This window comes from Lynx rufus, unplaced genomic scaffold (assembly GCF_022079265.1).
Source record: "Lynx rufus isolate CCGP_SWC_20201006 ecotype Redwood Valley unplaced genomic scaffold, mLynRuf1.p SCAF_7, whole genome shotgun sequence".
NCBI lineage: Eukaryota > Metazoa > Chordata > Mammalia > Carnivora > Felidae > Lynx > Lynx rufus.
In genome coordinates, this window is record NW_025814889.1 from 43,321,039 (window position 1) to 43,373,852 (window position 52,814).

Consider the following 52,814-nt stretch of genomic DNA (forward strand, 5'->3'; position numbering starts at 1 on the left):
CAGCAGATGTTACACATCTGTATTCTTCACATTATTTAAAACAACATAACATTTCATGTAAGCATGTAATTGATATTTGATAAATGAACGATTGAACAAATGATAGCTTGACCAGAAACATATTTATTCAACAAGCCTCTTTGATGTCTGTTTCACAGACACAAACGACTCCATTTCTTCTCAACAGAAGCATAGGACAGGGAATCCAACAAAATATGGAGCCTAAATACGGTCTTCAAACATTGCCATGCTCTGCATCTATGGAGGGAAGAGAAACATAGGAAGGTGGTGGGGTTTCCTCAGGAACATTCCCTCAGCTGAGCCTGGGCTAGAACAGAGGTTGGCACACTTTTGTTGTCAAAGGGCGTATGGTAAATATTTTGGATGTCGCAGGCCATGTGGCTTATGCCATAACTATTCAACATATGAAAACAGCTGTAGAAAATAATGCAATGAGCGTGGCTCTGTTCCAATAAAAACTTCATTTACAAAAATAGGTGTTGGGCTAGATTTGGCAGGAGAATTAAATAGTTGTCCCTTGGGCTGAAGGGGACGGATTAGCTGTGATGTAAAATGTTGCCTGTCAGTGAAAGCTATCCTACAAACAAACACACAAACAAAACTTATCGACTTTACTGATAACGGTGTGGCTATCTGAAATTGGAGAGGCCACAGTTTTCTCTTTGTGTGAGCATGTGCCACGTGAACTGTCTTGGGTCTAGGAAAAGACTTGCAGAGAATTTTAAATTTAGAAGAAACTTTAGGGAGCATAGTTCATGCGGAATGAGGGTGGTCCTGGCGTGTGACCTCTTACCTGTGCTGCAGGGGGCGATGTACTCAGCAAAGGCAGACTCATCTGAAAGAATCGTTGGATGAAAGGAGACAAAAAACAAATCTATAAACGGGAGCCCATACTAAGTCTGTTCACTTTATTTTTGGAGACAAGTACATACAGGATTGTCAAAACTCTACATAAATACACAAGTGTTGAACAGGATAGTTAAAATATCTATATTCGAACATTCACCTGTCATAAACTGCCTTTCCTTGTTACATTATCTTTTTATGTGGATTATGTTCCCTATGTCTCTAAAATATGTGAGAGCAGTGTCCAGATATTATCTTTCTTCTTAAATTTCTAAGTTTCTGACTCAGTAGATAGTGATGAACTTGTTCCACTAATAGCTGCTACAATATGTATCTTAGAGCAAAGAGACAAACAGATGTAGTACTGACCAAATGGACTAAAACTAGGATCTGTTGTAACAACGGATTCTATTTCTTGGCTCTGGGTTGAGACTTATTTAGTTGTTTCAGTTTCTTCTCACTTACCTGTCTCATAGTAATCATAGACTTTGACAATCGCTGGCTTCAGGTCCCTTACTGGGATATCTTGCAGAACCGTGAAAGAAAAGCTGAGTGTCTGATTTGCTACCTAAAAGGACAAGTGGGAGTAATGAAGAGTCTAGAAAGTGTCCTTCCCTCTTCCTTGAGTAAATTATATTCTTTCTTTGCTCTCTGACTCTCATGCACTGGTGTCTTTTAGGTGAGCAAACATTTATGGGTGACAAGATGGGATTTCACATGCAACTTTGGAGACACTTTACTGTGAACAAAATTCCCCAGATTTTCTCCTAAATAGCTGAGGCAATCTACATTCTCTGGTAGGCTTAGCAATGAGATTAACTCTCTGGGCCTATGTGAGTGTTTGCCAAGATGCAGAGACTTGGCTTCGTAACATCTGTAATTATCAAGCTATTCTTTTTGTGTGACTGGCTAAGACATTCCCTTTGCTTTATAGTCAGATTTGAAGGTATTCATGAAGTCTACATTTTATTTTATCTTATAGAGGGATGTATTAGGATGTTTACACTATCATTAATCAACCACTATCGTACATTTATTCTTTGGGGGGAGGTCTCTGAAATAACAGACACAATAACCTTTTTGTTCATTGATGTTCTACTTGCAATTTCATAGACATATTCATTTTCCAATCTGAACATAATTAAAGGGAGCAGAACACTCCATGGGTCTAAAAGGAGATTTTTATTCTTTTAGAATAAAGGAACTTTCTGGAAAGGTGCAACTAATTACTGCTTACCTCATATCACTTATTTTCTAATGAAGAGACCCACTTGAAAAGACCACCGTGATGTATAGTCTCAGCCAAAATGTCAGAGCTCTTACCTGTTCCACATAAATGAGGACATGATTATTGCTGACTTCCGTCCTGCTCACATGACTAGATCTTTCGAGCTGAAGAAAATTAGAAAATTTAAAAAGTCAGCAAATGAGAGAAGATTGTAGTAAGGGACAAACGTCCAAATGATGTCAGGGATAGGATTCTTATAAGTCATTTTCATGATTAAATAGCCAGGGTACATTAAAGATATGAAACATGGGTGGGGGGGGCGGAAATCACATTTGGATACAGGCTTCAGTGTTATCATGTCTTGACCACGAAAAAATCATCTGGCTTTCTGTGATGAGAAGGAAGCCAGTATTTTCAGATCAGGATTTCAATATCCAAGTTACACATTAGGCCCTCTGGCATCTTTAATGATTCTAGTTCACTTTGCTTCTGTCGTTGCCAAATGTTTGAGAGCATATCAGCCAATCTGATACTTAATCAAAGTCCGTCTTTCTTGCATTGTTATAGTAAAATACAGCTTTGTACCCATGTGCTTTAATTCCCTAACTAGACTGCGAATGGCTTAAGGACAGGGACTCCTCTTGGGTTTCTCTGGTATCACACAAGTCCCTCGGCTTAGAGACACATAAACAATTATTGAATTTAATTTCCTGGGTTTGAGAAAAATATTTTGGGGGCAGGATGATAATGGCAAGGCTTTGCTATTGGTATGCTTCTAGTTTGAATATACAGAGCATCCTTTGTATGAAATTTACTAGGCTTAAAATTCACCTACCATTTTTTAAAAAAAAAAATTTTTTTTTTCAACGTTTATTTATTTTTGGGACAGAGAGAGACAGAGCATGAACGGGGGAGGGGCAGAGAGAGAGGGAGACACAGAATCGCAAACAGGCTCCAGGCTCCGAGCCATCAGCCCAGAGCCTGACGCGGGGCTTGAACTCACGGACCGTGAGATCGTGACCTGGCTGAAGTCGGACGCTTAACCGACTGCGCCACCCAGGCGCCGCTCACCTACCATTTTTATTGTCGGTTTCAAGGGGATAAAACCAGATACCATCTTCACATCAACAATCACCATATTGGAGACAGGACGGCTCCCTGTGTAACTGCAGCGTCAAAGGGAAAAGGAGTAAGGGCTTTGTATGTGAAAGAAAGCCAGAGTCCCTCCTTCACGACCTACCATAAACCTGCCTATCTTCTTGAAGTTTTCTGTGACATTATGACTCCTAGAAATCTGTGCTCCCCAGACATGTATGACACTGATGTTTGGAACCCTGAATGTATATCAGATCTACCGTTTACTAAAATCATAGATGTTTAAGCCCCAGACCCAAACTATCAAATCCGAATCTTTGGGAGTGGAGCTTAGTAGTTTGCATTTGTTAACACATGATAGTTTTTGGACACTTCATCTATATGTTTGTTATTTAGTAGGTGTTACTTTAATATTTTTAATTAACTTGAATGTAGCATGTCTCCCAGAGAGGCTCCAAAGTGTTGTAAGATCGGATAGACTTTTATACTTTTATGCAAATAAGATTTGTTTTACAATATCAATATCATTAGTATTAGTTACATAGTATTCTATTGCTGCTCTGTTTCCTTAGGATTCCTATAAGTTTTTGATGGGTTATTATAGGGCAATTTCTATATCTTATATGTAATTTATACTTCTCTTTAATATTAGCATTTGCTACTTATCTGATTAGAAAAATAATAAAATAGAATATAATTATTCAGAAGAGGTGAAGAAGACTTACTTCAACCTAAAGTACAAATCTTTGTGGAAAATAATTTACTCTTCAGTGATGCGCTGAACAAAAATTAGCGTAAAAGTAGGGAATTTTTAACATTCGAATAGTCCACACTTTTTATTTGACAGTTTAAGACCAGACTTTGCTTTCAAAGGCTTTGGAAGTATTACTGAAACTTTAAGACAAAAAAAGTTACTAAATAAAAGAATCACTTCATGATGATAGAAGGCTAACTTCATTAGTAGATATAACAGTTTTAAATTATACCCACTTACTAGCATAGCTTCAAAATATATTATTAAATACTGATGGTTCCAAGTAGCTTTTAGACTCAGGATCGCGTGTTTCAGCCACAAGTCTTACCTGACACTCAGTGAGATCTGGAAGCTGGTGTGAGCTTTGGGTCCATCACAAGTTTGGGGTACAGTCTGCACCTTCAGAGTAAATGCGGAGTCCTCCTTCCCTGGAAGAATATTGTATTTCATGGATGCCTGTGGAACGGCAATGCACCATCAGTTTCTCTCTTTGCCTGGAGCGCCTCACTTTTTCATCATTTCACTCCTCCAGATTTGCCCTTTCTTTGCTCAGAAACGAGAGGCCAGTTTCCAACATAACTTGAGTCTCACCTGAAGATACACACATCTGTCTCCGGTCACCGTTATGGCATATTCCCCAGGAAGCTCTGGCAATGAGACCTGATGCAGTAACAGGAAGTTGGTTTTGTCCACTTGGAAATTCGTGAAAAATGTCTGTGAATTCCGAATGGTCACCCGTGCAGCTTTCTCAGTCCTGGGGAATGTGGCTGCTCCATATCTGGACAAGGCATGGAGAGCCACCACCGTGTCCTGGAAGAGAGGAGTGGAGAGCCCACCCCCAAAGAGTAAGTTTTTGGTAGCAGGGACTTCCCCCGAAGTCTGTGTGGGTTACCACAAGGGGATGATGGCTTCCCCCCCTGAAGTTTACATCTGCTAATTGTGTTTCCTTTTTCTCTGCCTTTCAGGCACCATCAAAGTTATGCTACAGTTTCCGCAAGTGAAATAAAAGATTTCTGATGCCAATTAGCCTGGCAATTTGTTTTCACTTGTATTAGTTTTGTCCTAAGGGACTATTCCCCTGCGTCCAGAGATTACGGCCTACCCTTTCTCATCAATGGTGCCTCTGGCTATAGCTGTCCAAGATTGGGTCTAAAATTGACAAGTTAGGAAAAAGAGTGAATGGTGTTAATTTAGGTAGAAGAGTGACGGAAATTGGCTGCGAGTAGTGATGTGAGACCATGGCACTTTCCCAAGTTTCTTTCCCACTTTTATGTAGCGTATTTTCATTTCCCACACCTAATTTCTCTGAAAAATAAAAGTCCCACTATGTACATCCTAAATATTGAAAGAGCTTTGTAGGAGGGAAAACCCAGATTCTCTGGATATTTAACACAATCACTCATATCCTCAGTAAAATAGTTCCAGAATTGTGGTAGGAAAAAAAGAAAATTCCAAGAACTTCAGCTTTGAAAACAAAAATTGGTTTAGAGGAGAACAAATTTCTCAGGGCAGGCAGAAAGGCGTGGAGAGGCTGGATAGAACGTCTCAATCATTCTGTGAAGATCAAAGTGAACTCTACTTGGTCACTTCCCTTTTATTTTCTTTTTAATTTTTAATGTTTATTTTTGAAAGAGAGAGAGAGAGAGAGAGAGAGAGAATGAGCAGGGGAGAGGCAGAGAGAGAAGGGGACAGAGGATCCAAAGCAGGCCCTGTGCTGACTGACGGCAGAGAGCCTGATGTGGGGCTCGAACTCATGAACTGCAAGATCATGATCTGAGCTAAAGTCAGACACTCAACCTACTGAGCCGTCCAGGTGCCTCGGTCACTTTCCTTTTAATCATACAATTTTCTGGTTCACCTTAGAGGGTTTCTTGTTGGAAGAATCCTACAGGAGCCAAGAACACTGTTTCTTATCCGGTGGTGATTCTACCTTATCTCGACTGAGAGTAGGTGGGGTGCTATGGGCCATCTAGTGGGGAGAGGACACGGGTGCTGCTAAACATCTTCGGTGCCCAGGACAGCCCCTCACAACAGTGTTCTTGGCTTCCCCAAGTATCTTCCCCAAAATGTCAGGAGCACCGATATTCAAAAACCCTAGTCTAGAGTGTGGCCAGCGACCCATGTGTGTAAGCTTTAGAGAGGGCTGATGTTCATGGTCAGTAGCCACATGGATAGGGTGTCAACATAGCACTTGGGAAAAGCGTTTTGGGGGAATGTCTCAGGTCTGTTTCCTTCAGATTCCCACTGTCCTCAAATATCCCTAAAGAACCCTCCCCATGATTTAATGGTCTCTTCTCTTTTCCTCGTAACTGTTCTGTTTTCAAGCTTCCCATCTGCCAAGTGAATCTGGAAGAGAAGACTATTTGGGAACCACAGACCTGGGTGGAGGAGAAGCCCCCGTGGGCATTCTGTTGCTTTAGGATCCAGCTCACGATGCCCGCGGCCAAAGTCAGGTCCTCGGAGGTCGGGCCGGGCTGGGCCGTGAGGTGAGCGAGGAGCACGTAGGACGTCATCTCCACCTCAGCTGAGGGAGCCTGGGGCTTATAAAGAGGCCCCACCGGTGCCCTGGGTTTCTCAGGTCGCTCCCAGTGGACTGAGTTGCCTTAAGGGTCAGAAAAAGGATGATGGTTCGCAGATGATACATGAAAACACATTTGTGTCACGTGTAGCTGAAGATAATACAGGGGATGGAGTAAGGTCGTCTTTGCCATAAGCCCCACAAATTCCCTGAGTCACATTTCCATACTAAGCTTGGCTTAGTCCTGTGGGGCTAAGTTGAAGAATGTTGTTGGAGGACAAAGCACAGAACATCCTATTTTTACTCATTTTTTTAATGTTTATTTTTGAGAGAGAGAGAGAGAGAGAGGCAGAGAACGATGGAGACACCTAACCCAAAGCAGGCTCCAGGCTCTGAGCTGTCAGCACAGAGCCCGACGTGGGGCTTGAGCTCACAAACTGTGAGATCATGTCCTGAGCTGAAGTCGGACGCTGAACCGACCGAGCCACCCAGGCACCCAAGAGAGTTCCCTTATTGCTTGAGATATTTCGTGGAAACTGGAGGATAAATTGGAATATAAAACCCACGCATTGATCCCAGAGGACTTTTTGTGATCATCTCTTCTGCGGATAGAGATAAAAACACTGTGAAAATGTTATTGCACTTCCCTGAGTATGGCCTTTTGGTTGTGCCTCTTTTCATTCGAGTATAATTTCATTCAAGCAGGCAGATACCATGGGAAATATATATAAATTAAAATATATATATATGTCGCAGTGAGGAATAAACTTCCACAATTTACCTGCAGCACTGTCTACAATGTGACACACTGTATAACGTATGACATCGCAGAGACGACATTTTTATGAGAGGTGTTCTGATTTCATAACACCTGAGTTGGATAAGGAGACTTATTACTTTCAGCAGGAACACAATTCTTTTTTTGCAGTGTCAGGGGAAGAGGAGGGGGACATTTGTTGACCATTCGCTCTCACCTTCTTTCACAGCTTCCTCCCTAAGAGAGTCCAGTATTTCTCTCTTCTTGTCTTGCTTTCCCACCAGGGCAAAAGCGTAGGCCAACAACGCCTTGGCGTAGCTATGGCTCCCATGGGTCCCCTCCTTTGCCGTGTTCCAGGCAGACTCCAGGCAGAAGAGGGCATTGCGAACAACCGGGTGCTGCAAAGACCAGGAGGTAATGATGTCAAGCTAGGGCAAGTCGCGGATGGAGCGGGCCCTGGGTTGGACATCGCGTGACAGATGTCATTCACGGCTGTTAGCCAGCCAGGTAGACAGCCGGATATCCACGATTTTGAAGTTGAAAAAGTGTTTTAAATCTCTTAGCTTGATACTTAAGTCTTAAAAGAGTAAGTCTACAGAACCTGAGTGTTTAGGATGAGTTTTGTACACAGCCTGAGGGCATTGCTAGGCAAGTATAAATTCCCTTTGCTGGATTAACCACAGAGCTCTGCAAGCTGAGAAATGCCTCCGCATTGAGCGAAGACTTGGCTTTTTGTAGGGCGTGTTCTGACATCAGGGTTGTAGTTTTCATGGTAGGAAGTGGAAGTGAGGTGAATCTTACAGTAGCAGGGAGAGGAATTTCCAGAAGAGCAATAGTGACATAGGCAGAGAGGGTCACTTCATCTTCTACTCCTCCCTGTGAAAAGAGGAAGAGAGAGAGAGAGAGAGAGAGAATTTTTACTAATCCTACTTTAAGATGTTAGTATATTCTTTTCTGCTGTTTCATGGAGACTCTCCTCAGTATCTGTCTCTATCAAGCAAATTAACAGCCTCATGCAAAGTGCCATTTCTTTCTTCTCAGGTTTCACATCTTCAGGTTTAACATTCCTTCCCTGATGCCCTCTCACAAAATACTGGACTTCATCTTTTCAACCCCCCTGTGCCTTTTTTCCTCCCATCACCTTTGGAGGAATGTTAGCATGTGTGTATCATCGTGAGGTTTGGGATAAGTACTCAGAACACCTCACCTTAATGGCATTGTTGAGCAGAGACCCAGAGCTCCTGAAACAGCCGTCTTCCTTCTGCCTTTGGGAGAGCCAGCTGAGGGCTTGGGTGATGTGTGCTTCATCGATAAAGATGTAGGTTCGAGCCTGGGAAAAAGTCTTCAGTACAAAGGCTGTGAGCCTGAGGAGTCAATGAACTATTACTGAGAGTCTGGAGACTTTGTCTGTTAACGATACTCTTTTTGTTTCGTCGCAACCTGTTGTTGAATGCATTACCAACTGGTCCTGAGTTCCTAAAGCATTTCTGTGTCATTTCAGAGATTCAGGTGTCTCCTAGTGTTCTTGGGTAGTTGAGATATTTGCTCTCACATTCTGGACTTTCTGTATTTATTTCTTCTCACAGATTTCCATTTTTAAAGTTATTTACTTATTTTGAGAGACAGAAAGAGAGAGAGAGAGAGTGCTTGAGCAGGGGAGGGGCAGAGAGAGAGGGAGAGAGAGAATTCTAAGCGGGCTTTGTGCTGACAGTTCTGTACTGATGCGGGGCTTGAACTCACAAACCATGAGATCTTGACCTGAGCCGAAATCCAGAGTCGGATGCTTCACCGACTGAGCTACCCAGGCTCTTTTCACAGATTTCTTACCTCCTCTTATGCAGCTCATAGTCTAATGAACTGCTTTTAATGTCCTGCCTCAGTAAATATTTCACCTCGCCCAGCTTCTCCACCACTTCCTGGGTCATTGATTTCCTCTCGTTTTCTTTTGTGGTCAGACTTCTTCAAGATGGATGAATAGAAAAATAAATAGATGAGTGGATGGACAGACAGGTAGATAGATGGAGGGACAGATGGAAGATAGATGGATGGGCTGACCACGATGGATGGATAAACAGAGAGACAGACAGACAGACAGAGAGAATCATTTAGTAAAAGTTAGTAAAGGACACTCAGTGAGTGTCTTCTTGCCTGTCTCTAGTGTCTCTCAGTGCTAAGCAACAACTCAAGAGGGAAAACCACAAACTTACAATGGTCTCTTAGCAACACGAGAAAGAAAAGACGCTTGGCATATTAGATATAAAAAAGAATCAAGTTCCAAGTGTTCTCATTTCTGCCACCTATTAGCCGTTTATACCAGAGACATTTATTTATCCATGTTGTATAGCATTTCCTCCTCTGTAAAATGAAGCGGCTCTCACTTCACAGGGTAGTTGTAAGAATTAAATAGGCTAATATATGTACATGCTGTGAGCTCATCGTTGAGACTCAGATTTTCTTCTCTTACCAAGTGTTGCCCTGGCTCCTGCCATATTGCTGTCCAAAGGGGCTGTAGGAACCATCTTGGTGTTTGTAGTTCAGCTGTCTCTGGTAACCTGGAATGAAAGGTTCAATTAGTTCAAGAAATATTATAGAAAGGCAAGCCACCCATACGTGCAGGTTGGTCAGAAGCCCCAGACATTGTACGGTCTCTTGTGCATAGGATCTGTCATGGTGATATGGATATGTCACAACACAACATCCTATCAAATGTTGGGAAAGTTGTCATTTCCCCCCAAATCACCATCATTAGCTTAATATCTGGTAATATGATTCAAGTTTAATCGGGAAAAATCTCCTTAGAGGAACAAAGTAAACGCGTCTTTGTCTCACCACTGATAAGATAGCCGAGGGCCTTGGACTTGATCTCTGCGGTCAACTGTTGGGTTTCATTCAGATAGTTCAAAACATAGATGTTCGGAGCAAATAGGGCCATGTTTTGTTCTCCACAGCCATAGGGCATCTGGAGGAGATTCTGTATATTTTGCATAGCAGAACCTAATATGTCACCTGGGGAATGTGAAAGATTAGGTGTCAGAGTAATTTCAGCTCATAAGTAGCTCACACTGTTAAAGACAAGTGATTTTCCTACTTAGAATTATAGATACCATCATTTAGGCAAGGGAAAAGTTCTATTTAGAGAGTGAGACTTCCAGAATCCCAATAGAAATAGATACTATCAATAAGTTGAGATTTCAAGCACAAACATAGATAGATAGATAGATAGGTAGATACAAACAAATGTATTATGGCTGCTCTTTTGTCTCAAGTTTTCTGGGTGCAAGTTGACTCACCCAAAACTGAAAAGGAGGCTCTGGCCGATTCTTTGACCACGTTAGGTGGGAGCTTCAGAGATAACTGCTCAGATATTTCAGTGCCTTTGGAAACAGACAACCCATATCAAAAGACGGCATCTCTTATTGCAACATGATGTAGTGGTTAGGAGGGGGTCAGAGCCATCCTGCTTGGATATGGTACCAGCCCTGCCACTTACTAGCTACAAACCTTGGACAAATTCCTTAACCTCTTCATCGTTTAACTTGCTCGTATGACGATTCAAGGAAGAATGCATGTGAAACGTGTGTGCATTAGAACAGCCCCTGCAACATGTCGAATCTCCATACACGTGAGCAGTTATTATGGTTGTTATTATTATATTCAGTGTTATTATGTCTCCTTCAGGGACTCGGGGTCCAAGGGATAAGGACTGTGGCTTATGGTGAGATCACCTTTAATAGTCCAGCTCTTCTTGGTGCTGTATGACTAGCAGAGTCCTTTCCCCTCTCACTTTGCTATGTTTTGTGTTGCCGTGCATAGTGGCTCTCTCAAAGGAGCCTGGGAACTGGTGAGGGTGTACAGTTCTTTGACTTAATGGCACAATTCTCTGCTTTTATTGTTCTCTGAGTTTATATTTTAAAATGGTCCTCCTCAAGTGACAAGAAAAGCGTCATATACACATATACACATGACGTAGCACTAATACGAATGTGGTAATATAATTTGCAAGGTACAGGTGTTTCTCAGTGATATGACAAATTCCTGATGTAAAACGGGTTTTCTTTTTGCCATGAAAAACATTTTTTTTTTTTAGTAAGATGAGTACAAAGTGCCACATATTTCATCATCAACTATTTTAGGGAATATTATTGTCATTCAAACTTATCATGACTTTGCTCTCCTTCTACCTAAACTATGACACTCTAAGCTACTATGTCCTGACGGGTTCAGGATCAGTCCCTGGGCTACGGAGGTAAAGGCTAAATGTGAACTGAGTTTGCATTGTAATTTGACATACATATCCCTGTGAGGCGTTATTCTCACTATGATTATGAAGATTGACTGTTACCTGAAGCACAGATCATAAAGTTGAAAGTCTCTTCTTGTTCAATACCTTCAGGCTGGAGTAAAAAAAAAAAAAAAAGGAGAAAATGGATAAATATCCAGGTTTTTGAGGGACAACCGTAGATTCATTGCATTGCAGGCTGGAATTTACACTAAACAATCTTCACATCCCACTTATTATCCAATTACTATAAATCCATACAATTCAAAAAACCGGGGAGATCTGCAGAGGAGGAAAGGAGGGATAATAAGGAAAGAGAATCAAAGGTACAAGGGGTGAGAAATAAGCGAATCTTAGAAGAGAGGTAGAGATCAGGAAAAGAGAATAGTTCTAAATTAATCTATGAAAAAAGTATTTACAATAAGCTAACAAGGTAAGTTAGCAAAGTTTACTATAACACTTTTTTTTCATATTCTATTTTATTTTAGAGAGTGAGCAGGGGCGAGGGGCAGAGGAAGAGAGAGAGGAGAGTCTGAAGCGGGCTCCACATTGTGGAGCCTGACACGGGGCTTGATCCCATGGCCGTGAGATCATGACGTGAACGAAAATCAGGAGTCGGGTGCCTAACCGACTCCTGTAAACTTTTAGGACGGGAAATTCCATTAGTCTTCCCAGGGGGATTGTGTGAGTATGGTATAATTCTCCTTTATTATCTCAAGAATATGGCCATATTTTTTCATTGTTATTATTGTTAGGGTCTCAGAAAAATATGTCAAAGTGGTCCGGACCGACCTACCTCCACCAACAGGGTTTTGATGACCGTGTCTTTTCTCCCCATCTCGGGGACCTCAGCAATCTCATTTCCACACAGCTCGAGGGACGGCACTGCCTCTGCACTCACCGAGAAGTTCACACTCCCTGGAACAGAAAAATGTAGAAAAACATGCGTGTTCACCTTGAGAGCAGTCCACGTCATCCCTAACAGCTGAAAATGTGTGCTTGTCAAATGGTCTACCACTGAGCTATTACCCCCGGAAAATGACTCTGTGCTCTGTCATCATCTTGAAGGGCTGCCCTTTAACCTTACTGTTGGCCAGAAGTGAGAAATAAAGCTGAAAAAAACCTCAAGGCTAATGTCCACTGTGCCCAAGCCACAATGATCATGGGACCCAGGTGCAGTGGGAGTACTGGGAGGCCGCTGGGGGTAGAAATCAAAAGAAGTGACAAACTAACCTTACGGAATTATATTTGAGGAAAGCAGAAAGGAGAACGTGATGTACGTAGGGTCCAGATACCTACGACGCTTGTTGATCGGAGAACGTGTTGGGGGAACGTCACTCACCCAGTGTTTTGGGAGTTATCGTCCAAGACAGGGTTCGCCTCTCATTTACACAGATGCAATGAGATTCCTCTCCCTTTTCATTCTGGGATTGTAGGAAGGCTGGGGAAGCTTCCAGTTGCACACTGACCTATCATTTGCAAGCGAGGCATAGAAACAAATGGTCAGAATATGGAGAGACAATGAATGCACAGAACTGGGACCACATATGAGATGCTGTACTAGACTGGGACTTGGAGAAAAAATTATGTCACGTAAGTCCAAGCATGCTTTGAGGAGTTTAAGAATGGCAGTGATACAAAGCAAGAATGATTCCTTACTAAGAGGATCTGGCCTTTGCATTAGGGTGGACTGGAGAAATTTGCAGGTATAGCAACAGTGGAGGGGAGGGGAAAACCGCAATGGAAGATTGCCCATGGGAGCATTACCTACTGGTTCTACCCGTTGGTTCCTACCTCCCGTGTAGATTTTCTTCCTGACTTCTTTCTTCCCTTCTTCCCACTTCCCTCAACAAATATCACCTGTCTACTATATACAAGACAGAGCAAATTAAGAGCTTCCGGACCTTGAGGATATTGTGTTACAAAGGGGATAATCTATATACAAAACCGTGACGAAATTTACAAAGAAATACATGCTGTAGAAGTTACAAGCACATTGTGGGAGTTTAGAGATAAGAACTTGAAGGATGACACTCATGGAATTAAGAAAATGGACTTTTTTTTCTGTCAGCATCAAGAATTTTCCTGGCAAAAAGCCTATCCTGTGTTAAGGGATTCGGCCAGATGCGGGCAATTTTCTTTTTAAAAGTATGTGGTTTGGAGATCCTGTACCTGTAGCCCAAAGGTCATTGTGTTATCTTCCTGATCAGGTCCTGCCCTGCTCAGCACTATCTATTTGCAGTTCTAGGGCAGAATTCCCAGTGTTATCCACAGTCTTGGGAACGGAATCGGGAGCTGACCGACCGAAGAAGTCTTTGATTCTATTCCCCCTTTCAATTCACCCTCATTTTCCTTACCCGGATGCATTTGGGAAGGTAGTTTAGGACAGTGGCCTTGAGCGTGAAGGTCTCTCCGCGGATCACAGAGTAGGGCATTGTGAGCTCCACAAAGAAGGGCTGGAAGGCGCGGAGGGAGGCGGGAAGCGAGAGACCAAGCCCAGTGTCATTGGACAGACAGAGGGCCCCTGCCTTCCATTCCGTGATGGTGTCAGGGACTGTTACTCCCACTTCAGCCACACCTGATGCGCTGGGGAGGATAGAAATGTGAAGAACAGAAAGTAAGCAGGTGAAACATCCTTTCTCAAGCGAGAATCAATATGTCCACATGAGTATCGGGAAACTGAGTTGGGAAAATAGAAGGTACTCAACGGTGCCTCTTTCCCTTATCAACATGTCTGTACCTTAAAAGAAAAATACTTTCATGTGGTTCAGTTTGGTCCATAGATGTCCCTCACTGTTGTACAATCCCATAAACAAGCATATTTAAGAATCACGATCTAACAAACAGACCATTACATTTACGTAGCCTGATTTGTTTATGCGCGCGTTCCAATCTCGTTTACGGAAGGCTCCCCCCATAGCATTAGGCATATTGGATATGCAATAGCATTGGATATTTTTAGCACCAATGTCTCGTTTCTGGCGGTCTCAGGAACAGTTATTTCAGAACTGCTCATCTCTGAGAAAATTTTACCTATATAGTAAAATATATTTTTATATTATATTTGAAACCTCTATAATAAAACCTCTATAATAAAAGCATGTTCTTAGACCTATCCCGAAAGGATGAGGGGTTAAGATGATGATTTAGAATTTCTCAGAAAGGTTATCTTAGAGTTGAAAATGCCGGAGGATTCTCACTGGCTCACCCATAGCAAATGGAGGAGAGTGAAATTACTTACTCCACGGCCACCAACTCCCAGATCCAGGTCTCAGGGAAATAAGTCCGTACCGTTTCAGAGACTGGCTCTGCATTATTTATGGGCATTATATTATATGCGTCAAATTGAGGACTGTATGGACTCGCTGCCATTCCCACTAATAAAATAAAGGAAAATTACAATCTAGTTAAAGAAAAAACATCCATTCATGGTGCATGCGTGAGAGTTAGATCAAGTTTTCACTTTTCCTGCTCAGATGGTCTCCTAAGAGTTGTAGAACTTTGGAAAAAACTTGTTGAGCCCTCATTTTTTGAGCAGACAGGAGTCTCTGTTAAAGGTAGAAATTCCCCATACCCTAGAGATAGCATAATTTTTTATGAGTGGAGGCTCGTAGAGCAAGAGAACTTGGACATGCGTTTATAGTTTGTGAGAGATATAGTTAGGGTTTTCAAGGTCACAGAGTATTGTTTCCTCCATAAGAAGGACTGAGCAGAAAATGCAAAACTCTCTTCGGGCAACATGTGTTCAATTGTTTGAGTTACCAATGGGTGAATAGAATTTAATAACATCAATTCTTTGCACTATAATGAAGCTTGTAAACTCGTTCTCTTGATAAGAAGGCTAGAGCATTAGATTTTCTTCTCTTTATGTCTTGGGAAGGAGAAATGAAAAATTCAAGATGCCATAGAAAGAGGTTCCATTTGCTACGACGGAGACAGAGAAATTATTTACAAAAGTGAGGGGACAGAGAACTAAACGTGAAAGCTTTCCGATCCTTGTTGTGCCTGAGGTCACGCTTATAAATTGAGTTTGGCTTAGGCTCTCCATGCAAGCACCCCAGGTGATATTTCAGAATTGCCTTGTGAAATAATATTTATTAAAAAACAAAACAAAACATGGGGCACCTGGGTGGCTCTGTCAGTTGAGCGTCCGACTTCGGCTCAGGTCATGATCTCACCGCTTGTGAGTCTGAGCCCCGCGTCGGGCTCTGTGCTTACAGCTCAGAGCCTGGAGCCTGCTTCAGATTCTGTGTCTCCCTTTCTCTCTGTTCCTTCCCCCCTTGTACTCTGTCTCTCTCTCAAAAATAAATAAAGATTACAAAAAATTTAAAAAAAAAGGCTTTAAAAAATTTAAAAAATAAATTAAAAAAAAACATTTCCAGGTATTTTCCTTTGATATCTCTCTCTCAAAAAAAAAAAAAAGCATCCACAGTAATTTCTTTAATTAATATCATACAACTTCTTTCCTAGAAGTCCTTCCACGTGGTAGCCATCTCTGTCTCTGACTTTGATTTCTCCCTGATGTTGCTCTATTGTCTCTGTTTTTACTCTCATGTTGAATACGTAAATCTGTTATTGGTACTTAAATTTATCTAAATGGATGATGCATCTAAATAAGCTATTTTCGGGGCGCCTGGGTGGTGCAGTCGGTTAAGCGTCCGACTTCAGCCAGGTCACGATCTGGCGGTCCGTGAGTTCGAGCCCCGCGTCAGGCTCTGGGCTGATGGCTCAGAGCCTGGAGCCTGTTTCCGATTCTGTGTCTCCCTCTCTCTCTGCCCCTCCCCCGTTCATGCTCTGTCTCTCTCTGTCCCAAAAATAAATAAAAAACGTTGAAAAAAAAATTTAAATAAGCTATTTTCTCTTTTCTGCTACAGATGCCAAAGACCCTTCAACTTCTCCAGCTATTCCAGTTAACAAACCACGGCTTAATGTGTTATTTTAACTCCATGTATTGGATGATGACTGTACCTTCCTTATTGTCTCATTCTCAAGGTCAACTTCAACTCTCTACGGATCCTTTCACAGTGTGTATGTTAAAATTCTATTCTTCCTCTGTCACAACGCATACACTCTGCTTTAAATGCCTTTAGATTCATTTCCCAAGACAAAATGTTATTGTTGTCGTTATTATTATTATTCTGCTTCTTTTTCCCATCTGACTTCATCGAAATGTGTTGATCCCTGGACACGTTCACTTACGTTCTATTTCACTGCTGATCACAAAATACTTTCAACCGGATATTCTGTTCATGGCTGTGAAAGGGCCACTCAATTTAGCTTTGTAATTCTTGTATTCATTTTTGACCTTTACTACTTTCAAACAAAAAAAGCATAAAAACTGAAAACTTAATTTTCTTCTAAATTCAGTATCTAGTGTGATCCTTATTAAGAAACATATTAGATCACGTCACTCTCCACTTCTGAAAATCTTTCCATCTCATGCAGAGTAAAAAGTCAAATTCTTACAGTGATCTGCAAAGCCCTATACAATTTGGCCTCAATTATTCCGCTGATCTCTCTTTCCAACTGCACTTACTTTGTTCACTCTGTTCCAACCTTGCTGGTTTCCTTACCCTTAGAACATTCCAGGCAAGCTCTCACCTTAAAGCCTTTGAGAGACAGAATAGTGTAGAGGTTAAAAAACAAGGATCTGGAGTCAAACAGCCAGATCTGAATCTCCATCTCATCTCTTACTGGCCGTGGCATCCTAACGGCTTCAGTTACTTAACCTTTCTGGGTTCAGTTTTTCCATTTGAAAAGTGCTGAGAACCAGAAAAAAGAAATGGACTGACTTATTTCACTTAGCATTATATTCTCTGGCTCCATCCATGTTGTTGCAAATGGCAAGATTTCATTTTTTTTTTTTTAATGGATGAGTAGTACTCCTAAGGCAGTCAGAAACAGATAAATATCATACGATTTCTCTCATGTGTGGAACTTAAGAAAACAAACAAGCAAAGGGAAAAAAAATAAGGGAGAGGGAGAGAAACCGAGAAACAGACTCTTAATTATAGAGAACAAACTGATGGTCACCAGGGAAGAGGGGGGAAAAGCAATGGGTTAAATAGGTGTTGGGGACTGACGGGTGCACTTGTTATGATGAGCACAGGGTGATGTACGGAAGTGTTGAATCACTAAATTCTACACCTGAAACTAGTATAACAATGTATGTTAGCTAAGTGGAATGAAAATAAAAATTTGAAAGAAAAAAAAGAAGAAATGGAAATTTTGAGGTGACAGAAATTTTAATTAATGCCATAGTGATAATCATTTTGTAATATATAAGTGCATCAGATAAACACATTGTATTCCTTAAAATTATTTAATATTCTATATCAGTTATATCTCACTAAAGCCATCTGTCATGTTCACTGGACACATAAAACCTCTGATTCGTAAATACAAAACTCAGAAGATGTGAATCTTCATTAACAATACACATCAAGAATATTTTGGAAGAAAAGACAGAATCATGGGAGACAGAGAGAGGAAAAAGGATTGGTTAATGGGCTGTAAGTATAAACAGATCTGGGGATTAAAACATGTATTTTAAGGGGAAAGTGAAGGGTGTAGAAAGAGGCCGCTTCCTTTGATGTTTTATTTCGTTTTCTTTTGGCTTTGGATTAGGAGATATTTCTGCCATCTTCGCATTGTTTCTTTTCACCAGCAAGGCCTGTTCTCTTCCTTTCTATTCTTTAAGATATAGCATCTCTAAAAATGTCTCCTGATTCCGTAATTAGAATTATTCTCTCCTTACATGGTAAACATTTTCCTTTCTTATAGTATAGTAGAATCTTGTGTTTCATCTGATTTTGTGCCCTGAAATATCTGATTCATGTAGGGGCTCCAGGGTGGTTCAGTCGGTTAAGTGGCCGACTCTTGATTTCAGCTCAGATCATGATCTCATGGTCAAGAGATCGACCCCTGCATCGGGCTCCATGATGAGAGTGGAGCCTGCTTAAGATTCTCTCTCTCTCTCTCTCTCTCTCTCTCTCTCTGTCTCTCTCTCTCTTTCTCCCTCTGCCCCTCCCCTGCTTGTGCTCTCTCTCTCTCTCTCTCAAAATAAATAAGATAAATAAAATAAAATAAAATATCGGGCTGATCTTTAACAAACTGGTCAGTTCTGTCTGTGCCATTTACCAGCTAAATGATCTCAGCAAGAAACATCTGAATCTTAGTTTCTCTATGTATCAAATGGAGATAAGGCCACATGATCTATCTCGTTTTACATTTTTTCTTGGCAAATTAATATCGTTGGATGCTATACAAAATTGAAAGCAACTTGCTATTTACCTCCATACATTCCTTGCCTTTCCGCTCCCGCAGGTGGTTGGATCACTGAACATGACCTTGGTTTTCGGATTTTAGAGTTGGTGAACACCTTTAATCCCATACCCTGTAAAAATGGTGACTCAATAGGTCTGTAAACTTGATTAGAATCCATGAAATATATTTTCCTTAGAAATTTCCCTATGTAACCCCGATAGCCTTAATGTTAGATTAATTCCCTAGGGATACACAGACTCAATAAAAGAGTGGTAAAATTATAATACTTTATGGCTTATCAAGATTTTATAATTTATGGCCTTTTGCAAATTAAATATAACGAAAATATTTCAATGAAATGGCAGAGGTTGGATCTAGCCCTGTCTCTGACTTATCAACTGTTAGGCTAAACATTTTCTAAAACTATATATTTCTAAATTATATATATGTGTATATATATATGTATATTATATATTTATATTTATAAATAAATATACATATAAATATATAAATGTGTATGTAAATATATATAAAACTATATATATATATATATATATATATGACTATATATAGTTTTACTAACATAAAAATGTTCATAAGCCAGTACATTAACAGGTAGTAAGGATTTTACCTTTAGGAAGTCATACATATCTTCTTCATCATAACTTGCTAGGGGAATGTAGATGGCTCCTTCAAGAATGATATAAGGATTGCTACAACTTGTATGTTCTTCTTCCTGCTGGTCCAGTTTGTCAGGGAAACCAGTAAGATCCTTCATCGTTAGCAGATTATATACCTGGAACAGAGGGGAGATCAAAGACAGAGCTCTTACCTGTGTTTCTTTTGAAATAGCCATTGAACTGAGAGAAATGTGATAATAATCACCATCAGTCCTTTCTTGAGTACCTTAGAGAGAAGTTAAAATTTTTGTTTGTTTATTTTTATCAGTGTTTTATTTTTGTAATTTATTTATTTTTGTGGTTCTATTGACATAAAACCTACCTGGGAAGATGTTTCCAAGGATTGTACAACTTAAATTACCAAGGATTAATGAAAAATTCATTCTAGTGTTTAGAGGTAAAACTAGACCAAATAAAGAAAGATCTAAACTGTCTCTGTGTTTGATGAATAGTTAATCACCTGACAAATTTAGGGGCACCTGAGTGGCTCAGTCAGTTAAGTGCCTGACTCTTGATTTCAGCTCAGATCATGGTCTCACGGTTCATGAGTTTGAACCCTGTGTGGGGCTCTGTGCTGACACCATGGAGCCTGCTTGGGATTCTCTCTCCCTCTCAAAAATAAATAAATGAACTGTAAAAAAAGAAAAGAAAAAAAGACGCTAATTTAGGTAGGAATTACTGCCATCTGTTAAGCTTCTATTTCTATATGGCTTTGTTCTTGGATAGAAAAACCACATAGGTACATAGGTGAATATCACTGATATTCCACAGAACAATGTCTACACAATTGCAAGCTCAGGCCACCTTTTTTTTTTCTTTTTTTGAAGAAGGATGACTTAAATGAAAGAACCAAGAATCCGTAGGGTGGAGCCAAGGGGCTTGGATATTTATTTCCTAGGCTGGAGTAAGAGTGAGTCCTAATCAAAGGGCTTTCAGCCTTTGGGTGGATCTCAGAACTGCCACGGACCAATACCTCCTCTGGGCCTTTGTTTCCCCTTTTGAACAGGAGTATCAGTATGTCAGTTCCACCATTGTATGCTGAATGTGTGGAGGTAAATACCTTAAGTACGTGCTAGGTCAAGGTCTTCATAGCTAGAGGAATTGTACTTGAGGAACAACGCCCAAGGAACATCAACTGTACCTGGGCCTAATTTGGGAATGAGACTTCTAGGGTCATAGGAGGAAAGTGAGTGTATTTTACATGTGGGAAGGTAATAGGTCATTGGGAGTCAGAGGGCAAACTGTGAACACAGCCTCCAAAATTGCCCCCAGTAATCTCTACCTCCTGGTATTTGTGTTCTTGTGTAGTTCCTCCCGTAATGAATAGGGCTGACATCTATAACTAATAACATTTAAAAAAATTTTTTTTGATGTTATTTATTTTTGAAGGAGAGAGAGTGACAGAGCGTGAGGGGGGGAGAGGCAGGGAGAGAGGGAGACACCGAATCCGAGGCAGGCTCCCGGCTCCGAGCTGTCAGCACAGAGCCTGACGCGGGGCTTGAATCCGTAAACCACGAGATCGTGACCTGAGCCGAAGTCGGAGGCTTAAGCGACTGAGCCACCCAGGGGTCCTTATAACTAATAACATTTTGTGGAAGCGATAGTGTGTAAATGCCAAGGCCATGTTATAAAATATATTGCAGCCTTAGGGGCTCTCTCTTGGATCACTTGCTTTAGAGGAAGTCACCTGCCATGTGCTGAGGACACTCAGGTAACCCCAAGGACACTCAGGTAACCCCAAGGACACTCAGTCAGTGTGGTGAGGAACAACTGTATGAGCAACACATCTTGGAAGTAGACTTCCAACCTCAGCCAAGCCCTAGTAACACGTTGCCATGTTGACGAACAGGTGCGATCACAAGCCAGTCGCTTAGCCCAGATAAGTCCCTTCTGGATTCCTAATCCACAGAAAGTGCGAATGACAATACATGTTTCTTGTTTAACGCCAACACATTGGGGGAGCATTATTATGAAGCACTTGATAACTAACCACAAACACTCTCTAAACTTCTTTACCTATTTACTTTGTTCTTGAGTAGGAGAACCAAATGGTCGCATAAGTGAGCATGCTCCATCTGTTTTGGATGAACGAATATTTTCCAGGTTATTGTCCAAGCAAGTGACGTAAAGACAACTGTGAGAGCCCAAGTCTCCAGTTATGTTCATACTCCTTTTTTTATCTCTATAATGTTGAAAGCTGTGTTATGCAATTGAATCAACTGTTAAATTTATAGAACTAAACAAAATAGGATAAACACAAAAATACTGAAAAGTAGACTAAACTTGTTCAATACAAGCTGAGCTGAAAAATAGCTCAGAATGGACTACACAAAAACAGAGTGTAAAAAAGAAAAAAAAAAAAGGCATTTCTCCAAAGAAGGCACCTAGAGAGAATAAGTCCCTTTTTTTCAGGTTAACTTCATCATGCCATCTTCTAATTCAAATAGAAAGCTGTAGTAAGAGAAATCTGTCTTTTTCTATAATAATTATGATGCTATGAGGAGATATTTTGACCTGTTAATACAAGGCTAAGGTTGAAAAAAAATTTTTTTTTTTTAATTTTTTATGATACCCTTTTTTCCGAAGAATGTTAATTTTGATGATTAGAAACAAGACAGTGATTCTTGATATAGTTATCCCACAGTTTAAAATTTTTTTTTTCAACGTTTATTTATTTTTGGGACAGAGAGAGACAGAGCATGAACGGGGGAGGGGCAGAGAGAGAGGGAGACACAGAATCGGAAACAGGCTCCAGGCTCTGAGCCATCAGCCCAGAGCCTGATGCGGGGCTCGAACTCACGGACCGCGAGATCGTGACCTGGCTGAAGTCGGACGCTTAACTGACTGCGCCACTGAGGCGCCCCTATCCCACGGTTTTAAAATTTAATACCTACAAATGAATTTTGAGTAGTAGAAACTAGAACAAAGTCAAAAGAAACTTCAATATTACTGATTTATCCTCCAGTATTGCCAAATAATAATAAATCCCAGGTAGGCAAGTTAATGAATTAATCTATTTAAACATTCATGCATAAGGCAATTAAGGTTATAAAATTCACCAGTGATAACTTTTTGACAATGATAAAATTCCAGTAACATGTCATTTTTCTTGCATCATGCTGAGCATTTTCAAAAGATGAGTAATCTAGTGTTTTTATTTTTTTAATGTTAATTTATTTTGAGAGAGAGAGACAGATTGCAAGTAAGGGAAGGGCAGAGAGAGAGGGGGGACACAGAATCCGAAGCAGGCTCCAGGCTCTGAGCTGTGAGCACAGAGCCCGACGCGGGGCTCGAACTCAGGAACCATGAGATCATGACCTGAGCCAAAGTTGGATGCTCAACTGCCTGAGCCACCCAGGTGCCCCCAGTAATCTAGTTTTAAATAGGTTAGAAAAGCGGTTTCTGAATTTTCCTCTACTTCTGATAGTTTTCAAAAACCGCATGTTTGAAAGTATTTTCACCTGATGCTAATTACTGACCTCAAAACTCTCTTTTTTTCCTTTTTATTTTTTGGAGCCACATGCAATTTCTTATCATCGTCCCTCTAAAACGACACCTCTGTAAGGGACAAAGACTGTGATTGTTTACTGCGATTTCCCCAGCTCCTAAAACAGACCTAGCACATAGTGGGCCTGCAAGCTGGTGATAATGATGACGACGACAATGATAGCAATCAAAACCAATGTGATACCCCCAATATCACCACTATTAATTAATACACTTGTAGGGAAACAAAAGAAGGAACTTAAAATTTTAGTTAGTCTGGGGCTCATCATTGCTGACAAAGCTGGAGTAGGTCACTTTTTTTCTGAATTGAAAATAACTTGCGAATCACTTATTACCATTTTCACAGATCGGAAGCACTCTAGAGAGATAAATAGATCTGCCGGGATGTACATGGCTTAGGCTTGCAAATATCAATTTTGTCTAAAAAGCTTACTTACTGCATTGACCAAAAATGGTTTATTTATTTATTTTTATTTTTTTTAATGTTTTTATTGATTTTTGAAAGAGAGAGAGACAGAGCACGAGCGGGGAGGGGCAGAGAGAGAGAGGGAGACACAGAATCTGAAGCCGGCTCCATCCAGGCTCTGAGCCGTCAGCACAGAGCCCGACGCGGGGCTCGAACCTGTAAACCTGACCTGAGCTGAAGTCGGACGCTTAAACAATTGAGCCACCCGGGCGCCCCATCATGGTTTACTCTTAAGAGGGGCTTCTCCTCCCCCCACCCCCAACCCTCCTGTGGTCCCTTATGCGGCCCTTCCTGACCCACGAGGCTGATGGGAGCTCACCGAGGCCGGGGACAGCTCAGCTTCGGGCCTCGCCAGCGGCACGCTTTGGTCCACGGCACGGAGGGCGCAGAGGGACTGAGGAGAAGCTGAGACTCGCAGGTGCACATGTGAGGCCGGGAGACTCTGTGCTGGACGGAAGCTCAAGTCCACCTGTGAGAGCAGAGGGAAAAGTCAGTCAGCGCTTCCTTGACCTTTGGGACCCTGCCGTCACCCACATTTCCCGAGTCATCTTTCCATTAAAGTCAGGAACCTATTTTCCCAAGTTCCCTTTGCTGTTGAAAAGGTTCCTTCAATGGCTCAGTCTTTTCCTAAAGGGACAACTGGTAGCTCATAAGGGATACGTAGCTTGTTTGATACTTAGAGGCCCGTCTTTACCTCTGACCCATTGTAAGGCGGTTCTAGGTATTTGTGTCTGTCCTTAAGGTCTTTAGAACTTTGGAATCTTAGCATGTTACATACCTCATGCAATTGAATCAGTGGACAGGGCGCCACGGACACAAGGTTGGACTATGTTTTAGCTATGTGGTAGTAATTCGGTAGCAAATTTGGTAGCATTTTGGCGTAATTGACAAATTATTGTACTAGGTGCCCGGAGGTTTCGCTCTGCCGTTAACTGGCTGGGATCCTGTGTGCAACTTAATTTCATTTTCTGGGCTCAGTTTTCTCTGAGGCAAACGGAGGATGCCTATAGTTCCATTTCTTGGTGTTGTCACTTCATGCCGAAGACACTCACCTTGTTGGCTAGACAGTTTTCGACCTCAAAACTCTCGGAATCTCCAATAGCTTCTCCGTCCGGTAAAATAGTAAAGATGAACAATCGGACGATGGGAGCAACGTCCGACTCCACAAGGAAGGCTAAGGAAAAGCTGCCTGTCCCTGGGACGTGGAGAGAATGAGACAAGACGGTCATGGGTCAGAGCACTAGTGTTAGATCTTACCCAGTTTAGACCTGTGCCTACTCCTTCAATGGCGTAGTCTCTTTAACGCCATTCTAATTATTTGGTGAAATTAACAGGCTGTTTTTCCCCTTTACAACGGTCAACTGTGGAATAAGTGAAAGTCCCTTACACTCATGTCTGTGTCTGATTTTCCACTTAACTAGGGCTGGAAGCGACTTAAGTTAGGGTAGCTCTACGTTTTTCTACATATATATGTGTACAAAGAATATTTCATAAAGGCTGCTGGGCTCAATCAAAAATGATACAATAAGGGAGGTGCCAGGGTGGCTCCGTCGGTTAAGTGTCTGACTCTTGATTTCAGCTCACGTCACGATCTCACAGTTGGCGAGATTGGGTCCCACGTCACCCTGTGCCGACAGCATGGAGATTGTTTGGGATTCTGTCTCCCTCCCTCTCTGCCCCTCCCCTGTTTGCACTCTCTCTTTCTCTCTCTCTCTCCCTAAATAAGTAAATAAACATTCAAAAAAATTTTAAAAACTTTACAATAAGCAATTTATTATATATGTTATATATGAGTATCTATATCATATATTTACATGATGAATGGAAACCATTCCTTTTAGAAACCATTTCAGGCCAGAGGTGATTCTCAGAGTTATAATTTGTAAGGTATAATCAGAGGGCTTACTTTTTTTCCAAATACATGTCTTCTTTATGGTGGTAAAAAAACACACATAACATAAAATTCACCATGTTAACCATTTTATTTTCTTAAAAAAATTTTTTTTAATGTTTATTTTTGAGAGAGAGACAGAGTGCGAGCGGGGGAGGGGCAGAGAGAGAGAGGGAGACACAGAATCTGAGGCAGGCTCCAGGCTCTGAGCTGTCAGCACAGAGCCCAACATGGGGCTCGAACTCATGAACTGCGAGATCATGACCTGAGCAGAAGTCAGACGCTCAACAGACTGAGCCACCCAGGCTCCCCAACGATGTTAAACCATTTTAAAGTGTACAGTTCAGTCGTATTAAGGATATTCACTTTGTTGTGAAACAAATCTCCAGAACTTTCTCATGTTGGAAATCTGAAATGCAATGTCCATTTGACCACTCACTTCCCCCCTCCCTCAGTCCTTTGGAATGGCCGAGGCAGTGTCATGGCATTCGTATCATTGTCTCATTGGAGGGATCAAGTTTTAACTTAGATCCCTAAAAAGGAAAGTTTTGCTGTGAAAAGAGGGTGATTTCAACCCTTGTATTGCTGTGTCTGGAGTGAACCATGGTAGGTAAGAGTAGGTTGAAGTATCACAAAAACAGAAAAAGAAATTATGGCAGATTTTTTCCCCCCAGGGAATACTGGAAAGAAGGTAACCTTTAAGTAATGAATTTTGTGAAGGCTTGGTCACTGAACATCTGAATTCTGCACTTAAAAGAGACTCAGACATTGTTCTGAAATTAGTAATTTGCACCTTGATATCAAAACTGCAGAATAGTATAAGAAAAGAATGATATGAGTAAGTTAAATGTAAGCAATGAAAAAGGTTGAATTTAGACAAACTCTGAACAAAGTTGGTTCTTTTATCTGCTAGAGTCAAGGATTTGCAGTATCTTTATGAAGAACAAATTGATAATTAATAACATAACAATGTGTGGTTAAAATAGCGCTATTATAAATACTTGTGAATTCACTTGGTTATATAAAGAAATTCCTTTCAATTATTGGCGGAATTAATTTCATTACATTTTTGTGATACCTTCATGGAGTAAATAATTAATAAACTCTTCCTTATACTACTACGTCGAGAGTCTTCCTTTTCTGAATGATGCACGAATTAAAATGTCAAGAAAGGAAAAAAATCAGATCAGCACATAATGTTTTCAGGCAATCATCTATTTCTATAAATGGTTACACATTGCAGTCTTAGAACATAGAAAATAGAAAAGCAGGCAACAAGATGCATGGAAGGCAAATAATGCACACCGTGGGGTCCATTCTGTACATCAAAGTATCCCTATATAAATATTGGGATAAATGATATTCAAAGCTGGCAGCACTCTTTAATGTTTAATTCAATTTTTAAAAAAATGTTTATTTATTTTGAGAGAAAGAGTGTGAGCAAAGAAGGGGCAGAGAGAGAGGGAGAGAGAGAGAACCCCAAGTAGCCTGTTAGCTCAGAACCCGATGGGGGGGAGGGGCTTGATCTCACAAACCGTGAGATCACTACCTGAACTGAAGTCATGAGTCCCTCGTTTAACTGACTGAGCCACCCAGGTGCCCCCCAGATAATTTTTAATTAGTGAGAGTGCTAATTAGTAACTGCGTTTAAATTAAACCTTCTCCAATATTGTTTCAATATGGAAAAATAAAAATATAATTGATGTCTTATTTTTACAGCCTGATAGGGGAGGAAACTATTAAGAAAATCATAATTTCAAGCATCGTTACGTTTAGCTCTGGGGTGCAGTGGAGTTTGGTGAAATATTTGCCTTAATTTTAGTTAATTACGAGCATGCTCATGGGCTCTTTTCTCGGTGATTTAAATCTTGACATGATTTAATTAGAATGGAAAATAATCCTGGTTTCCTTTCCCACGACTTATTAATGAAGTGCACTCAGATTCACGTGTGAGGTTCCCAAGTTCATGCTGGCGGCACTGTATGCATCCTCATTAAGTGCTGAAGGGAGCGAGCCTTCCCAGAGACAAGAGAGCCTAGCCCAGAGTTCTGGCACAGCAGGGGAAAAAAAAATCTATCACCATTTCCTCCTCATTCTCCATGATACCTAACTCTCTCCTCTGCAATACTAAGGTTAAAGATGGCCAATACACGTTTATTGTTAGGGTTAAAAAACAGAAGGAAGCTTCGATTTTCTGAATTTTGGAATTGAAGTGTCAGCTGGGAGAGACAGACTGGGAGAAAAAAAGTGTGACTCAAGCAGAATGCCTGACACATAGTAGGCAATCACATTTATCCGTTGACTGTGTTGAGTAAAAAAATGCTAGAGTCATAAGGAGAATCTATATTTTCTTTGGTGTCCTTGTTACAAGGGATAATGAGAATAATTTCCCCATTTGTGAACTGTCACTGAAGTGTAAAGCTGGATGTGTTGGGAAGGAGATGGGGGGCGGGGAACGGATTTGAAGATACTCACTGTCTCCCGGCTCTATAGGCACAGCATGCGTTCCTGATCTGATGATGTTTCCCTTAGCCATGAACTGAAATGAAAAACCAACACGAAAACAACCTTTTGAGCCTAACACACTTCTCAACATCTTACCCCCCATAAGACCTGCTTTCTGTCCTTGAATCTCTGCCAGAGAGAATCAACGGCCTGAAAATCAAAGAATCAAGGGGAACCTGGGTAAGAAAGCAAGATGGCGGTGCACAGGCAATTCTTACATTCCCGGCTTTTTAACCACTTTCGTCTACCGATGAACTCCAGATATATTTTGTAGCCTTATTCTTACCAGGTAATAGAAAATGAGCTCTTTTGGGTCCCCAAGGGCCTGCCCATTGAGTGTATAGTATGCCTTGATAATCTGAGTTTGGCCACAGGGCAGGGTACCGGCCAAAGGCTCCAGGTGAACATAATTCCCGCTGAAGGAGAAAGCGTGCCTCGCAAGGTGCTGAGCACCCTGGTGTTCTTCTCTTAACCATACATAGTTAAAACAAAAGCTAGTTTGCTCGTGGAAGGCCTGATAAAACAGAAAAACAAAGATTATTGTTTCGATAGTTCTTCACTTTAGCTTCCCACCAAAATGAACAGTTAAAATTTTGTGTCTTCCCTTCTAACATATACTGTGCATCATCCTCATCCCTGTTCACCACCGAATAAACAAATTATTGGCCTCTCAAATTGCTGAGACTAAAAGGAAATATTTAGAAATTAATCTCCTTTGCCCTGAATTTGCCAAATCGTCATTGATTTATCTATTCTTCTGTAGCGCAAGGCCGGAGGAACAATGACGTCCCAGTGAGAATGGCAAGTAGTCTTAACAAGCATAAAAGGAAATCTTTAGATAAGAGAAGTGCCTTGTAAACTGGTTTCATTGAAATTATGTTGTATATATTAATGTAATATTTTATAACTGTAAGGGCTTCAAAGTTGTTTGTAAATAATCCCAGCCAATTATCATCTATGCTTCTTATCATTACTATGACTTTGGATTTTTAAGCCCTTGTAGTTTTTGGACCTTTACACCTTGAAAATGTTGTCTAGGAGATAATTCTATTTACTGCCCCCGCAGTGGTTGCTCCTTAGCTATTTTATGAGTACACATCCTTTCTTTTTCTGAATTTACTAGGTGTATTTTGTGGACCTTTGTATTTGCTATCATGATAAAGTTCTTATTTTTTTATGATTGCCCTGAAATATATCATACTAATAATTGTAACTATGATTGTAGAGTTTCAAATATAGGGACCCTCTATTCATCCTTTCAATCCTAAGGAAGAGCAGGTATCTATCACGTAGAAAACAGTAAGCATCATTCCATATTTTAAATTGAATTAACATGTCAACATTGGGAAATGGAAATAATTTAAATGCTATTTATCTAACCTGGAATCAATAAATCATTATCTTTTTACCACTTCTTTGCTTGAGATTACAAGAGCAAAGTCTTTTTAGTTACAGAAATCTTTTGATCCTCATCATTAGGCAATACATACGAAGAATGTGTGGGGGTTCCAATCACTCTTAAAGTTATTTGAGTAGACATAGAAAAAAACAACAGAAAACAAATTACATGAATTACTCACCTATTGAGGAACTGATATTGTTCAGGACCAAATCCTATATGCATTTTTTTTTTTGCACGATACATAAAATTTTAAAGATAATGTGAATGAAATGATCAGACACTTCTATAGTATCTCTTCTAATGTCTTTGTTATTTTAATTTTTTTAATTTTTTTATTATTTTTTTAATGTTTATTTATTTTTGAGACAGAGAGAGACAGAGCATGAACGGGGGAGGGGCAGAGAGAGAGGGAGACACAGAATCGGAAGCAGGCTCCAGGCTCTGAGCCATCAGCCCAGAGCCCGACGCAGGGCTTGAACTCACGGACCACGAGATCGTGACCTGAGCTGAAGTCGGACGCTTAACCGACTGAGCCACCCAGGCGCCCCTGTCTTTGTTATTTTAAATGAAAATTTTAATTCCCAAGTTTATCCCTAAGTTGGACAGCTTCTCATTTCTATCTCTTAAATACAATGTATGCTTCCTCGTGTTTGAATAAATAATGGTCACCGAGGTGTCTCTTTGTCCTCTGTTTTTTTTTTTTTCTTTCATACTTACCGCAACAGAAATTTTGTTGGCCAAGACGTTAGTGGTATTGATGGAAAACTGTACAAGACCCTGTTCATTGGTAGTTGCATTGTAAAGATAATTGGCTTCACTTGCAGAGATAAAGATAAGTTTATTGGGGATGGGTACACCTTTCCCATCCACCAGAAGCACCTAGAGAAGAAAAGTACTTGATAAGTTATATGGATAATACTCAGAGAAGACAGAACTCATGGGAACAAATTCCTTTGCTGCCATAACTAAACGAAAAAAGCAAAAGCAAACCTCTAAAACAACCCTTCCATAATTTACTACAAAATCAAATTTTTTTCCACTTGTATCCTCATTTCTTTCACCTTTTTACTCTGTTTTTGGATCCTCATGTCCTTTTCGTCTCTGCAGACAAACCCCATAAGCAGCCCCACAAAAAGTGTTTCTTTTTGAGAAGAATTATAAGTTATTTTAAATACATTATTATAAAATGGGTGAATAATTATAAATAACTATAAAAAGGGTAAAATTATTTCTTAAAATTAAAATGTATACCTTAGGCATGAGAATAATTTAATAATAATGGCCATGAAATATATGCTATTATAGGTCCTATGCCTAAAAATAAAACCACTTATCCACTTGCTTCTAAATAGAACGATGGATATAAAGGAGGATACTCGCAGCCATAATTGAGAATGATTTGTGAGAAATTCTCTTAAAATTCTGAAGCTGGCTGGATAATGGCAGAAATATATTTATTGTAAGACAGTTGGTAGAGAAGGTTTGACATAATCACTACTTCATATCACATTAAGAATCTTCATTAGCTACGTGTTCTCAAAAGAAATAATACCTCCGATTCTCAAAATACTGTCGTATGTGTTTGTACATTTTATTGGTGATATTTACAAAGGAAGGTCCTTTTTCTTGGTTTCATGTTTTGGGTCTAATTGATATCGCTAACTAGATGTAGGCTACATCATCATGCCCTGAAGGTAGGTACAACTAGATACTTTATTATTTGTGAATTGCAATATACTCTACCTGTCCAAAGAAGGGGATTCCTCGTCTAAAGTGTGAATCCACTTTCACGAACCTGAGTCTGGTTACAGTATTTGTGATTTCACTGGTCCCGTTTCCAGTAAGTACTATGTCTAAAAATATGTAGAGAAGAGTAAGTATTCTTGGAAGTTACTTTAGTCCTAAAATTCATGTCCTTCCACCTTCTTTATGGCCATTGTTTTGTTATGGAAAACAAACCAATGCTTATGGTTTCACTCCCCACATTAATTTGGAGTTCACACCTGTTCCCTCTTCTCTGATCTTGGCTTCCACTTTAAGTTTCATTTCAAAACCCATATTTTTAATCTGGAGTACATTTGTGTTTATTTGTTGGGTGATGCAGCCATTGCTGTCAAGCTGAGAGAGGAAAAAAAAAATTGATCAGTCCCATACTGATTAAGACCATACTGATGAAGACTAAATTTATCATTTTCTTTCTGATGCCAAGACAATTTCTTTGGGTTAAACATGTTAGTTGGCCTTTAATATTCACATCTGCTCTCTAAGGGTTAGTCATCAAAATGAGAATTTTATTGACTAAGAATAGAAATTCTTTCTTTTTTTTTGGTGGGGAATATATTGGGATAAGCTTGCTCCGATGTCTTCTTTCTAGTTAGTAAAACAGGGTGGCTATTGTCAATAATGATAGTCCCTAGCGAGAACATTGTAGACTAACCTGTTGACTGAATTTCTCACAGAACTCGTTCTTTTGACAATTAGAATGATGAAGTAATTTTCTGCACAGGCTCACAGTTGCAAGTCCTGGGACAGGTTTCCCATAGGTGTATCTGTCATGTAAGAAATAAATCAGGAACTGAGGAAGGGTATCTACCTTTTCCACTGCATCAGCCCACCATAGATCAAACACATACTCTTGGCAGTTCCTTGTATTTCTCTATCATTTTGGGCTCATATCAAGTTGAAATATGTCTGGAAAGTATCTTTATCAAGAGGTACTACTTAGTAAGGCATTTGAAACCGTGCTGCAATGTACAATCAAGTTTCCTTCGGGATTTAAAAAATTTCTTCCTTTGGGGCACCTGGGTGGCTCAGTTGATTAACTGTTCAATTCTTGATATCAGCTCAGGTCGTGATCTCCCAGTTGTGAGACTGAGCCTTGTGCCGGGCTCTGTGCTAAGCCTAGAGCCTGCTTGGGATTCTCTCTCTCCCTCTCTCTTTGTCCCTCCCCTTGCACACTCTCTCAAAATAAATAAACATTTAGAAAAATTTCTTCCTTGTAGCCTATTTTTTTATCATTCTTTTTATTCTGTCATTATAAAATCAAAACTTGTTGTTTATACCAAGTGAGAAACTTAGATAATAAATAGAATTGAAATAAATACATAATAGAAATAATAAAGCTAACACCGTAATGTGCTTTCATACACACACACACACATAGAAAGAGAGAGAGAGAGAGAAAGAGAGGAAAGAGAGCTCTGATAAAGCCAAACAACCATGGGGCATATAAAACAAAATTGTGTGTGTGTGTGTGTGTGTGTGTGTGTGTGTATACACTCTATTTCTCTATTAGTTTTTTTTTTTCCTCTCTCAATAAAAATGGAATACTTAATAATCAGTTTGCTTTGGGCATTAGTTTTATATGTAAATACTTCCAATATCACTTCAAATAAAATCAGAGCAACTTATTCTGAAACCCCTTTCTAAGATACAGATATCAGCACTAGGATGCCATTAAGTTAGGAAGATCCTTGAGGCAAAGGTGCAGATGCTTTGATGCTTCCGGTATATAATATTTAGATGGGCATATTTTTGCACCCTGCATGCTCCTTCTGCTACTGATGATTTATAGGAAATGAGTTTTAATTCTCAAGGTTGAAATGAACTGTAAGAGCTATTTGTAAATGCAAAAGGTTAAGGAAGAAGGGAACCCTACAAGACAGAAAAAAATTCCAAAAATAGCATTAGTAAGTCCTTTGCTATCAATAATTACTTTAAACGTACACAGATCAAATTATTCAATAAAAAAAACATAGAGGGGATGAATGGATAAAAATACAAGATCCAACTATATGCTGTATACAAGAGACTCACTTTAGACTGAAGGACACATATAGGCTGAAAGTGAAGGGATAGAAAAAGATATTCCATAAAGATGGTAACCAAAAAAGATCAGGGGTGGTTATACTAACATCACAGAAAATAAACTTTAAGTCAAGAAATGTCACAAGAAACAAAGAAGAAGTTGTATAATGATACAAGGGTCAATTCACCAGGAAGATATAGCAATTATAAAAATATATGCATCCAGCACCAAAACATCTAACTATAAGAAGCAGACACTGACAGAACAGAAAAGAGAAACAGACAAGGATACAACAATAGTAGGAGACTTCAATACCCCACTGTCAATAATAGATAGAATATCCAGATGGAAAATCAAGAAGAAACAGTGACACTGAACAATCTTAGACTACTTGGACTTAAGAAACATATTTAGAATATTATACCCCAGTGTCGGCAAGGATGTGGAGAAAAAGGAATCCTTGTGCACTATTGGTGGGAATGTAAATTGGTACAGCTACCGTGGAAAACTATGGAAGATTTTCAAAAAATTACCATATGACCCAATAATTCCACTACTGGATATTTAACACCACAGCCCCAAACTTCTGGGATATAGCAAAGGTGGTCATAAGAGGAAATTATATAGCAATGCAGGCCCTCCTAAGGAAGGAAGAAAGATCTCAGATACACAACCTAACCTTACACCTCAAAGAGATGGAAAAAGAACAACAAATAAAACCCCAAAGCAGCAGAAGACAGGAAATAATAAAGATTAGAGCAGAAATCAATGATATCGAAGCCAAAAAAGCAGTAGAACAGATCAATGAAACCAGGAGCTGGTTCTTTGAAAGAATTAACAAAATTGATAAACCACTAGCCAGTGTGATCAAAAAGAAAAGGAAAGGGCCCAAATAAATAAAATTAAAAAAATAAATAAAAACTGGGGGGCGCCTGGGTGGCTCAGTCAGTTAAGAGTCCGACTTTGGCTCAGGTCATGATCTCGCGGTTTGTGAGTGTGAGCCCCACGTCAGGCTCTGTGCTGACAGCTCGGAGCTTGGAGCCTGCTTCAGATTCTGTGTCTCGCTCTCTCTCTGCCCCTTCCCTGCTCACGCTCTGTGTGTCTCTGTCTCAAAAATAAATAAAACATTAAAAAAAATAAAAAATAAATAAAAACTGGAACAGGAATAAATAGAAAATTTTAACAGACCCATAACCAGTAAAGAAATCAAATTGGTAATCAAAAATCTCCCAAAAAACAAGAGTCCAGGGCTGGATGGCTTTACAGGGGAATTCTACCAAACATTTAGAGAAGAGTTAGCTCCTATTCTCTATCTTTTTTTTTAAGATGAAATTTATTGTCAAATTGGTTTCCATACAACACCCAATGCTCCTCACAACAGGTGCCCTCCTCAATGCCCATCACCCACCCTCCCCTCCCTCCAACCCCCCATCAACCCTCAGATTGTTCTCAGTTTTTAAGAGTCTCTTAGCACCTATTCTCTTGAAGCTGTTCCAAAAAATAGAAATGGAAGGAAAACTTCCAAACTCTTTCTATGAAGCCAGTGTTACCTTGACTCCAAAACCAGACAAAGACCCTACTAAAAAGGAGAACTATAGACAATTTCCCTGATGAACATGGATGCAAAAATCCTCAAAAAGATAGTATCCAACTGAATCCAACAGTACATTAAAAAAACTATTCACCATAACCAAGTGGGATTTACACCCGGGATGCAGGGCTGGTTCCATATCCTCAAAACAATCAAGGTGGTACATCATATCAATAAAAGAAAGGACAAGAACCACATGATCCTCTCAGTAGATGCAGAGAAAGCATTTGACAAAATACAGCATCTTTTCTTGATAAAAACCCTGAAGAAAATAGGGATAGAAGGATCATACCTCAAGATCATAAAGGCCATGTACGAAAGACCCACCACTAATATCATCCTCAATAGGGAAAAACTGAGAGTTTTCCCCCTAAGGTCAGGAACACGACAGGGATGTCCACTCTCACCACTGTTACTCCAGATAGTATTGGAATTCTTATCCTCAGCAATTAGAAAACACAAAGGAATAAAGGCATACAAATCAGCCAAGAGGAGGTCAAACTTCCAGTCTTCACAGACGACATGATACTCTATATGGAAAACCCAAACAATTCCACCAAAAAACTGCTAGAACTGATCCATGAATTCAGAAAAGTTGCAGGATATAAAATCAATGCACAGAAATCGGTTGCATTTCTATACACCAGTAATGAAGCAACAGAAAGAGAAATCAAGGAGTAGATTCCATTTATAATTGCACCAAAAACCATAAAGTACCTAGGAATAAACATAACCAAAGAGGTGAAAAATCTATACAATTAAAACTATAGAAAGCTTATGAAAGAAATTGGAGAACACACACACACACACACACACGGAAAAATATTCCATGCTCCTGGATTGGAAGAACAAACATTGTTAAAATGTTGATACTACCCAAAGCCATCCACATATTCAATGCAATCCCTATCAAAATAACACCAGCATTCTTCACAGAGTTAGAAAAAATAATCCTCAAATTTGTATGGAACCAGAAAAGGCCCCAAATAGCCAAAACAATCTTGAAAAAGAAAACTGAAGCTGGAAGCATCACACTCCCAGACTTCAAGACATATTACAAAGCTGTAATCATCAAGACAGTATGGTACAAACGTTCGGATCAATGGAACAGAATAGAGAACCCAGAAATGGACCCACAAACGTATGGCCAACTAATCTTTGACAAAGCCAGAAAGAATATCCAATGGAATAAAGACAGTCTCTTCAGCAAGTGGTGCTGGGAAAACTGGACAGCGACATGCAGAAGAATGAACTTGGACCACTTTCTTACACCATACACAAAAAGAAACTCAAAATGGGTGAAAGACCTAAATGTAAGACAGGAAGCCATCAAAATCCTCAAGGAGAGAGCAGGCAAAAGCCTTTTTGATCTTGGCCGCGGTAACTTCTGACTCAACACGTGTCTGGAGGCAAGGGAAACAAAAGCAAAAATGAACTATTGGGACTTCATCAAAATAAAAAGCATATGCACAGAGAAGAAAACAATCAGCAAAACTAAAAGGCAACCGACAGAATGGGAGAAGATATTTGCAAATGACATATCAGATATAGGGTTAATATAAAATCTATAAAGAATTTATCAAACTCAACACCCAAAAAACAAATAATCCAGTGAAGAAATGGGCAAAAGACATGAATAGACACTTCTCCAAAGAAGACTTCCAAATGGTGAACAGACACATGAAAAAATGCTCATCACTCATCATCAGGGAAATACAAATTAAAACCACAATGATTTACCACCTCACACCTGTCAGAATGGCTAACATTAACAATTCAGGCAACAACAGATGTTGGTGAGGATGTGGAGAAAGAGGATCTCTTTTGCACTGCTGGTGGGAATGCAAGCTGGTGCAGCCATTCTGGAAAACAGTATGGAGTTTCCTCAAAAAGTTAAAAATAGAACTATTCTATGACCCAGCAATTGCACTACTAGGTATTTATCCAAGTGATACAGGTGTGCTGTTTTGAAGGGGCACATGCACCCCAATGTTTATAGCAGCTCTATCAACAATAGCCAAAGTCTGGAAAGAGCCCAAATGTCCAATGATGGATGAATGGATAAAGAAGATGTGGTGTATATATATATATATATATATATATATATATATACAATGGAGTATTACTTGTCAATCAAAATGAATGAAATCTTGCCATTTGCAACTGCGTGGAGGGAACTGGAGGGTATTATGCTAAGTGAAATCAGTCACTCAGAGAAAGACAAAAATCATATGACTTCACTCATATGAGGACTTTAAGAGACAAACAGATTAACATAAGGGAAAGGAAACAAAAATAATATAAAAACGGGGGGGGGGGGACAAAACATAAGAGACTCTTAAATATAGAGAACAAAAAAGGGTTGTGGGAGGAGGGATTAAATGGGTAAGGGGCATTAAGGAATCTACTCCTGGAATCATTGTTGCACCATATGCTAACTAACTTGGATGTAAATTAAATAATAAATGAATTAAAAGAAAAGAAAATACTCCAAGGATCCTCTTAAAATTGGTCAGAGGAGAAATTAAAATTAATCAATTCAATGTCTCATTAGGACATTGAGACAAATCCAGCAAAAGGGACATTTCAGGCAAATCCAGCAAAACGGACATTTACAGGCCAACTGGCCGCTCTCTCCAATAACTTAACATCCTGGAGAGAAAAGGAGGTTCCAGACTTTTAAAACTTTCAGATATTTATAGATTCCCATGGCTTGCTAAAAAATATTAGGGAAGAAAACTGGAAGGGGGAGGAAAGAACAAATGGGACAAATTAAGCAAAAGTTCATTATTTTGTAATGGTCCATGGGTAATCATGATGGGTACATGATTTTCATTTTACTATTCTGTTAACTTTTGCATTCAAAAAAATTTCCATTGTGGAGAGTTGGAAAAAAGGGGTACATAGGAGTCATAGTAATCAAGAGTAATGAGTAAATCAGTTTTAGAAAGATTGAGGGAACTTGAGTATAAAATAAGAATTAGTATTAGAAAATTACTTTTAATTTTGTTAAGTATGATAATGACATCATGACTATGTAGGAAAATGTCAGTAATTTTTATTTTTATTATTTAAAGAAATTTTTTTAATGTTTATTTTTGAGAGAGAGAGAGACACAGACAGAGCACAAGTGGGAAGGGGCATAGAGAGAGGGAGACACAGAATCCAAAGCAGACTCCAGGCTCTGAGCTGTCAGCACAGAGCCCGATATGGGGCTCGAACCCACAAACCGTGAGATCATGACCTGAGCTGAAGTCAGACGCTCAACCAACTGAGCCACTCAGGCGCCCAGAAAATGTCAATAATTTTTAAAGGTACATGGTGCTGCATCAAGGGGACAATGTAATGATCTTTGTAATTTATCCTGAAATGTTAAAGCAAAAAAAAAAATGATGTAGCAAATATAGAAAGGTGTTAGTTGTTAAATCATAATTATGGGTGTCCTCTATTCCTCTACATATTTGAAAATTTTAATAATAAGCAGCTGAAATAAGTCATTGAAGTGTTTTTTAATTCAGTTAAAAATTAATTTGTACTTAGGTACCTAGCTAAATAATGACTCAATTGGAGGCAAAATCTGAAATTTCAGGCAAAAGAAATTTAACTCACATCCCACATACTGTTATGTTCACTTTTTCATCCAGGATACTGATTATCTTTGGCACCTGAACTTTGACCTCAAACTTGGGAAGCACTGTTGGTAGAGATAATGGAAATAGGGAGGTTGGTAAATATTTAATGGAAATACAAATATTTTCATGTCTATAATTTTCCCCAAAATAATATCCTGAAGGCCTAGATGCATTTTTCTTTTTTTCTTTTTTTCAATATATGAAGTTTATTGTCAAATTGGTTTCCATACAACACCCAGTACTCATCCCAAAAGGTGCCCTCCTCGATACCCATCACCCACCCTCCCCTCCCTCCCACCCCCCATCAACCCTCAGTTTGTTCTCAGTTTTTAAGAGTCTCTTATAGATGCATTTTTCAATGTGCCAACTTTAAGATAATAAGGTTTAACAACTCATGCAAAATTTAACTGACTTTGTGGTGACAGCAGATCTCAATGACACTAAACAAATGATGATGGTTCCACTGAAATAAGAATTTTGATACTTGGCAAAGTGCAACTTGCTACTGGAAATCAGACTCTCGTGAATTTCTGGTGCACAGAATTACGATGACTTTACAAACAGCTAAAGCTGATTCTAATCCAAGTTCAACATACCTACGCGGAATTCAAAAAATCTAAATGAATGCTTGGTAAGAAACAAAGTGTTATGTCCTTTTCATCGTTCATAATCCATACCAAATTCCTCTACAGTGAAGGAGTGCTCTATCCTTTTGCCTGATTCTTTTTGTACCACCACCTTGTAAGAGCCCTGAATGGGCTCGGACGAGAGGGGAAAGGCCAGCTGTTGGAGGCCACTCTCCAACTTGACACCTTGCCATTGTCCCACACGGTTTCCTTTTGGGTCCTAGACAGAAACAGGGAGCATGGAGAATAATCATGTAGCTATGATAGCCCTTGAACAAAAGACTTTGGGGTTGGTAACTGGCATTGCCTTCAGAAGAGATAAACACAGAAGAAAGATAAAACAGGGTAAACCTGACATCTGGGAGCAGGGGATTTTAGATCTGACAGTTGTTTTTTTTAATAGTAATTCATCTGTCAGGAGTATCAGAACTTCCATTCTTAAATGCACTGATTTCTTTATACAAGACTCTGTGCTTACCTCAAGGTATACCAGTGGAATCTATATGAAAAAAGGAAAGAAGAGATGTGATTAGAATTTCACCAAAGACTATGATTTCAGACTTGTGATCAAATAGGGAAACGGGAAAATGGATTCTGTAGTAAGTTATAACAAAATTTAACCGGAAACATTAAAGAGCTAGAACTGTTCAGGGAAACTAGTAAATAGTTCTAAGTGAAAAGCATAAATAATGTATTTCCACAACAATCATTGTGTTGCCATTTCCCGGAAAAATATTTTTGGTGAATAAGTTTTATTAATATTTATTAATTTACTCATATTTTTAATCAGTAATTCTAGATAGTTATGACCTGTAAGTAAAGAATATGATTATATTGCTTACTTATATAAATTATATATTAATAGCGTGATATGTCATTATGATTTAGACCAAATAAGAATTTTGGTTAACAGTTAACCAAGAACATTTTTTCCTAATTTAAAAAATTGCATTTTTACAGCAGCTTTGTTTCTTTCCTTGTTGAAAGCTAGTTGGAGCAAGGATCACCCAATTAACAAAAATGAAATCTTTACATGTGATATATATTGTATATTATATTATGTGTTAATATCTATGACAAATACATGTGTATATAGTATAGATAAGTATTTGTTACCATATTACAATCTTGTCTATTATGTATATATTCAGAAACAGTGAAACTCTGTGCTTTTAGTGATCATAAACTCCTTGAGAGTATGGATATGGATAACATCTCACTTTTTTACTCTTCATTATGTTTAACGTATTATGGTCACAGCAATAAATGTGGCTGACTATTGTTGAGCTGATTAATTACTGTTATAAGAGAGACAGCTTCCTCCATCGTTTACTCCTCAGTAATGCCTTCCATAAGACTCTAGATCTGTAGGGAGTTAGGATCCCAGTTTCCAAAAGGAATGTGTTTCATCTTCTTGCTTTTCCTGGACCTTCCTGCCCCTGCTTGGGTGAGTACTCCCATTCCCTCCCCCCATCCCCACCACCAACCCAAACCGTAACTACTGAGATCCTTACCAGTTCATTTAAGGGGTGAAAGTTTTCATCCACAGAGACAATACGGAATTTTACTAAAAAAGAAATACTCTGATAAGACTCAGACATGATATGATAAGGCAGGTCATGTGAGTGACAGGGCAGGAGGCTAAGAGATGGGGATAATTAATGGTGCCTGGCTGGAAAACCAGCTTTGGGGTGGCCTCTCCTTCTCAGTAGTGCCCCAGTAGTAGAATTTCCCTACGTACCTGTCTGTCCTGGTTTATAGATGGGTTTGTCTGTCTGGACAAAGACCAGACTTTGAGCATTCTTTACCAGCACTGTGTTCCTCTTCCTGAAGTCTTGTGTTGGTCCCTTTATCTGGACACTGAGAAATGCCATCTCTGACAAGGATGAGCTCCTTGGGAGCTGAACAACAAAAAATACCACCGAGGAGTTGCACAGTCTTCTTTCTCTGAATCCTTCATCCGTGACTATTTTCTACCTCTCTCTCAGCTTCACCAAGGGCTAGGTAAGTATGAATATTTTGCCAGACATGAATGAAGATAATAATATAAGATATAGGGGAGATATGTCAGTGAGAACAGCGGTCAGTGGAACCCAAATATCCAGAGAGCTAACCTGGAACTCTAGTTATTAAATCACACTCCTTTTAACAGAGTAAAATCTATGCGGAAAGAATGGAAAGAAGCATCTTTATAAAAATATGGGAGAATATGGGAGCTGAGTATCCCAAGCACAAAGAGGGCGACCTCAAAGAGGTACTGGATGTTTGCTTTGAGTTTCTGGTACTATTAATACATTCAGAGGACAAAGACACCTAACATTTCGCCATAGGAGAAAAATTCTGCTACAAAATTCTGTCCTACCATGAAATTTTTGTATAATCTCTTTCTAGGTATTGCTTGCTCTGACCTTAAAGAGATGGTTACATATCAAAATTAGAAACCCTCTTTGACTAAGTCAGGGCGCATGGGTGGTTCAGGCATCCGACTCGTGATTTCGGCTCATGTCACGATCCCACGGTTCATGAGATCGAGCCCTGTGTTGGGCTCTGCGCTGACAGCATGAAGCTTGCTTGGGATTGGGGTTCTCTCTCTCTGTCTCTCAAAATAAATAAACAACCTTTATTTAAAAAAGAAAAGAAAAGAAAATCTCTTTGACTAAGTCATGCTTTCTATGGCCAATAGAATTCTTTTTTAATTTAAATTGAACTTTGGCATGCAGAAAAATATTTCTTTCCTCTGTGGATGGAAATTCCATTCGTTTCTTAGTAGCTAAGAACTCACTCTCTTTCGTACGTTATGAAGTCCCCACCAACATTTAAAAAAAATATTGTATTTTTTTTAAAGGCTCCACATCCAAACGTGGGCTCAAACTCATGACCCCAAGATGAAGAGTCATATGGTCTACCAACTGAGCCAGCGAGGTGCCCCAGCTCACTAACATTCTTAAAGTTGTTCTTTGCAGATACAACACCAGCTCCCATCACCATGATTCGATATAACGTATCAAACAAGGACAGGCAAATAGTACTCACAGTGAAGGAGACGCAGTGGAATAAATCCTTCTCCACCACCAGGTCAGTGAAGAGGCTCTGGTTTCCCCTGAGGGACTCCAAGGAAGCACTTACAGTCACTGTCTCATTCAGGTAGCTCAGAAGGACGCAACCCTTCTCAGGAGTCTCGGTGTGGAGCAGGGAGGGGACCAGCACCATATACTGCCTGGGGAGAGAAGGCTGAGTCAGAGACAGAAATGGAGAATAACAAGCATTTTCAACCATAAACGTGTTTTCCGTAACCATATGTATTTCTTGCTACGATTGATTCCATACCAACTGTCAATGAACAAAGAACAGGATGATGGAAGGTTCTTCGCTGCCAGGCATACGAATTCTATTTTTCACTCCTGAGTAGTCCCTCACCCGCACAGCCTATACCAGAAGTTGGCCTCAAGGATGTTATAGTTTTACATGCACTCTTTGTATTAAAGGGCATTAATATCCGAGTTCCTGAATATATACCCATGAAAGTACGTATATATAACAAATTGCTGATGATTATTCACTTTATAAAAAGATTTACATTAAATTCTGTCTCTATAAACATCCCTTGTGCAGGAACACCACGACTGAATACATTGATCTGGAAAACCCTCAGTGAAATCGTTTTCTTTGTAACAGCAGTACTGAAGACCTAATGTATTTGCTGTTTCTCGAAGGTTCTTCAGACATACCTTAGCCAAAATCAATGGTATTTTTGTCAACAAGTTTTAATTTTTGTTATTAATTTGCATGCACACACATGCACTCACAAGGACACATTGCACTTGATTAATATTCTCCTTCATCCTCACCCTCTTGAGGTAATCAATATTAATATATTGATATTAATACTTCTACGTTCATAAATATATCCTCGTGGTCAAACCTCTATGGGTCAATAAATTATCTTATTAAAAAACCAAGTTCACACAAAAGTATTGCTTTACAGTCTTTTTTATTCTAATTATTGAATGTATTTAATTATTCAGAGGTATGGACAACCTTTTGTGTGAGTTTACTTTCTTTATTTTTTTAGAGGGAGACAGTGCACGTGCGACTGGGGGGAGAGGACAGAGGGCCAGAGAAAGAATCGCAAGCAGAGCCCAAGCTCAGGGTGGAGCCTGATTCAGGGTTCGATCCCATTACCCTGGGATCATGACCAGAGCCGAAATCAAAATATGGATGCTCAAATGACTGAGTCACCTACGTGCCCCTTAAAGGTTGTGTTTTTAGGTAATCTCTACACCCAATATGGGGCTTGAATTTACAACCCCGTAGTCAAGAATCACCTTCTCCATTGACTGAGCCAGCCCGGCACCCTTGTGAGTTTACACTCTTGACTTTACTGATACGTTTCCTTTATCTATCATATTCTTACATACCCCCCTCCCCCTCCGGATAGTTCCAGTCACAATTCTAGCCATTTTTCAGGAACCCTCCCAAGTGACACGTTTGACCAAAAAACTGTTCATGAAACATTCGACGCCATATAATCTCCCCATAGCCTGAACCCCTATGGGCTGAACTGTGTTTCCTAAGTGCCTGGTACCTGCAAGGAATTGTGTTAAGCAGTCTCTGTATTAATTCTCCTAACAATCCTGTGTGGTACATGCATCATATTTTGAATGTTCGTGATAAACGTGAGACCCTCGCCAATTCCCAAATTTGAATACGCAACAGTAAGATACTGCCTGCTCTGCCTACTGACTAAACCAATAAATCATACACAAAATGTGACTTTGCAAAACTTTAGTGATTCAATAGCTGCAGATTTAAGTCCTTAATTTATTGGCGTTAATTTACAATTAAGAAAAAAAAAACCAGGGCTATTTTTTCTTATATTGTTTTACTACCCTTTCCCTTCTACCTCTGACATGGACTCTTACGCTTAAGAAACAGCAGGCAATTTGACACACGAAACACTATTTTATTACTTTTCAGAATTAATAGGTATGAAACTCACAGCAGAGAATAACAGAGACAGTTTAGTTGTGGAATCTAGAAGTCAGACTTGGTTCTCTCATTCTCCAAGGGGTCTCTTCCAACGCATTCATCAAGCTGTATGTGTTTTAAGTTTTTCCTTCGCAAAACTGTTTGCCATGGATCTTTAGATCTGCTCTTCAATAATTAAAATCTCATATACAGATTCAGTACAATCCTTATCAAAACCCCAATGACATTTGTGCAGAAATAGAAAAATCTGCACATATTCTCTCTTTTAATAAACTTCAAGGGCAAATCACTCCAAATTACCAACAGACACTTATAATTAAACTATGAACTAATATATTGAACATTGCACATTGGGAGCTACGATTCAGACACACAGAGGATCCAACATTTAAAACAGAATGACTTTGGGGCACCTGGGTGGCTCAGTCAGTTAAGCGTCCGACTTCAGCTCAGGTCACGATCTCGCGGTCCGTGAGTTCGAGCCCTGCATCGGGCTCTGGGCTGATGGCTCAGAGCCTGGAGCCTGCTTCCGATTCTGTGTCTCCCTCTCTCTCTGACCCTCCCCCATTCATGCTCTGTCTCTCTCTGTCTCAAAAATAAATAAAGGTTAAAAAAAAATTAAAAAAAATAAAAAATAAAACAGAATGACTTTGGCTGAGGTCATGATCTCACGGTTCCCAAGTTCGAGCCCCACATCAAGCTCTGTGCTGACAACTCAGAGCCTGGAGCCTGCTTCAGATTCTGTCTCCCTCTCTCTTTGCCTCTTCCCACTCACACCCTGTCTGTCTGTCTGTCTCTGTCTCTCAAAAATCAAAATAAACATTAAAAAAAATAGATTGACATTGAGGGAAGGTTGGGGGGGGATGGGTTAAATAGGTGATGGGTGTTAAGGAGGTCACTTCTTGTGATGAGCATTGGTGTTGTATGTAAGTGATGAATCACTGAATTCCACAACTGAAACTATTTTACTGTATGCTAACTAACGGAAATGTAAACAAAAACTTAAAAAAATTCATTAAAGTCTCAGGTGTTTTTACTGGATAAGTGCTAAAGTTTTGTTCTAAAGTAAAGAAGCTCAGAGCAGTTAAATAACCCGACCATAATCATTCAGACGGTACCTCTCATTGAATCCCTTTCTGGCATCTGGGTAGTTTTTGACCTGAATAACCTACTCTGAACTATATGTGTGTGTGTGTGTGTGTGTGTGTGTGTGTGTGTATGTATGTATATGTGTGTGTGTGTGTGTGTATGTGTATATGTGTGTGTGTATGTATGTATATATATATGTGTGTGTGTGTGTGTGTGTATATATATGTGTGTGTGTGTGTGTGTGTATATATGTGTGTGTGTGTGTGTGTATAATGTAAATCACATTTATCAAAAATGTGATAACTTATAAAAATTATCAGTTTTTACCTCCTCATCCACACTTTTTTCCCTCCAGTTCTTTGATGTTCACAGGAAAGAAGGCATGAGTGTATAATAACTTATTCAATATACTGTTTTTGTTCTTGTTAGTTATAAGCCTGTTTGATATCATAATTTTAAAAGTAATTCCATATATACCAGATATTTCAAACAACTATTTCATAAAGGCTCGTGAGCATTCATTTAACAGATATTGAAATTGGGACCCATCCAGGTTGAGTAATTTGCCCAAGACTTCCTCTGTAAGTAAGCAATTAAACCCTTAAAATATTACCTAATCATGAATGTTGGCATTTTAAATATTTGCCTTTGTAGGAGTGACTGAATTTTGCAAATATTAAACAGAGGACTTTTAGTTTTCTCTTTTCGTCATGTTCCCCTGAAACCTCCATGACTCTGAAGCTTACTGACCCAAGGCAAAGGAGAACAGTCACCCAGGCTTTTGGGTAATGTCTCTCATTTATCACATCGAGGGCTAACAAGGTTGGGGCGACGCAGAATGTCTTCTACATAGACGATACCTCTTCTGTTTATGACAACTAGGCCATGAGGCTTGTTGTTCTTTACCAAATGGTGGATGGGATGTAAAGCAACAGTTTTCAGTGGGCAGAGTCATCCTGCGTTGCGTTGGACTGAAAACACAGACCGCTTAACATTTCCGACCCCAATAAATGCCACTTGCTTCATCCATCCAGCCTCCACGCAGAAATCTGAACAGCATCCCCCCCCCGCCCCCCGCCATATTTCCAGATGCTCTCTGGGTGGAATGCAGTGGGAGGTGGTACCATATGGCTGGTGGTAGTATCCATAGTTGGAGATGAGGTAGAGGAGTGATGGGAGAGAAACGTACATTGACCGGTTACTGGGAGATTGTACGCTGAAGGGATTTGAAGAAGAAAGGAAAGTGAGTTGGCCAGCGTTCTGACCTTTGATGCCTCTGCACGTTTAGGACTCTGGAGGCTGCCATGATCAACCTGGAATGTAGCTATGTCAGTCCGGAGGGGAGTGGGTAGGGGTCTGAACTTCAAACGGGAGAGGTGACTCTGCAGTACAGGTTGTATTGGAACAGCCGGGGGATTGGAGGAAGGATGCTGTGGCCAGTTCGGGGTTCTATAGGATAAAAAAAGAGCTGAGGTGGATCAGAGTCGGCCAGAGAGGGCTTCTGGGACTTCTTGGTCAAGGAAGCAAGCTGAGACAAACCAGACGGCCGAAGACTCAAGTGATGAATGCTGGCAGGTAAGGAGAGGCTAGATTAGCAATGGCCGAGGAAGAACAAAAACTCTCAGGTTTCAGACTCTGAGCCTTTTTCTCCACCAGGAAGGAATAGAGATCACAACCTTCTAGATACTATGGGGAGGCAGTATCTAATATCTAGATACTATTGGGGAGGAACTGGGGAGAGGTGGAAGAGAAGCTTTGCAGTTATTGGATTCCACCGACTTTACAACCGACTAGTTTTAAATGACTCCTTGCCCCTCTCCCTGACTGATTGGTCACTGGGGTCTCTTGCTGAGGACTCAGTAAGTTATTGGAAAAACAGAAGAAAAAGAAAAAGAAAAGGACCTGTGCTCCCTCTGCATGTGTGATCCACAATATGAATTAAATGGCACCCCACTGTACATTTTAACTCTTTTTGTTGTTTTCTTTTTTTTTTTTAATTTTTTTTTCAACGTTTATTTTTGGGACAGAGAGAGACAGAGCATGAACGGGGGAGGGGCAGAGAGAGAGGGAGACACAGAATCTGAAACAGGCTCCAGGCTCTGAGCCATCAGCCCAGAGCCTGACGCGGGGCTCGAACTCACGGACCGCGAGATCGTGACCTGGCTGAAGTCGGACGCTTAACCGACTGCGCCACCCAGGCGCCCCTCTTTTTTTAATGTTTATTTTTGAGAGAGGGAGAGACAGAGTGTGAGTGGGGGGAGGGGCAGAGAGAGAGCTAGGCACGGAATCTGAAGCAGGCTCCAGGTTCTGAACTGTGAGCAGAGGTCCATGCGGGGCTCGAACTCATGAGCCTTGAGATCGTGACCTGAGCTGAAGTCGGACGCTTAACTGACTAAGCCACCCAGGTGCCCCAACACTTTAACTGTGTTTATAGTCAACACTTTCCGTCCTAAAGAATGACTCTGGGAAGGTGGGATCTGAGGTTTCAGTGTCTGACCAAATCACCCCTTCTCGTGACTACTTACCCTATTTATGACTGTGATGACCCAATGAGAAAAATGAAAAGGGTCCGACAAATGAAAGGACAAAAATAATCAGTTATGAGTAATCTCTTGTGACCGGAAGGTATCCTAAGAAATGGAAGGGTAGCATTTAATGGGAAGGTCAAAGCAAAGATATAAAGAAGAGACAGAGATAAAGAATGGACTCTTGAGGAGGGGACTCTAAGAGAGACTCACGGTTCTGCAGAGTCTGAAGCATTGGTAGAAAGCAGGACAAGGAGAAGTAGCGGGAAACGTGAACGAGGAGGTCTGCCTTTCTCCATAGTGAGGGACAAAGCGCAGGGACTGTATCGTGTCCAACTCCCTGCCTTCAGCCTGGTCCCTTGAGACGTCTTAAATTTACCAGGCTTTCTGTGGCTGCTATTTGCAAACAAGCTCCACCCCAAGGCTTCCAAATAGCACTCAGAGTTGGGCAGAGCTTCCCTAAAAAAGGTCATTGCTCTCGGTGATTGCCTCATTACCCTCAAGGCTAACCTCTGACCAGCTCTGGGGCATTTCCAGAGGATGAAATTCATATGTAATTGGCATGAACTTTCTTTTTACTTTGAGGGCAGAGCTCCTGGTGACAGACTAGTTCTAAACCATTCATCCATGTTATACATACAGTAAATCAGTTTATTTTGTTACAGCGCAGCACTTTTTGGTCATCACCAACCAAATTTTATGTTGCCACTTGCCCCGCGATAGAATCAAGATCGTCTCCATCTCCCTGACACCACAAGTAATGCTTTGATAAGTATATTTTTTATTTTTTTTATTATGAAATTTATTGTCAAATTGGTTTCCATACAACACCCAGTGCTCATCCCAACAGGTGCCCTCCTCAATGCCCATCACCCGCTTTCCCCTCCCTCCCACCCCCCATCAACCCTCAGGTTATTCTCAGTTTTTAAAAGTCTCTTATGCTTTGGCTCCCTCCCTCTCTAACCTCTTTTTTTTTTTCCTTCCCCTCCCCCATGGTCTTCTGTTACGTTTCTTAGGATCCACATAAGAGTGAAAACATATGGTATCTTTCTCCGTATGACTTATTTCACTTAGCATAACACTCTCCAGTTCCATCCACGTTGTTACAAAAGGCCATATTTCCTTCTTTCTCATTGCCAAGTAGTATTCCACTGTGTATATGGAAAGAGCCTAAATGTCCATCAACCGATGAATGGATAAGTGTCTTTTTAACGTGTTTCCTTAGACACTTAGGCGAAACTTTTTGGAGGATGCACGCACAGAGGAGGGATTGCTCGATCTGCCGCGTGTACTTAACTGACTAAATACTGCCAGATTACTCCCCAGAATGGTTGTAACACACTGTGATTCCACCAGCTGGTGCATAAGGATTTTCATAATCTCAAACTTCTGCCAACAGCTGGTCTTTACATTTTGCCAAATAAATGGGTAGGAAGTGATATTGCATCATTGTTTGAATTTGTGTTTATCTGACTAACAATGACTTCAAGGGTTTGTTTTGTTTTTTAACTATGGCTATACTTTGTAAATTGCCTGTTCATTTCCTTTTTCTCATATTTATTTTTTTGATTTTTTTTAAATGTTTATTTTTGAGAGCGAGTAAGAGAGCAAGCATGGGCATGCGGCAGAGAGAGAGGGAGACAGAGGATCTGAAGCAGGCTCCACGCTGAGAGGTGAGAGCAGAGAGCCAGATGCGGGCTCCAACGCACAAACCATGAGATCATGACCTGAGCCAAAGTCAGATGCTTAACCTACTGAGCCACTCAGGCGTCCCCCACCCCCTTTCTCATTTTGAAAAATTATAGTTGCTATCCCCGTCTTGTTGATTTTGCTGGAATTTCTCGTGTAAATCTACATACCAATTCCTTGTCAATTTTAGACATTATAAACATTTTTGTTCATTTGCTCATCTATAACTCTGTCCATAGTATCCTCTATTTCTTAATGTTTCACTGATCAACTTCAGCTTCTTTTCCTTGTGATTTATGCTTTTGCAGTTTGGTTTAAGATATTTCCTCCCAGCCCCAATTTGACTTTTCTGTTAATTTTATAGTTTGACTTTTCACAAGTGTTTCAGCAAGCTAACTGCATTCTCACTTTGTATGTGGTATTCTTTGCAGATCCAAGTTATGTTTTTAACCTTTAATTTCCCTAGCCCCTTCTACTAACAACTTTATTTATTTATTTATTCTTTTTTTTTTAAAGAATTTTTTATGTTTATTTATTTTTGAGAGACAGAGAGAGAGAGAGAGAGAGAGAGAGAGACAGAGCAAAAGCAGGGGAGGGGCAGAGAGAGAGGGAGACACAGAATCTGAAGTGGGCTCCAAGCTCTGAGCTGTCAGCACAGAGCCCGATGTGGGGCTCAAACCCACAAACTGTGGGACCATGACCTGAGCTGAAGTCGGACACTTAACTGACTGAGCCACCCAGGTGCCCCATTTTTATTTATTTATTCTTAAGTAGGCTTTGTGCCCAGAGTGAAGCCCAATGTGGGGCTTGAATTCACGACCTTGAGATCAAGAGCTGAACTGAGATCAAGAGTCAGAAGCTTAACCCACTGAGCCACCCAGGTGTCCCATAACAATCTTTTTAAATCCCATTGATTTGTGGTGCCACTTGTAAGGTCTTTTAAAGTCTCATATCTGCATAGATCTATCTCTGAACTCTGTGTTTCTGACCGCTGGTTTTTTTGTTCATTCTTGCACCAGTAATCTCCCCCACATACATGTAGTGAGCTTACTCATTTCTTGTTTTCTTTTTCTTTTTATCTTTCAGAGGGAGACGCAGAGGGAGTGAGAGGGAGAGGGAGAGGGAGAGAGAGGGAAGGAGGGAGAGAGGGAGAAAGAGAGAGAAGGAGAGAGAGGAAGAGACAGAAAGAGAGAGGGAGGGAGAGAGAGGGGAGAGAGGGGAGGGGGAGGGGAAGAAAGAGAAAGAAAGAGAGAGAAAGGGAGACGGAGAGAGGGGGAGCTTATTCATTTGATATTTTGTTGTTGTTTTTCCCTGTAGTCTCTGCCAGTTGCTGAGAGGGGAAGGTGATACTTGTTTTGCATTGCAATTTCTTTCCACTTATGCTCCTATAATTTTATTTTATTTTTTTTTTAAATTTTTTTTTTCAACGTTTATTTATTTTTGGGACAGAGAGAGACAGAGCATGAACGGGGGAGGGGCAGAGAGAGAGGGAGACACAGAATCGGAAACAGGCTCCAGGCTCTGAGCCATCAGCCCAGAGCCTGACGCGGGGCTCGAACTCCCGGACCGCGAGATCGTGACCTGGCTGAAGTCGGACGCTTAACCGACTGCGCCACCCAGGCGCCCCATATGCTCCTATAATTTTAATGGCTGCGTCTTGATTCCTGCAGTTTGCGTGATATGTTTAATACCCATCTTCAGCAATGCCAGTGGCTTCTGCACCACGAGGCTATTAGGGTGTCCCATTGACAGCAGTCACCTGTGGGTGACTTTTCCCAACACCTTCTGAAGGGCTTCGTAGCAAGAGTGCCACGAGCCCAGCACCCTCCCTTGTCACCTGGTTTAAAGCCTGAGTGAACTTCTCTATCATCCGGGGGCCAGGATTGCTCCCTCTCCAACAATGGTTAGTACTCAGCATTGAGGAGTTCCTTCTTTGTTTTTTGTTGTGTGTGTGTGTGTGTGTGTGTGTTTTGTTTTTGTCTTTTTTTTTTTTTAGTTTATTTATTTATTTTGATTATTTTGAGAGAGAGAGTGCATGGGAGGTGGGGAAGGGCAGAGAGAGAAAGAGAGAGAGAGAGAGAGAGAGAGAGAGAATCCAAAGCAGTCTCCTCACCAGTAGTGCAGAGTCCGATGCGGGGCTCAAACTCACGAACTGTGAGATCGTGACCTGAGCGGAAACCAAGAGTAGGAAGGACGCTTAACCAACTGAACCACCCAGGCACCCCGGGAATTCCTTCTCTGGCTGTACTTTAGATCTGTCTTTTCCTTGGTGCGCTATTTCAGCCCATGGATAGGGGCTCCACAGTGTCTGCTCCATAGGCCTGCTATTCCTGTATTTTTTAGAGTTCTTTTTATTCTGTATTAAATAATTTCTTATTATCCCAACCCTCTGTTTTTGCTTATAATACTTTATTTTAATTTTTTTTTTTTAACATTTGTCTATGTTGGAGAGACAGAGAGAGGCAGAGCACAAGTGGGGAAGGGGCAGAGAGAGAAGGAGACACAGAACCCGAAGCAGGCTCCAGGCTCTGAGCTGTCAGCACAGAGCCCAACGCGGGGCTCAAACTCCCGAAACCATGAGATTATGACCTGAGCCGAAACCAAGAGTCAGATGTATAACTGACTGACCCACCCAGGGCCCCAACTTTCATATCTTTTATAGCATACTCTGGTTTATTTCTCTGTTTTGCTTGCAAACTTTTTCTTGAATAGTTTTCAAGGTAGGGCTCTTATCTAGCAAATCTTCCCAGGCTGTACATACCTACAAAGATTTTTATGTTCTCACATTTGAGTCATGATTTTTATGGACATAAAATTCATGATGTGAAGTTTTTCCTTAGTGGTTTAACCTGTTATCCCATTATATTCTTGTGTCCAGTGTTGTTGAGAACCTGTACCTAGTCTTTTTCTCCTGAACGATTTAGAATTTTTTTTTATCTTATATATTTTAAAAGCTTAGTATGTGTCCAGGTTTTTTTTTAATCTCTTTTGTGTAATTATTTACTTTTTTTTGATGCTGGGAAATTTATTTTCATTATTTCTTCATATTTTTTTCCTTTTCCTTTTTACTTTCGTCTCATGAAGTTGAAGATGTAAATGTTCAGACTTTTACTTCAATTTTTCGTATTACTTAGCTTTCCGTTTACTTTTTCTATGTGTTTATTAAACTTTCCTGCTGCTTTCTTGCAAAATTCCTCAACTTCACCTTCAAGCTCATTATTTTTTGCTTCAGTTCTACACATCAGGATGGTAATCTCAGAAATTTCAAATACTACGTAGTCATATCTAATATTTCCACTTTTTTGGTGTTATGATTTCTTGTGTTTAATTTACATTTTGTATACCTTTTATTGTCTACTTCATTAGGCTTATTTTATATTGGTATTTCATTCTGATAATTTTTCTTCAGATAATATATGTTGATCAGTTTGTTGTGTTTCTTTAAAAATTTTTTTAATGTTTATTTCAGAGACAGAGAGAGAGAGAGAATGTGAGCAGGGGAGGGGCAGAGAGAGAGAGGGAGACACAGAATCTGAAGTGCGCTGCACAGGCCCATGTGGGGCTTAAACCCATGAACCCTGAGATCAAGACCTGAGCGGAAGTTGGACGCTTAACCGACTGAGCCACCCAGGCGCCCCTGTTTTGTTTCT

At 40.2% G+C, this 52,814-nt stretch overlaps 1 protein-coding gene across 1 annotated transcript; it reads right to left on the reverse strand.

The window, feature by feature from the left end:
• Window positions 1–235: 235 nt before the first annotated feature.
• LOC124501753 (pregnancy zone protein-like) lies at window positions 236–47,774 on the reverse strand. Its single transcript, XM_047066202.1, has 36 exons — window positions 47,689–47,774; window positions 41,906–42,089; window positions 40,614–40,773; window positions 40,387–40,439; window positions 39,351–39,371; window positions 38,924–39,092; window positions 38,224–38,308; window positions 31,653–31,764; window positions 31,219–31,333; window positions 30,959–31,068; window positions 29,933–30,094; window positions 28,100–28,327; window positions 27,784–27,847; window positions 24,470–24,612; window positions 23,737–23,886; window positions 19,396–19,560; window positions 18,792–18,894; window positions 14,740–14,875; window positions 13,856–14,084; window positions 12,841–12,967; window positions 12,295–12,416; window positions 11,562–11,613; window positions 10,510–10,593; window positions 10,049–10,225; window positions 9,684–9,771; window positions 8,427–8,583; window positions 8,021–8,095; window positions 7,437–7,617; window positions 6,323–6,546; window positions 4,536–4,754; window positions 4,273–4,400; window positions 3,171–3,261; window positions 2,191–2,259; window positions 1,333–1,435; window positions 815–856; window positions 236–258 (listed from the first exon to the last, which is right to left on the reverse strand). Exons 1-36 carry the CDS (start codon window positions 47,772–47,774, stop codon window positions 236–238), a joined length of 4,437 nt encoding a protein of 1,478 aa, XP_046922158.1.
• Between the last annotated feature and the right edge of the window lie 5,040 nt (window positions 47,775–52,814).

Excerpts from the sequence above, each read along its gene's own strand:
- LOC124501753 (XM_047066202.1), bottom strand. The coding sequence starts at position 47,774 with ATGGAGAAAGGCAGACCTCCTCGTTCACGTTTCCCGCTACTTCTCCTT. Across the intron at positions 8,584-9,683 it reads AGGAGCCAGGGCAACACTTG|GCTCACAGCCTTTGTACTGA; the intron begins GTAAGAGAAGAA and ends TTGACTCCTCAG. Across the intron at positions 4,401-4,535 it reads ACAGATGTGTGTATCTTCAG|GCATCCATGAAATACAATAT; the intron begins GTGAGACTCAAG and ends GCCGTTCCACAG.